General features: G+C 37.5%; 1 protein-coding gene across 1 annotated transcript; it reads left to right on the top strand.

Annotated features, from left to right (window-relative positions):
• Positions 1 to 15,113: 15,113 nt before the first annotated feature.
• baiap3 (BAI1 associated protein 3) lies at positions 15,114 to 60,535 on the top strand. The gene is given in 34 exon segments (XM_020934308.2): positions 15,114 to 15,215; positions 15,217 to 15,251; positions 24,562 to 24,649; positions 28,581 to 28,664; positions 30,165 to 30,272; positions 30,543 to 30,602; positions 32,936 to 33,002; positions 33,159 to 33,372; positions 34,056 to 34,100; positions 34,958 to 35,035; positions 40,668 to 40,773; positions 40,898 to 41,005; positions 41,093 to 41,185; positions 41,297 to 41,400; positions 41,547 to 41,664; positions 41,795 to 41,919; positions 42,889 to 42,979; positions 43,437 to 43,493; positions 44,087 to 44,184; positions 44,265 to 44,316; positions 45,216 to 45,367; positions 45,516 to 45,639; positions 46,629 to 46,769; positions 47,385 to 47,480; positions 49,081 to 49,296; positions 50,179 to 50,247; positions 50,346 to 50,425; positions 52,472 to 52,580; positions 56,170 to 56,241; positions 57,198 to 57,281; positions 58,506 to 58,626; positions 58,719 to 58,842; positions 59,636 to 59,841; positions 60,429 to 60,535. Coding segments are annotated over 34 exon segments (3,534 nt in total).
• Positions 60,536 to 60,948: the final 413 nt, after the last annotated feature.

The following is a 60,948-nucleotide window of genomic DNA, read 5'->3' on the forward strand; positions in this document are numbered from 1 at the left end:
GTTCGAGTAGTCCTGCATTGTCTTATATTTTACTACCCCTGTATCTCTGCCCACTGCTCTGTACTTACTTGCGATTATTCAAAAAATCTGACTGTAGTTTTTAATATGAAGTCAAAGGACATATTTCTATTAGGGGCAACAATCGCTCAGTTGGTGATTGTCTACTGATCTGGAGGCTGGCGGTTCGAATCCCACTCTAGACGTAAAAATCATTGGTTCAAGCTGTCAAATCCTCTGACCCACAGGTTGGAGGTGTGACTCCAGCTCCCACAGCAGTCGTTGTGTTCTTGGGCAAGACACTTGACCCACCTCACCACCGTGTCTGTGTACATTGGTGTATGAGTGTATGGGTGAGTGACTTTGTAATTTTGAGTGCCTTGAAAGAGCATGGAAAAGCTATGAAAATCTGACCATTTACCTTTCCCATTCTTTTACTAAGTCATTTTGTAGTAAAAATGTAAACTAATGATCTATGTTGTAGTTACACTAAAAAAAGCATAATATGTCCCTTTTCAGAATTCTCATTATTTGGTGTAATCTACAGATACCTAATTGAGGTCGTACCCACAGCTCCTTGGAAGCATCACGCTCAAACAGACACTTTGACAACAAAAGCCTAATGACTTGGGAAGGATGTTATTGAGCGCCTCAGAAAGACTAATCTGAGGATAATGGTGCTGTTTGTTTGAAGGCTGCTAATGTGGATCCGCTGCTTCTCTATTGACCCCCACAATATTACGCTCATTTGCCTTTCTGACAAGTCCAAGCATTTAAGTGGGCAAGATTTTGTTGAAGAATACAGGGATTGTATGGGATGAGAAGGGGGTCTCAAATTGAATGTATTTTTGACAAGCGGTAACCAAATCCAAAGAGCCATTTAATTAGCTGACATTTGAAATCTCACATTCTCTGTATGCAGTTGTATGTTGATGTATGCCAACAGGTTAGTCTCAGCAGAAGTCTAACAATATCCCAATATCAATCAGCTTTATTATTTATTTGTTTATTTATTTTATGTATTTAATGTTTTATATTTAGTTGTATTTATTATCTATTTATTAAAATTTTAATGGTGGATGGTCAACAGATATTATCCTGACAGTTTTCTTCCACACAACACATCCAAAAAAAGAATGTCTGAAATTGAGTATTGCATAAGTTTTGATTTGATGTCGTCATTGTGTGTCCAGGGAGAGGATCTATCTATCCATGCGTGATTCTGTGATTGCTCTTTGAGATTTAATTTGACTTCCTGGGGGCTTGACAAATGTGTCTTTTGATTCTTACAGACTTTAGGGACCGTTATGCTGAAAATGGATTGAATTGGTGCTTCTTGTGTCATGTATTATAACCCAAGTGAAGTCATTGCACAATGCTTGCCATGATTACACTGTTTCTCCATGGCTCTCCGGTAATGATAATCTCTTCTTTCCAATTTCATTTACCTGTATTTACCAGCCCTATCGTGTATGTGGTTACCATAGAGACACTCCATCCCTAACAGCAAGGCCCCTCTTTCCTCTTCTTTGCTTCATGAGTCTCTGTGGAGACCGCCGCGCCGGTAAAGCGGCGTGTTTCTCTGGCACGCCGTTGACACGATGCAGCCCCAGCGTCACTGGCTCCATCCATGTCTCCCTGGCTCCCATCGTACAAGCACTTTTTTGTCACTTATTTCTGACGTCTGTGACAGTGAAAATCCAATTGGGAGAGATCCACTGGTGTAATTGAAATGGGGCCACCTGGGAGACAGCCTGACAACTACTCGCTACCATTCAAGATTGTTTTTAGCACAATATAGTTAGGTGTTGTTCAAAGGTGGCATTGCTAACAGCTAGGCCCAGTCAGGATAACAAATTTTGAAGAGAGATATATTACTGAAGTAAATATAGACACTAAACTATAATAGGGCTGCTCAATTATGGAAAAAGTTATTATTACGATTATTTTGATCAATATTGAAATCACGATTATTTAAATTATAATTTTTTTAGTTACACAATGCATTTATTCAGCATTTCTCTCTCAAAAAACACTTTGTTATTGAGCATTTAGGCTTCAACTTCCAAACTGAAAATAAATATAGTCTACAAATATGTACCTTAGAGCAGTTTTGCAATGTATAAAACAAAAAAATGAATAAAATATATTTTGAACATGAAATAAGACATAGAACAACATAAATATATTCAAAATAAACTATATATCCAGCTGTTCTACAATTTCAATTTAAAAAAAAATAAAATAGATATACTTATTTATATAAAAATATCCCAAAATAAACTTTTTAAACCTTTATTGTTTCAACTCGATTATATGAGTTTGGAGATCGGTTGACACATAGATCAAAATCGGGATCAAAATCGCGATCAAAATTCAATTAATTGCTCAGCCTTAAACTATAATATGGAGCTAGTTTATGCCTGATGCAAGAACTCTAAAGGCACATTGTGTAACTTTTCTTTCTGGAGATGTTTTTGCTTTGTCTGGAATGTTTTTTTCTGAGGGGGGTAGAAGTAGAGCTGTTTAATGCCATACTGTGAAACATTTCAGACAAAGCAATAACATGAGAAAAACATTTGACAGGCCTTCCACCAGAAAAGTTACACAGTGCACCTTTTAAAGCAGAATTATTCCCAAAAAAAGATTCTAAATGTACAGCTTGGTTAAACAACACAAACTGCAATAAATAAACTGCAGAATAAAACACTTAAGTACTTAGTTTGTATCTCTTATGAGTCATAGACATTATTTATTCAACCCTCTGCAGCTCAAATTAAATCTTGGAACAGAAAAATAACCAAACGCTCCCCACTAGGGCAAAGAAAGTACCATGATAAATACTGACCCACAAAATGATTGTTCCATCAGTCAGGTATTGAACGATAAGTCAATGTAGTACTTACCGTGACAGGCTTACTGACATTGCTATATTTCATTTCCTGTATGTACAAAAGTCAAGGAACATGGAGTGGCAGTTGAAGTGGAAAACAGGTTCAGAGCGTAAAACCAGCAGTACATATGTCACATCAGAGGCCTTGGAGTTTATGCCATCACACAATTATAGGAAGGACAAATACTCCAGTATACAGAGTTCACAGGCATGGAGATGTGTAATGCAGTGGTACATACGTATGTGGTGGACTGGAACTCACTCATCATATAGGCAAAAGATCAGCCAGACATAAGGGTCACAAATGTTAGAGTAAAGTAAGGTGCATTTCTATCTGTCTAAGTACTATACATAACCTTAAAGGGCCTATATTATGCTATTTTCTGATCTATGCTATAGTGTTGTTTCATAGGGATGTAACAATAACCAAAATATTGTGATATTGTATCGTCAAAGTTCTCACAGTACTATCATGGACCATCACAATATATTGAATTACAATTGTCTTTGCTTAAATTAAGAGTTATGGTGCAGAAATAGCTTAAAAAAAAGACAGAGGGAACTACATAGACCATGATCCTTTGCTCCATTTCAGTGCAAACTACAAGAAGAAATAACAGTTCAAAGCACTTTTAAGTCTTAGTTCTTGGATTAAGTCTTGTCAAGGCATTTTAAGAGGAAAAAGTAGCATATTAACAGTTTTGTAAGCCTCCACAAAATATCGCAATAAATATTGCACCGTGAGATGTATATTGTGAAAATATCATTCTGAGAGATTTGGATATTGTTACATCCCTGAACATGAACTTCCCCACCATATCATGAGTTTTCCCACGATACCGCAATAAATATCGTACCGTGAGGTTCATACTGTGACAATACCATATCGTGAGACTTGGATATTGTTACACCCCTATTGTTTCATCATCATCATGTGTGCTTTGTTTCATTCGCACATATTTAACACATAATTCATGCATATTTAGGCCTTAGGATATTTACTTCTTTTTGCAAACAGAAAACAATCTGTTCCACCTTGTGATGTCATGTGGTAATACAGGAAGTGCTCTGTTTTTAACTCCGTACACTTCACTAGAATCATTTGGATAATTTCAACCCTGGAATTGTCTGTCTCTACTGAACAAAATGTAAAAGGTAGCTATTCTTGAAATTTACCACTGCATGACATCACAAGGTGGAACAGAGCATTCTGAGTTTTTACAATGTAGACTCATGTGTGAATGAAACAAATCACAACTCTGGGTATGTTTTTGTGGCAGTAACAACATTATAACAATACTTAAAGCTCACAAGTGTCAATTTTGTGTAATATAGGACCGTTGATCAATAATTTAATGCTAGTTCTAAACTCAACCCTTAATTAAGTAGTTACTAAACTTCACTCATTCTTAGTAAACTTTTTTGAATTAAGTGTTTATGGTACTATTAAATGCTGTTCTTGTCAAGACCAGCCTCTGTTTCTGTTATGGGGTCAACATTTATGATCACAATTCATTCTAAAATTGACTTATATTACTGATGCTATATTTTTGTAACTTTATATCGTAACTTTATGACTTGCACCATCTTACTGTGTACATGTGCGCATTCACTTCTAAATATCTTACCAAGAAGTGACTCATGCAGCTCTGTGGTCATGACAGTCACACAAGGTCTTTAGAGTGAAGTAGCCAAACCTTAACGTTAAAATAACTCTTATTCTGAGCCCATATCGACTTGTATTGGGCCTGAAGGATCTTTTCCGCTAGTCAAACCCTCCTTTTTGAAAATGTGATTGCTACGAGACAAAGTTGTTGATTGACAGTGAGGTTTTCCTATTCCACACTCAGACAGGCTTTTCAAACAGCTAAAGTCTCTATGAAAAAAAACTATTGTACTGACTTTCCCCAACAAAAGCCTGAATAGTCCCTGTCATTAAGTGTTGATAATGAAAGACAATTAGCTCTTTGTGCTGGTGCAAAGAGATTCTCAGCTTATGTTACTATCTAAACCAGACAATGTTTTACAGTACAATAGATGCGGAAAATATGTTCTGCTGCTTGTGTAAGATAGTATTTTGGCTGTTCTGCCTATTCTGAAAAAGATGCATTCAAAGTTCATGTAATAAAATATGAACTTGAATAAAAATATAGTTTTAATGAAAGTGTATCCTGGGTTGGCACAGTTGGCAGAAATGTTTGTCCACTAACCTGAAGATTGGTGGTTGAATCCCCTCCTACCTTTTTCCTATTTTTGTTGTGTCATGGTCAGTGTGTCAGTCAACATTTCAGCAAGTTGAGATGTAACTTAGATGAACTTTAGTAGGAAAAAATTCAGTTTTCTGTCAAGTTAGGCACAAATATACAGTTTTGTAGCTGTATTGTAGTTATTTACAAGAAGTGGTGGAGAATGCAAGGATGATCACATAAGACGCTTTTTATGATGCAATGAGGAGCAGCACATCTCACAATGAGCAAAATTCCCATAATGCATTTTTAATATCTTTTTAACTTCCTCAAGCAAATCATTGTCTGATATTTTTCCAATAATAACATTGTTTTATTTACACTCAAGTTAATAAACAGAAACCCTGAATGGAGCTCACCAGTGATCGCCCACCTCCCTGTTCTGGAACTTAATTTCCCATTCATTTTTCTCATAAAAAAATAAAAATAAAAGTTTGAACGCTTGCTTGGGGATAATAATTACTTCTTATAACTTTTTCTTTTGCAGCAATTTTCCAGAAATATACAAAAGCGTGATACAAAACAATACACTACAATTCACAAACCTAATGTGATGTGCAGTAGTAGTTTCATCAGTAGAATACATGCTGATTGTGCTCTGAAGGGGGAGTGACTTAGTGTGGCGAGTAAACGTATTCAACATTTTACATAGTTTTCAGCGAATATAACATTTGCGAAACAATAAAAGGTAAAATGGTGATCTAAGTATGTTTTGTGTTAAAAACATTAAAATTTAAAGTTCAGAAGTTTATTTGGGGCCAATCAGCTACGTGGTAACTAATGATTTCAAGACCTATAACTTTATTTGAAAACTGTTGATGAAACTTTATAAACCTCAACCAAAGAATCTTGTTTTAAATGTTCTTTTTCGATTTATTATGGACATTCATTAGCTACTTAGCCTCAGCGATGTCTTTGAACTTTCAATATCTGAATTTTTCGAAAAGTCTATTGGAAAAATTAATGGAAATTGTACTTCCAGAACCTTAGCGAGTGGTCACTGTTGAGTCCCATTTGTCCCATCGCAGCCTTTATTATTGTAAATGGTCGGATGGGACCAGAAATAGAGACATTGATGGCACTTACAGCCCTGGGACAGTAGGTCATCGATCCACATCTGTTATCTGGTCTTTACTCTATTAGACTCAAGTGCACATGCTTCGTCCCTGTCACACACGACAGGTTCAAAGTGCTCGCGGGATAAAAGTGACACACATTCACTACTTCAGATGAAAAGAAAAACAGCTTTCTCTCACCACCCAAACTGTGTGCAGGTGAATGTTAATTGTCCCTTTTGAGAGTTACTGTGATTGAATCGTGGTCTGTCAGTCTAACAAAAAACAAAACAAAACAAAACATGACACTAAACGATTCCAGTAGGGCTGGGTATTATTCAGAAGTTGCCGATACGATACATACCTTGATACATAGACCATGATACGATACATATCACGATACAGTGCACTTTCGATTTGATATGATATATTTCAAATCGATTCGATAGGATTCAATAAAAATAAAGGTTAAATTGTGGCTGATACTAAAAATCTTTAATAAATCACTTCTTGTGCAAAGTGAATAAGAAACAGGACCATTTTAATCCTCAAAACTGAAAATGTCAAATGTGTTACATAAATGTGTTTCCTTCCACTGAACAAACAACGGTAACACTTTATAATAACTACACCTTATTTAGCCTTAATAAAGCATGAACAAATACTTAATTAATAATGATTCATGCTTAGTAACTACTTAATTACTATCTGAATTAGCACTTAACTTGCATTTAATTCGCCTGTGCTGTAACTAGTTACTCATAAGTATTTCTTACGTAATTACTCATGAACAAACATTTGTGTGTGCATTTGTAAATGTATATTTAAGTACAAATTTTTGCATTTATTAATAATTAGTAAGCCATGAGAGAATGATTTACTAATAATGCATTATTTTTCCTCTGGAATTTGATCAACCTTACCAAATGCTTAATAAAACATTATTAGTCTTGACTTTGGAAAAGCTCTCAGAAAGACTTAACTAACAGATAACAGCTGCCTGAATGATCATTGCATTACATTATTAGTAAATCATTCTCTCATAGCTTACTAATCATTAATAAATGCTCAAATGTGTACTTAAATATGCATTTGTAAACATGCAAATGGTTAGTTCATGAGTAATTAAAAAGTATTGAGTAAATATTTACAGCACAGGCGAATTAAGCGCAAGTTAAGTGCTAATTAAGGTAGTAATTAAGAAGTTACTAAGCGTGAATCATTATTAATTAAGTCTTTGTTCAAAACTGTAGTGCTGTAATAAAATAATTGAGTAAAATATATAAAAAAAATACTCTTGGCAATATATCGATACAGCAGCCCACGATATCAATAATGTATCATCACATTAAGTGATACGATATATCGATATTTCAGTATTTTTGCACACCCCTAGATTCCAGTTGGACACCTTTGCATTTGACGGCAGATGCTTGAAACTTAATGACGCTTGGTGAATTTCGAGAAAGTACAAATTTTTGAAGTCTGCAGTCTGTGGTACTTGAAATACGCCACGGAAATGTTGTACTAGCCTAGACCCACATCTCCTTTACACTTTGCATGTAAACCCAGCACCCCTGACGCTGCAGTCTGAGCACACCATAAGACAGTTTAAGAACATATTGACTATTTTGAAATAATGTAACCTCACTACTGGCCCATAGTTTCTGCAGTTCTGTCCAGCAGCTTCCTCTTAACTGGAAAGGAGCCAGTTCAATAAAAGACTGAGCAAGTTAGCAAATCACAAGTTTGGTCCTTGTATTGATTGATTGCAATCAAAATGTAATAAAAATAGATCAATATTTTTTTTTCCCTATTGAAAACAAATTAGTATGCTTTAACTGTGGTTTTCATTATTAAAAGTGTCTATTCTCCTTACCTGCTGGGTGAAAAATTATTTTTTCCCCTGTATTTTGTTTCAAATCAAATTCATTATTATTTTCTAAAACAAGCCCTAAAACAGCATGTAATAATTGCTAGTTACCCAAGCAACTGTTAGAAATGACAAAATCTTGACCTTGATTCAAATGTAATGTATTGCCCATTCCTACCTGTCACTCATTTTCATTCTGTCCATTTTGAAGTGCTTTGAATAATAGTTGTACATTGTGCTGCTTGTCACATACAAACTACATGGTCCTACAAAGACACATCACACGCTGCTAAGCATTTGTGTGAACATTTTATGGCATTATAAACCATTGCATTCGTATAGTTTCTCTTGCTTTGTGATGGCAGCCTTTTTCTCCCTGTTTTGAATGTCACAGCTGAAACAGGGGACCGGAGAAAGCCCCTTTTCATGTCTGCTGGAGGATCGTGACTTGTTCTCACGCGGCTGTCAATCACGTTCTAAAAAGTGCACTGAATAATGTTGTAAAAGTGACAATAGAAAACTGCACACGGGCTCAAGAGCAGCCATTATATGAAGCTCAAACTAGGTTTTAGATGTGATACATGTTTGAGCATTCTTGTGATGACTCCTGAGCCCCATTTGAACCCTCTTTATGGTTAGGACTGCGATCCTGTCCAAGCCTCCACGTCTACATCACCCATGCTCCTGCACAACAGTTTTAAATATTATAATACATATTTAAAAGTGTGATACAAAACCATACAAATTAGTGTTTCCTGCAGCACTTTATAGTTAAGGCAGCCATCTTGACAACAAGTGGCCCCCGCCTTGACTACATCCCTCTGAACCACGTGAATTCTCGCAAAACTGCGGTTGTTGCACGAAATCTCAGTGCACCCCCCAGTTCCTCACTAACCAATTTTCTGTGGGAAACACTGCAATTCACAAACATGATGTGTAACAATTTCATTAGCAGGATGCATGCTGATTGTGTTGTGATAGAGCTCTGAATGGGAAGTGACTTAGTGTGGGCAGCAAAGGGATGCGAGACTCAGAGAAATTTAAGTGTATTAAACATTTTACATTGTTTTCAGCGAATATAACATTTTCAATATGATAAAAGGTAACATGGTGAGCTAAATATGTTGTGTTCAATCAATACCCCATAGTAAAATACCCCCTCTTTAATGTCATTGGTCTGTTTATGTTTTTTTGTTTTGTTTTTAGTTTCTGTATCAGTTAGTATCTGGGTATATTTTTAAGAGCCCTACTTTCTATATCAGAAGCCTGTACCATAGGGAAGAGACACTCAACAAACTGATTTCATGTAGCGCCCTGAATTGAATTTGTGTGTGGGGGTTAATAAAATAAACATACCCTGTTAGCAGCAGATGGTCTGCTTTTTACTGTCCTATTAAAGCTATTTTGCAGCCCCATGTGATGACTCAAGCACTATTGGCACATTACTAATCTCCCAGTTGTTTGATGAAGCCCCATTGAGTTCTAAAGCCAAACTCTCAAAACAGTTTATTTTGGTCAAAGTGTTACAAATGATTTCACAATAGCTTCATGAACATGTGTTATTCTCATAATGGGAAATCATGGGTGTTCACCTTTGTTTAATACGCAAAAGAAGCATTAGCCCCACTTTGGAAAAAAGCAAAACAGAAAAAACATTTATAAACTTGATTATATGAGTCCATTCACTGAGATGTCATATCCACAGCGACAGCGATTGTCAGCATGCACCAAGTTAAATTCTCTACAGCTTTGTTTTAAAATGTTATGTCAAAATGCTCTCCAGTGTTGACAATATTTTGAATAAAAGTGAAGTAATAAACATTGCAACATTCATCTAAAGCGACTTAATTAAAGCAACAAATCCAATGACTTTTACGTGCAAAAACTGCTGTGTCCAATGGGAGCTGACATCACTATAAAGTCATCACAACAAACACCTCAGATGGACGGCTGCAGATCACGCTAACAAGCAGCGATTTTTTTTTTTTTTTAAACCACAAAAACTATATAAAGCTGCCGAATCCTACACATGTCACAACGTGTTACAACTTTAGGTGAATAAATGTTAACTGAAAACTATAACATGGTTAAAAGCTTGATTTTGCATAAAAGTGTTGCTTTAATTGTGTGGCCAGAGAATAAAATACAATAAAATATGAGGCTTGGCCACTGGTTACTTTGGACAGAAAAAAAAATCATGCCCCCTGATATACAACATTTACAGATCCAATATTATTTTTAGATCTGTTTTAGTATCGTGAAATATCTCGGTACCTTTTATTTTTAATCTGACTAAAGTCAATGTTTGCAACCCACCATGACTCTGCATGAAAGCTTCTTCTACATCCTTTTTACTCCTCATGGTTTTCTAGAGACACCGCCTGCTTCCTGTTACAGTCTCTCGAAAGAAGTTGCCGCCAATGTGCATCTTGTTCCTGTGAGGATTGTTCCTGACTTCAATATTGAACTGTGTGTATTTATAGACATTCAACCTTCTGTTCAGATTACAGGGATTAACTCCTAATAAAAGGTAGACTTGCTGCACATGTGGGCAAGTGAAGTACAGGAATTCTATGTCAATTTGTGTCTAGTTTGGTTTATTTATAATTAACATTTAAAGATCAGCAGACAATTCAAAATGTCCTATGTTGTTGCTTTTAGTGAACTGAAAGGAATACAGGAAACATCAGAAACAACAACAACAAAAAAAAAAAAAAACCATATTACGCTATTTTCTGATCTATGAAAATGTTGTTTCCTCATCAGAAACATATGTCGAATTGTGTTTGGTTTCATTCACACATGTCTAACACATAAATCCTACAGCAAAGTTTTTCTCTAAAACAGAAAACAGTCTGTTCCACCATGTGATGTCATGTGGTAATACAGGAAGTGTCCCACTGTGTTTTTAAACTTGTACATCTTCACGAGAATCATTTGGATCATTTCAGTCAAAGAATTGCCAATATTTACTGAACTAGAAGTAAAAGGTAGTTTTTAATTTAACTACTACTTCATGACATCACAAGGTGGAACAGAGCATTTTGATCTTAGGAGCTGTGGACAGACTAATAAACCAAGATAACTCAAACATGTGTGAATGACACAAAACAGGTTTGTTTTTGAGGAGGTAACATGGCTTAAAGCTCACAAGAGTCGATTTTGTGTACTATAGGACCTTTAATTGTGAGGGAGTTGCTAGTTTCTTAATAAAACATGAACAAAGGCTTAATTCATAATGAACAAATATTTTAATAAGAATAATTTAGGCTTAGTAACTACTTAATTAATACCCTACAGCCTAACCCCAACCCTAACCCCCAAGTAGTTACAAAGCAGAATCATTCTTTAAGGTCCTATATTATGCAAAATTTACTGTTGTGTTGTTGTTTCATTCACACAGTAACCCATTGTGTCTGTCTACAACTTCAAAGCTCAAAATGCTATTTTCCACCTTGTGATGTCATGAAGTGGTAGTTTTCAAGTTATCAACTACCTTTTACCTCATGTACAGTAGAGATTAGCATTGTAGTGAAGGTGTGTGGACTTTAAAAACACAGAGTGTTTTCTGTTTGAGAGAAGAACCCAGCCTGTATCTCCAGGTCTCTTTTTGATAAGGATACAACATAATAACATATAGCAGAAAATAGCATAATATGGGCCCTTTAATAAACAATCTATTCATTACAAATGAAATATATGTTAATGCTTAATTAAGACTCAGAAAGGTGTAATTATTATAAAGGACAAACAAACAACGTATATATTGAGCAATAAAATATGACATTTTAAATTTTTATACTCAACAAATACTAGAAAAACAGTACAAAGAAAAACAGTATAAAGTATTGTGACTATCCAGACAGCCAAATCATTACCAGGCTTCACACAGGGATCAAACGAAGCTCTTGCAGATTTAACTCTGTCTTTAAATCATCGTTCATAAAACCCCTCTCTCCTGTCTCCTCTGACTCAGAGATGTCCCCCCAAAGGCTGCAGCAGCTCACACTATTTATCGCCTCATTTTCCCTAATACTTTAACGAGACTGTACACTGTGGAGTGGTCACTTATAGAGAAGAGCTTTTGAAAAAAACACCTCTTGTGACTGTCTGGGTTAATTGCTATAACACTGTGACAATCCTTTGAGGTTTGACAGATAGGTCCTTTGCAAAACAGCATTATTACAACTTATGTAGCTTTCTGAAGGAATTTTGTTGTGTGTTGTGATGGCAACATATTAGAAATTTAACTTCATGTTGTGATAACATTGCTGACAGTGAATAGAAATTAGGTTTCATTACTATAAACACTAATATTGTATTTCTTTTTACTGTAGTTTATGAAAAGATCCTTTTTCTGGACTCATCTCAACAGGCAAAATATTAACTATGATATGAACTAGGTCCTAGATCCTTATCAGGTCTTAATCAGAACTTAACCAACTTTTGAAGGTGTATTGTGTAACTTTTCTTTTGTCTGTTGCCTGCTTGACTCTATGGAGATGTCATTGCCATGCATGGATTGTTCTTCAGACATTGCATTATTCATTCAGTCTACACCTGTTGATGGGAAACTATGTACTTATATTTACTAAAAGCAGACCTAAATTGACACAAAACTGACTTTTAATGTTACAGTTATTTCCTCTTCCATTTACTAATCTGGTGTTGTATTTGGAGTGATATGTTCATGTTTGAGCAATCTTTAGTCACTTTTCAAGACACCATATTGCCCATCAAGATTTCACAACCACCGGCATCTGCCCACTGCTCTGTACTTACTTCGTTTCTCCAAAGTTATTTTCTTAATCGAAGATACATATAGGATTTGGCAGTGTTGCATTGTCATTTTGGTAAAAATGAAAAAAAAAAAGAATAATAAAAAAGTGTGCAGGTATCCATGTCAGGTGCCAACAGTTGCATGGCTCTTTATTGTGATGACGTTTACAGTTCAACTCCCATTGGACACCACAGTTTTCTAACACAGAGCAGTCTTGTTTCTTTTATTAAGTCGTTTTAGATTAATATTGAAGTTAAAATATATGCAAATTATAACATCATGATTCACTGGTGTCATAGATTATAACTATCTAGCACGCTCAAGTACAATATACCTTTAAATGTTTGTTTTATAGACATTTTCAGGTACAGTACTTTTACACTGTAAAATGATATGACTCACATAAGAGTAAGAGCATACTTACTTCAGTTGTGTTTTGGTCCTCTTCCCATGAGTAAGTGTACAAGTGACAAAAGCTTTACAGTCATAGTAAATGATAGTTGTCCTGTTTTGTTGTCTTTCTGTAGAAAATACATTATCTAGTGTTTGTCATCCCCTTTACATCAACCTCAAATTACAAATCAGATGTTATGTCCAGACAGCTACTCTTATTAAAACCCCTGTGATGTTAACTGTGTAATATTGTTCTACATGGATTTTTTATTAGACTTGGCTTTGTGACTGTGTTCTGTGTTCTGCCCCAATTACATATTTTATAGCACTCCTAGAATAAAGCTCTTTGACTCCAGTGGCAAAAACATGAAGTCTGAGGATAAATAGAGAGTCAGACAGAAATAGCACACACCTTTTGCAGTGGAGGAAGACTGTAATTATGTTAAGAGTCAGGGGGGATCATTATGTGGCTGATTATTCTAAAAGAGTCCCTCAAATTTAATGTATTCCCCACCTTCATAAATATGGCCCCACAGCTACCATCAGACAGCCCAGCTCACCTCTGTCTAGACTAATACAAAAAGCCATTCATTTGCTCATTATAGAACAAGATATGCAAGAAACAATGGGAGAAAGAGAGAGGTACTGCTGCCTACGTTTTTGTTTTACCACTACTGAAGATTTTTTTTTTGTCTTTCATTTTCAGGAATAAAGAAAGTACCAAGGGATGTTTGGTTTGGGGTTTGGTTGTTTATTTGTCTTTGTTGATGTGATTTTTTAAAGAAAAATCTGCTTTTGTCTTTTCAGCGCAAATGTTTAAGGGTTCTTTCACACTTGCACACACATCAGATCAAAGCTGGTACTAAACCTGGATCTAAACCAGAACTAGAGCAGGATCACATTAAGTCTACTTCAGGACTAAACTGGGATCAAACTAGGAACAAGCCAGGCATTTTCTTAATTAGATTTCAACCACCTAGTTAGCTGTGATTTTTGTGTATGTTTTTCTTGCTTTTCTTGGAACCAGTGTTTATTCTGGGGTTATCTTGTTGATTATTTCATTTAAGTTTTTGGCTGTCACATTTTTGAGGCAGGCAGCCAAGATCATTTTTGCAGAAATATTTATTCAAATGTCATACCCTGTTTCTGATAAGCCTCTGTTGAACCTGATTAAAAATGTTCGGTCACTGCAGTCCTCAATTGGAGAATATCCTAATATAGTTATGTTTGTTTAAATGCTTTACTCTGGGACAATTCCAGGCAAAGTATCTTCCCCCATTAGTTACACAGTGCACCCTTAAAGGTCCTATATTACGCCAAATTGACACTTGTGAGCTTCAAACCATGTTATAATGTTGTGACCTCATCAAAACATACCTGAAGCTTTGTTTCATTGCATTATTAGTCTTCTGCACCTCCAAAGCTCAAAATGCACTGTTTGGATTGGATTGGCAATTCCAAGGCTGAAATTATACAAATGATCCTAGTGAAGGTGTATGGAGTTTAAAAACACAGTGGAGCACTTTCTGTATTACCACATGGCATCACAAATTGGAGCAGAGTGTTTTCCATTTTGAGAGAAGAACTCAGCCTAAGTATGTAGCGTTTGTGTGTTGTGTGGATGAAACAAATCACAACTCCGGGTATGTTTGTGATGAGGAAACGACTTCAGTCAGAAAATAGCGTGATATGGGCCCTTTAACCACAGGCTATGATTTTCTTGTTTTTGTAACCTACTTCCTTGCTATTACCTTCACTAGCTAGTTTGATATTGATTTAAGATCAGATGTCCTCCTTCAGGCCTTAATTTTACTGACCACATTACAGTGCATGTGTCCTCTCAATTTCAACTGTGGCTGTTTCCCAGGGCAACACCATGACGACACTGCTGGACCTGAAGAGCAGTGTGCTTCGGCAGGTGCAGAGGAGCCAGTCCCTGAGGAGCAGACGGGACCCGCCCCCTCCCACCCCCAGCAGCCCCCCTCACACACTACCCTGAGCCTCTGTCACGCAGGTAAGCCTGGCCCCTTTCCACTAGACAGGTATACGCCCACAGAGTGAAAAATGAAAAACTAATTACATCTGGTTTTCATCACGCACACAGTAATCCTATATAACTAAGGTCCTATATAACACAAAATGGATTCTTGTGAGCTTTAAGCCATGTTATAATGCAATTACCTCATTAAAAACATACCTGGAGTTGTGTTTTGTTTCAAACACACATATTTGAGTAACCTTTTATTACTAGTCTGTCTACATCTCCAAAGCTCAAAATGCTTTGTTCCACCTTGATGTCATGACGTGGTAGTTTTCAAATTAACAGCTACCTTTTGTTCAGTAGAGATTGGCAATTCTGGGATGGTATATGGAATTGAAAAACACAGTGGAGCACTTCCTGTATTACCACATGATGGAACAAAGTGTTTTCTTCATGCGGGAATGAACCAAAACACAACTCCAGCTATGTTTTTAATGAGAACAGTATGGGCAAAAACTGCAGTATGGGCCCTTTAAATGTATTTCCATCGAGTAATGAAGTATTTTGATCTTTAGCTTTTATGTTATAATTCATTGCTGTCCTCTATATTGCTTGTATTGTGGGCTAGCTGAAGTGCACTATACATATAGCCATTCGAACATTGGGAGGAAATTGAATAATTAGTACACTGTGGTCTAGCGCAGTCTGCAAAGAGATAGTAAGTGCCTTAATGAAGTCTCCGTAGAACAGTGCCACTACTCATTAGATTGACATAAAAAATGATGACTACAGTGAAGAGCCCGAGCAAAGTGCAGTGTGCCTTAAAACATTTCTTAAGTTGAATGTACTAGATCGGTTGTGTTCACCAAGGTCACTCCAACCACACTACTGCAAACTCTGACTCAATCAAACACTATTTCAAATGCTACTTTCTTGGATCAAGTAATAGTGCACGTTTTGCTTTTTTGGAACTGTCAAAATGACCTAAAATCCTGACAGTGTTACAAAACCATAGATAGTATATATAAATGGGCATACCTTAGCTACACTGATGGTCACTGTGTTCCAAATAGGCTCAGTCAACTCTGGTTCCATTTGGCTTTACACTGAAAACTCACTCTCTGTAACTGCTGCTGTGAGTCTTGTCATTTTGGTCTTAAATTGTTCACATTAACCTGCACGTACTTTACCCAGTTCTGTTAAATTGCATTATATCTAAAATTTTCAAACCAAATCATTACCATGCTTCCAAAAGCACAGTTGAGTGGCTATTGTAAACTGCCTTTTTAGATGAGTATTCAGATTAATTTGAGTTTCTTTTTGTCATTTTTTTTTTTTTTTTTTTTTTCCTTGTCAAAGCTGTTCTCTGTTCTCTGCTCCTGCGAGGTAGCAACAAATGAGGTAGTGTAGGTTAAATCAGCCCTTGACTTATACCTTTGTCTTGTTTTGAAGCCAAAAGTAATAGTATGAACCTGGGGGTTTCTATAGCAACCTAAACAGGGCTGCTGATGCAAACATATACTCGCAATGACGACGCCGGCTATTTTTAACATGGAGGATAACCTCAGATGGGATCAGTTTCAGAGTTGAGATGATTGTGTTATGAGTCACCTCTTGACTCTAGCTTCAGTTTGCTGTTTAGATACGCCGATAAAGCCACTGGGTATTGATGAACTGTCTGATGCCTGTCCAGATATGTGTACAGAACTGTCAGCTTCATCAATATGAGATTCAGTGGTTCATTTTTTACATATGAGTCTTATTTAGGTCACAATATTAAATTTGAGTGATACAATTTCTGAGAAGGAACATCAAGATTTTATGATGTACAATTCACATACCACGACCAAACAGCATAGATGAAATATAGATGGTATGAATAGTTAAGCTCACTATAATGCCACCATATACCGAATAGCTCACATTTTTGACCACGTTTGCTCTGTGTGACGAGCTTGGTGAACTTTATTTTCTGAATAAAACATGAATGTAACATAAAGCCTGACTATTAAAGGGCCCATATTACATTATTCTCTGCTCTGTTTTATAATGTTGTTTCCTCATCAAAAACCTATCCAGAGCTGTGTTTTGTTTCTCAGACTTTAGGCTCAAACTAAAAAACACCTTGTGATGTCATGTGGTAATACAGAAAGTGTTCCACTGTGTTTTTAAACGCCATACACCTTCACTAGGATCATTTGAATAATTTTAGCCCTGGATTTTACAGAACAAAAGGTAAAGGATAACTGTTAACTTGAAAACTACCTCTTGATGACATCACAAGGTGGAATAGAGCATTTTGAGCATTGGAGATGTAGACGGCCTAATAATGAAGCATTACTCATTACTGAACATGTGTGAATGAAACAGAACACAACAGAAGATATGTTTTTGATGAGGTAACAACATTATGAGCTTAAAACTCACAAGAGTCAATTTTGTGTAATATAGGACCTTTAAGGACTACATTTCAGTCTATTTGGAGGTTAATTTGCTTCTATAATTCTCATTATTAATATGGATTTTTAAGATTCAACAATCACATGCATAATCATGTTTGTCGATGGATCTTGACCATTTTAATCACCACAAGGACCTCTATTTACTTTCAATGTTCTGTAGTGATTTGCATGTTGTTATTGTTGTTGTTGTTGTGTCCTTGGACAAGACACATCATCCACATAGCTATAAGAAAATCATAAATTAAATAAATCTGTTATAACTTTAACCTACCAATGTTCATATTGTTATCTCTGATCAGTTGAGTTTCTGATGTGTTTTATTATCACCATATTCACACCTTTTTCACTTCCTGTACTCCCCAGTGCTTCCTGCTGGGCTGTAGCCGTGGCTGTGACGCTCACTGTGCCCTTACCATTATAAGCTGCCAGTTAATCTTTCTTACTGAGAATTTGCAAATCAGAGCCAGTGTATTTTGGTAGCTCCCATCCCTGTCTTCAACCATCACTGGGGTCTTCAAGCAGGCAAACAAATAAGCAACAAGCAAACTTAAGTGTGTTTTTTTTTTTTCACACTTGTTTGAGTAACCCTTTGTTATTAGTCTGTCTACATCGTCAAAGCTCAAAATACTCTGTTCTACCTTGTGATTTCATGAAGCAGTAGTTTTCAAGTTAACAGCTACCTTTTACCTTTTGTTCAGTAGTGACTGGCAATTCCAGGTCTGAAATCATCCAAGTGAAGGTGTATGTAGTTTCAAAACACAGTGAAGCTCTTCCAGTATTACCACACAAGGTGGAAGAAAGTGTTTTGAGTTTGAGAGAAGAACTCGGGTATATTTTTTGATGAGAAACATTACAAACATAGATTTTAAAAATAGTGTTATTATGTGCCCTTTAAATCCTGATTCTTCTCACAGTAATCATAACACTAATATTTAATGAGGTCAGACCACCCGCTTATTTGAATGATTTTAATATAATTTGTTTAATATCTGAGTTGTCATCACCAAGAGTAGGCAGTATAGTCAGATGTGTTTCAGTATAGTACTGGGACTCTTCTTTGTCTTGTTAATGAATGGGACTCCTGTGTGTCGTTTATGTCATGACTTTTAATTAAGAGCAAAATAACTCTCTCTCATTTGCATACAATGATTAGAAACGCACTGCTGATGCATATTCAAACGTATTCTTTTGTGTTTTCATGTCAAATTTATGGAAATAAGCCCAGACAAACTTTGCTATAAATAATCAACAGTGTCATCTAGATACATTAAACAAACACGAACTAAAAGAAAAATTATACTTGATCATTACTGAGAATATTTTAAGACATTAAAAGACTGTTGCTTCAGACACCCTATGGGACAATACTTTTTATGCTTTTTGAGCCTTTATTGTTTGTTTTATTAATCATCACATTTAGTTAAGCTCATATTAGTTGTCAACATTAACTAAAAAAAATATGACACTATTTTCTGATCTATGTTATAATGTTCTTTCCTCATCAAAAACATACCTGGAGTTGTGTTTTGCTTCATTCACACGTTTTAACACATAAACCAATATTTAGGCTGAGTTCTTCTCTCAACCAGAAAACGCTCTGTTCCACCTTGTGATGTCAGATAATACAGGAAGTTCTCCACTGTGTTTTTAAACTCCATACACCTTCACTAGAATCATTTGGATAATTTCAGCCCTGGAATTGCCCATCTCTTCTGAAATAAAGCAAAGGTAAATTTGGAATATAGCATTTTGAGCTTTATTCTTTATTCAAACATGTGTGAATGAAAGAAAACACAACTCCGGGTATGTTTTTGATGAGGTAACAGCATTCTAACATGACTTAAAGCTCACAAGAGTCAATTTTGTGTAATATAGGACCTTTACACATGACAGAAGGTATTAAGCACATGTTTTCGTTTGGTGTAGATTTTCCAGTGTTAATGTATTCTGAATTACAGGATGAAAAGACTCACTCCTCTTCATTGCCACACGACATCCATGAAATGCTGGCCCTTGACCTCATCTAACATAAATGTCATTACTGTTCCCTGAGACCTCTTGGTTCTTATAATAATTACTGCACAGAGACATTATAATGAGATCTGACCATTCCACTTCTGCCACTCACTGCACATCCTGCTTTAAATGCAGTACTGCTCATTACTGGGAAACAAAAGTAGTTCGGTATATCCTTATATCTCCCTTGACTTTAGATGTTGTTTAGTGTCAAATTTGAATAACCTTTTATTTAGGTAGGGTTTATGGTTAAATTATAGTAGGCTATCCTTTCAAACTACATGAAAAAACTATATATATATATATATATATATATATATATATATATAATATACTCTACTCATAAAAAGTGGTACATGTGCAACATTTATGCTAATTGCTGGTCAACTTTGATCACTGGACAGCTATTGCTATTACAAAAATAACCACAATTGATCGGTCTTGAAACAAAAAATGATATGACTCTTATTAATGATTTTTTTTTTTTTTTTTATTATTCAAATAAATGTATAAGTGAAGACATGATTGGCTTAATCTTCATAGCCATTACTGACAGACGACTGGCTGTTAACTCTGTCAATTAAAAACAATAAGTCAACAAGTGTGGTCTGGAAATGTTCAGATTTTTATTTAAATTAAATTTCTATTAATTACTGAGCTCTAACATCTACCCTTGTAGTATGCAGTGTTTGTAATCTCTTTTGACGTTAGACTTCCCCATCACCTCCACTCTCCATCAATTAGTTCTGTTTAAACACTTACCAAATGAGTTCATGGCATTTTGCGTGTATTTATTGTGCTGTACAAGGAAATGAAAATCTAATTGCTGCATTTAAACGCATTTCAGCAAATAACTTTCAGGTAAAAAATAGACTTGTTCCCTAGCAACATCAAATCAGATTGTTATTACGACAACGTGAGCGCACTGAAAGCCGGAAAATACAAAGGTACAGACATAATCAGTTTGGAGATGCTGGATCATTGCGAGGTGGAGTTGTAATGGGTCGGACTTTATTTCTGCTCATGAACACACCGTTCCCCAAAGCCCCAAACAAAAGGCAGCAGACTGTCTGTACAAATCCGCAAGCTGTTTGAGTGACACATCGTGAGAAAACACAAGATGAGTGAAAATGTGGCAGGAAGACATGGAGAGATGTGAAGTTTGTACAATCAAATGGGAGCTTACTGGTCTAATTCGTACTCGTGACTCACACATGGGAGACAAAAAGCCATCCAAGTTACGTCAGAGGAGCTGGACGTCTCCAGTAACTATATTCACTGATTAAACAAAGGAACAGCAGTTTCAACAAGAATCCAGCTTTGCACTTGGAAATACAGTATAATGAGCCATAGCACAATATCAAAATTGAATAAAAAAAAATTCACAAAAATCGCGTAAGTTACAATATTTTTGGTTAGAATGTCTTAAAGTTTTACCCTGAAGTTTACACCTTTACAAACTGTTGTGAAATGCATAAGATTCTTGTATTAGTTTAGCACTACATATTTTAATCTTCTCTCAGATGTTAATACTCATATACATGTTTTAAAATATGCACTGTGAACTAAATACTGATTATAAATTATATTATGCATATGTAATTGCAATCGCAAACATCCACCACAAGGTTCTGGAAGTACATTTCACATTCATTTTGACCATAGACTTTCTGAAAAAAAAAATCACTGATCAAACAAGGGAACAGCAGTCTAAATATGAATCCAGCTTTGCACTTGGAAATACAGTGAACCTTAGGGCTGCACAATATATATCAAAACTGAATCAAGATTTTTACAAAAATCAACCAAATATTTTTGGTTAGAATGTCCTAATTGTTTACCCTGAAGTTTAAAGGTGCACTATGTAACTTTTTTGAGGGTCTGTCTGCTTGTTTACATTAGATGTTACCACATAGCTGGTTCTCCTCTGCCATGCCTTTAAACTTTTTAAATCTTTTGAATTTGTGATGCAAATTTTTTAAGTAAGCCCAGTTGTTTTTTGTTTAACTCATTTACATTATTTGAATTTTTTAAAAGTCTAAGTGAAAAATGAATGTAATTAACTTAATGTAACTTAATGACATTTCTAATGGATATAGATGGACCAGAATCATCTCATATTGGTAGGAAATGTCAGTAAATGTCAACATTGGACTGTTAAAAATCCTCTCCCCAAAAAACATTTAATTAAAATCTTAATCTTTTTTGACTTCCTTCCAAATCCATTTCTGTTCAGCCCTAAATGCAACAGTTTAATTTAATGGCTTTAATTGGCATCCACACAGTACAAGTCTATTCAATCAGACATCCATGGCCTTCTAAAACAATTAACAATGGAACACCTGTTGTGCTACGTCACTATCGTAATTTGTTTATACAGGAATGAGATTTCAGTAAAGAAAATAAACTCAAACAAACTTTAAAAGGCCCAAATGACTATATTTTCTCATCTTTGTTATAATGTTGTTTCCTCATCGTACCTGAACACATCTGGAATTGTGTTTTGTTTGATTCACACATGTTTAACACAGAAATCCTACATATTTAGGCTCAGTTCTTCTCTTAAACAGAACTTGTTTCCGCCTCGTGATGTCCTGAAGTGCTCCACTGTGTTTTCAAATTCCATGCACTTTCACTAGAATCAATCAGTCTCTATTAAACTAAATATAAAAGGTAGCTGTAAACTTGAAAACTACTGCTTCATGATATCACAAGGTGGAACAGAGCATTTTTGGGCTTTGTAAAAAGGGTTACTCAAACATGTATAAACGTAACAAAACACAACTCCAGACATCTTTTTGAGGAAGTAACTATGTTTTGACATGGCTAAAAGCTCACAGCTCAATTTTGCGTAATATAGGACCTTTAAAACTGCTTAAATCCAATGAGGCCAAAGACTGCAATAGCTTCTCTGTCTATTGACTTGATACATAAGTCTCATTGACATATTGTGGGCAGAGCTAACAAGCATAGCAACAGTATCTGTGCAAGACGCAGATCCAGCTTTCTTTTATTTGGCAAACCCTTTCCTCTGATCAAAGTAAAAAAATAAAAAAATAAAAAACTCTGCAAACACATTTCTGGAATAATATCCGAGAGACCAAATTGAATTCCTAAAATCATTTTGTTTGTGAAGAGATGTACGCTGTGGTATATTAGCTTGGCTCCGGTATTGTTAGAATCCTAACCGGTCTCCGCTGTGTGACCACCATTAGTCTTGGTCTGTACCATAGGGGTCTACAGTACCTCCCGCCCTACTGCAGAGTCTGGAGTGCATATTATTGGTATACCTGTCCCACTACTGTATACTGTCACTAATAAAGGGGGGTCTCCGTGGACTCTGCCCTCTTTTGCATAATGTGATGGGAGCTATGGCGCATGCAGGGGGCCAGTGGGGGGAGGGAGACAGACAGCTTGGCGGACCCCCGAGGTTCAGCTATGGGCCTGACCACTCATTTGCATACAGTCTGACAGAGATGCCCCACAGAGAGAGAGCGAGAGAGAGAGGTGGCGAAGGGGGCGTCTGTTAAAATGAGGATTGGGGCCGTGTTACATAATGATTCTATTTGAGGTTTTCATCTTGGCGCACTTAACTCAATTGGTTGGGGCATGTGATTTGTTTCTCAGAAGTTTTTCGTAAGATGCATTCTTGTTATGTATTTTGATGACGCCAAAAAATCAAAAATAACTGATGATACTGTTACTGTTTACCGTCTGGGTGAGGCCAATTTATTTTTTGTGGTTAGAGGCAGGAGACACTCAGAAAGAAGAAAATAAAAAGAAAACACTTTTTAGCATGGTCATTAGAATAAAAGATGGTTTTGTTGTTGCTTTCCACAAACTATGCACCATTTCTGGTAAAGGGTCTACAATCTGCTTGTCTCCAAGGAGGTTTATTATTAATTATTGATTTGCCTGGAATGTTGCTCAGTGTGGTATTAAATATATCTGTCTTGGGTTTATTAATTTACAGTTGTTTATGTTGCCAAAAATTACCTTGAAAAACATGCTTTCTTACTGTGTATGACCAGGCATCATCCCATATAAAGTAAAGTAAAGTGTTAAAGCGCTTTTATAATAAAGTTGGTATGGTACTGTAAGAGGGTCGGCTCTCCACAGATATGACCTGTAACTTAGCTTGATGGTGGCACTGGAGATAAATATGGAGATAAGTTTAACCTCATGCTGTGGAACATTCCAGATAAAGGCATAACAGAAACAAAGACATTTTCTAGCACTGAAGTCTTTTCAACTGACAAAGACTAATATCAGACCTTTATGACTGAAAGCTTAAATCTTTACTCTAACAAATACATTTCACATATTTGCACTGACAGGGAACACCTTAGGCACTCTGAAATAAATGTATTTAATCAACTGGTCAAAATCTTATTATTTCAAAGTCCTGTGTGGCCTAGCAAGGTTTTAAAAAGCAAATCAATCTCTTTTATCTTATTATCACACAAGTTAACGTCAATAGAAAAGGGTGTGTGGTGTATTTGGTGGAGAGGGGTGAGGAGGGGGGGTTTCCCGAGGTATCCATGCAGTTAGTCCCTTTGCTGTCTCCATGACAACTGGAGTCAACGGGAGGCCGGGGATTCACACACCTGAGACGAGAGAGAAAAGCCATCATGCTGAATACACCTGCTAATCAGAACAACACCATGCACAGTAAATTAGACCTTGTTTACGTTGCTAATAGAGAGTTGAAACTGTCATCTTCACTAGCAGATGGTTCCGTGACACGTCTGCAAACATAGAGTGTTGTCAAGCCATCCTCATATAGTTAATATTTTCTCAGCGTGATACTTGCTTCTTTGTATGCTATTTCTGGACCTGTTTTATCTGCTCTTCTTCCCTGGCAGGGTTTCAGAGGAGAGCGCTGAATTCTTTGAACACGTCAATGGCATCATGCAGAAACAGGAGAACATGCTGCGCTCTGCCCAGGCCGAGGTAACCCACCACACCAACTTCCACTCTCTGCCCGTCTGTTCCCCCTCTTGTATGCAGTTATGGCGAGGGTAAAGGCGGCCATGTTTGTCTGTGTGACGTGTTTTGACAGAAGGGTCAGGTTGCGCGGGTCGGGTTGTGCGGGGCGGTGGCAGGCGGCAGGCTCAGCTGTGACAAGCTGCTGTCCGCAGTTAACTTGGGCTCTCCCTGCTGCCAGTACTGTCTGCAGTGTACCAGACTGCAGTATTCATTTAGAGCTGATGATGATGCAAATAACAAGTAATAACCATAAAGTCATTTTGTGTTATGCGTATACAGTGTGCCGGACTTGTATGAGAGTCACTGCACTGCAACAAATTATATTAAAAGTGCACAAAATATTACTTGACCTGACTACAGTACACAATGTTTATTTAAAAGTCATATATTACACAAAGTTGACTCAAAATTAAAATTTAAGCCATGTTACAATGTTGTTACCTCATTAAAAACATACCCGGAGTTGTGATTTGTTTCATTCACACATGTTTGAGTGACCATTATTAGTCTGTGTACATCTCCAAAGCTTAAAATGCTCTGTTCCACCTTGTGATGTCATGAAGCGGTAGTTTTCAAGCTGACAGACACCTTTTAGGCTACCATTAGTTCAGAAGATATTGGCAATTCCAGGGATGAAATTATCTAAATGATTCTAGTGAAGGTGTGTGGAGCATGTCCTGTATTACCACGTGACATCACAAGGTAAAACAGAGTGTTTTCATTTAGAGAGAAGCCTAAAAATGCTGGGTTTTTGTGTTAAACATGTCTGAATGAAACAAAACACAACTCCAGGTATGTTTGTGATGAAACAACATTATAACATAGATAATAACAGTAATAAATATTAATAAGGGCTCTGTAATATTTTTAACATTTATGTTTATTTATAATGACAGAGTAGAAAAGGTCTCAGAGATAGCAGAGGTAGTTAGCTGGCCCCTGCTTTTGAAATCAAGATGTTTCAGCTTCCATCCAGAAACCTTTTTCAATTTGACGGTACTGGTCTGAGACACTGACATTTTTACTGCACCGTGAGAAGTCCTGCCCTCGAAGGAGTTTTATATTAAAACAGTCCTGCCTATTCTCATTATGGGACATTTTACCTCTATTGTAATTTGTCTGACTCACCTTCACCGCTGTTAAGTACCTCATTAGCATTTGATTGGCATAATCTTGTCCAAGGCGTGGGTATATTTGCGCAGACAGCTGCATAGATTTCAAAAACAGTGTCCAGATGATTACCTCATAAACCTTTTCAACATTGGACCACTCATGGACAGGTTACACGGCTCATTAAATAACAGCTGAATTTTTGTCTTTATTTGAGTAAAATATCATGTATATTTAACTGTGACTTCAGCGTGACAGTACACACACACATACAGTACACAAAGGCACACAGTTAAATCAATTTTTTTGAAAATGTATTTCAGAATTCATACCAGAAATCCTCATGTTTTTAATTTAAGGTAACTAGATTAGGTAATAATTCTTTTGTGCTAGCCCTCCGATTTAGTGATACGATTATCATCAGTGGCAGATATAAGACAATGCAGCCACAGCAACCTAATGATACTTTACAGTGACTTCATGCTGGAGGTGTTCTATATGTTATATATATGTATATGTATATATATTGACAGAATGTTCAACAGTTACCATGGAGACACATTACACATATTGGGAACCAAGCCAAAAAAGTTTAAAAAAAACTTGAGAAAAAATACAAAATGGATTTAAACTGCACGTCTTCAGGATCAATATGAGTGTCCATGGTCCTGTTTAGGTGTTTGATTTTCAACAAAAAGTGTAGAGACTAACTGAAAAACTATTGGCTAATGCTAGATAACTTGTGACTGTAATTTGATGTGTGAGAGACTTCTTGAACAGGACAAATCAGCTCATCTGTTCTTGTTAGATTGTGTTAAAATTAGTGCTGTCATGCGATTAAAAAAATTGAGAGATTAATTCATTATGATCTGTAATTAATTAATCTAATTAATCTCATTTTAATCTCACCTAAAAATTGCTGAGAAAAGCCTTCAATTTGAGGTATTTTCATTTAAATTCATTATTACATTATTGTGGCAGATCAAAAGACTGATATAGATTTAAAAAAGTGACTTTATAAAGTCATTTATTGTTTAACAAATCTCTCCAAATTGGCTGTTGAGCCCAAGTCTCCATGAATAAGAAACTGTTTGTTGTAAAGTAGCAAAGACGAGGAAATCTGAACATAATAACCTTTGTCTACTTAAAGACAATAAAAAGTCCAGTCTTTCCTTATCCATATTAAAAATATTATTGATAGAGAAATATATATGAGATCACTGGTTTTAGTCCTGGTTTAGACCTGGTTTAGACCTACTTTAGTCCTAGTTTAGTCCTGGAATGGATTAATCCTGGTTTTAGTCCTGGTGTTAGTCCTGGTGTTAGTCCTGGTGTTAGTTCTGGTGTTAGTTCTGGTGTTAGTTCTGGTTTAGTTCTGGTTTAGTTCTGGTTTAGTCCTGGTTTAGTCCTGGTTTAGTCCTGGTGTTAGTCCTGGTTTAGTTCTGGTTTAGTTTAGACCTGGTTTAGTCCTGGTTTAGTCCTGGTTTAGTCCTGGTTTAGTCCTGGTTTTAGTTCTGGTTTTAGTTCTGGTTTTAGTTCTGGTTTAGTCCTGGTTTAGTCCTGGTTTTAGTCTTGGTGTTAGTTCTGGTTTAGAGGCACACAGGAGGAAGCGCGGTTTACGCCGCGTACGCGAGAAAACACGATCCACACGCGGCTCACGGGAGGACAGCGGTGTCCGCGCAGTGTCTACGGAAGGAAACGTGGTCCGCGCGTTCTCAGGTTAATAACGATGATGAAGGTGTGTGTTTGTTTGTGTGTTTGTGTTTGTGTTTGTTTGTGTTTGTGTGCGTGTCCCCTCATGTGGCAGGTCACTATAGGACAGTAGTGCAGAGATCATGAGCCTATGCAGGTTGTTTTCAGGCGATATTATATTTGTTATTTTCTTTTATATTTCACATCGGGAGAATAATTTCCAAGACACGAATGTGTTTTTACCTGTGCACTGCTGCCTCTGTTCTACTGGCTCTTCGACCTCGTCCATTGTGCGACTGACGCCGCCAACGTTAACATGACGTTTACATCGCTCTTACTGCGCGTGTTTTGTGTGAGTTTCCGGCAATGAGTGGAATTACCGAAATAAAAAAATGTATAAATGTGTTTTGTGTGTGTGTGTGTGTGTGTGTGTGTTGTTGTCCCAACAACACATAAAAACAGGTTTTATAATAAAGAAACTACAGAAACACTAAAGTTAGAGATTAAAAATGAGATTAACGCGATTAAAAAACATAACGCGCTAAATATGACTGTAATTAATTAATCGCAATTAACGCGATAATTTGACACCCCTAGTTAAAATAACATCAGACTGTGTAAAAATAAAGTCCGATAATTTCTAACAGAGCAGTGCTTCCAGTTAGCATCATGGCCCCAGGGAATGTTGATGATATCAGCTGCAAAGTATCAATAGCATACATTACATTTCCTTTAGCGATAATATTGTGTCCCTCAGCCATCCACCCACTGTCACCGCAGATGGCACCAGGCAGGGCATCTGGCATAAAAATCTGGTCTGGTTCTGAGCATAAAAGGAGAAGGTAATTTCCTGTCTGGTGTGAGCGGAACAATTATTCTGAACCCTTTTTGTGACTTGAAGTATTTTCTGTGGTTTGAGTGCCCCTCGTGCTAAATGCCACAGAATAAGTCTAGAGTAGTTTCTTTGTGCAGGTTTCACTTATTGATTGTTACCTTCAGTACATTGTGTAAGCCCAGTTTCTCACCTCGCCTGACCTTTAGAGCTTCGGAGTTTGTATTTATTTTTATAAATTTTGTGGTGATTTTTGTCCAGAGTCAGAGAGGCCCATGCACAGTGCCTCCACCTCAGGAACAAGTGGATCAGGCCTTCATCCCCGAGCGCATCAACCGGACAGAGGTGATTTTCTAACATTATTTGAATCGATGACATTACAATAGACAAATTACAGATCATGAGAGTGCACTGTAATTGAATAAGAGTTTAAGAATGGGTTGTGACTCAAGCTGAGACTTCACCTCATTTGACTTTCATGTAGATATCTTAAAATTTTCACATTACTGCTGAGAGTATCTGTATCTGCCCAATCGAAAGAGGGAAAAAATGGAAAATGGAAAATATTTGCTTCAAAACATATTGGTAAGTTAGGCCTGTCACAATAAGTTCTATATCAATCAATATATCAAAGCTGAAACTATGTATTTTGAGTCTCAATATTCATCATGTGTACATTTTATTTTATTATTGTTGTTATTTTTGTTGTAATATGATAAGATCTCAGGGTTGAATAAGATACTGCTACAACTAATTATTGGTTAATTCTGCTGTTTATTTGTTGCAGCTCAGGCCTTTGAATGATACTGTCTGTTTAAAAAGTGTCTTTTAGTATTTAGCACTTTAGTATTTTTAGTATTTAGCAGTATTTCTTTGTAGTAATATATCATTCTTTGAAATGTGTTATCCTGACAGGCCTAGCTGGAGTAAAATTATTCATTAAATTAAATGCGTAAAAAACTGTTTCTTTAAATTATGCCATTAAAATCTAATTACCAGCTCAAATTATCAGCTGTTCTGACAACGCATCATACAGTGACTCAAATGACTTTTTCTTTCAAGTTTGTAAGAGCTAATATGTTTTCTAATGAGATGAAGAAGACAGTGTTTATTGGTCAGATGTTTTCCAGTGTTCCATTTTTGCGATATATTTTCTGGGGGGAAATATGTGATTAAAAAAAATAAATAAAATTTATATATTATGAAAACTGACTGATGAGCTTTAAACTACGTTATAATGTTGTTACCTCATCAAAAACGTACCTGGAATTTGCTTTTTAGACTTAGACTTAGACAAACTTTATTGATCCCCAAGGGAACTTATTTGGACCATTTTATTTGTATACAGTGTTTTATCTGTCATTCACACATGTTTGAGTAACCTTTTATTATTAGTCTGTCTACATCTCTCAAGCTCAAAATGCTCTGTTCCACCTGTTGATGTCATGAAGTGGTAGTTTTCATGTTAATAGCTTCCTTTTACTATTGTTCAGCAGAGATGATCAATTCTGGGGTAGAAATTATCCAGATGATTCTAGTGAAGGTGTATAGAGTTTAAAAACACAGAAGATCACTTTCTGCATTGTCACATGACATCAAAAGGTGGAAAAGAGTATTTTCTGTTTGAGAAATATGCCGGAATATGTCAGGTTTGTGTGTTAAACATGTGTGAATAAAACAAAACACAACTTCAGGTATGTTTGTGATGAGGAAACAACAATATAACATAGACAAGAAAATATGAGTCCATAATATCAGTCAATAATAATGGCTAATGTTGTTAATGTTAATGTGAAGCAAGTAATTTCTTCCATCCATGTGGTAACAAAAGTTGTCTTGTCTCAGCTGGACCTACTTTACGAGGAGGCGGTGTACACAGTGGTGAATCGAGTGGGCGTGGCACCTCCTGAGCATGTGAAAAGTGATGAGGAGCTGTTTGCGTATCTACTGAAGGTACAGTCTGATCCACTGGCTCTGCTCTGACACCGTCACTGTGTGTTATTAGACTGTTGTTTGTTTTCCTGACACTGTGAGGATTAAACACCAGAGTCACACTTGCCATATTAATATTAAGCTGTGTTACATCTGTTTACTGCAGCCTCTATCCTGCTGTTTGGAAACACCACAGAAACATCCTAAGCCCATTTCTCCTAATAGACATGTTTTGCACTGGGTTTGTACATTTACATAAAAGTATAATTCTAATATTGACTATATTTTTAGGTGTTTGATATGGGAGAAGAGGAGCATGAGATCATTCTACAGAAAGTCCAAGAGTCTAAGGTCAGATTCATAATCAATTGTACTTGTAATACATGTCATTATCAGGGGTCTCCAAACTATTTCCAAGTAGTTAGCCAAGGGATTTCTGAGTTATACGTCTTGTGCTGAATAACTCATATTGGATTAATTACCGTTGTCTTTCTAACTGTACCCCATCCGAGATTTGCTGTGGTTCTTATATATACTCACCTTCTTGCAACCGCTCTCTGGCATTTTTTGTTTTGTAAGACGTTGCTCACCCAAAGAAAAAAGCTGAAGACCCCTGCTCTGTATGAAAAAAAAACATGAACTCATCAAACTGCATGACTCAACCAAGAACTAAACTGCACAGACATGTGTTAACAATAATTCACTAATGCTGGACACACTTAAAGATCACCAAAGAATTTTAATTAAAACAAAATGTTGGTTTTCCAATTATTAAATTTGATAATGTCATAAACCCAGATGGGGGCAAGAGCCAGTTTTTCTGTTGATAACATTTCACTTTGCCATGAAATACCTAAAAATAAAATGCAAAATGTATTAACTTGTTAACCTGTTCATTTCTAATATTGAGTAGACTCACAAACTCATTGTATATTGTAAAGGACCCATATTACGCTATTTTCTGACCTATTTTATAATTATTATGTGGTTTCCTCATCAAAAACATGCCTGGAGTTGTGTTTTGTTTCATTCACACATGTTCAGCACACAACTGGACACACATTTCTTGAATTTCTAATCTTTACTGAAAAAATGCAAAGGGTGTAAAAGAATTTAAGTAATTTATCTTCCACGTACATCTCAGTTTAACACTGACACAAATGATATATTTACACCATGATCTTCCCTTGACATACCATTGTCATACCACTATGTAAATTGTGGCATATTGCTGTCTAACCGGTATTTACTGGCCTTCATAGTCTCACTAAATGCTGACTAACTGGAGCCTACTGGCCTTCAGAGTCTTAAAACTTGCTTTATAAACCTCCTCCTCCAGAAGCATAGTAAAGGGGCTTGAACACTCAAAGATCATACTGTGTACTCTTTTGAACATACTATGTTGACTTTTCTAGTCCCCATATTATTGATGATAAATAAACTTCTCCTGTGTAAGACATCCAGTTGGTCTCCAGCCTTTTACTTCCACCCTTTCTTGGACAAGCTGAAAACTTCGACAACAAAGGGTAGTAGCTATTAACTTGAAAACTACCTCTACTTGACATCACAAGGTTGAACAAAGCTTTGGAGATGTAGACAGACTAATAATAAAGGATTACTTAACATATGTGAATGAAACAGAACACAACTCCAGGTATGTTTTTGAGGAGGCAGCAACATTATCACATGGCTAAAAGCTCACAAGAGTCAATTTAGTGTAGTATAGGACCTTCAAAACAATCTGCATGAATTTTAGCCCCTCATTACTATAAAACTATATTAAATCATATTGGCTTATAGAATGCTCTGTTGCCATTTGAAACCCAGCAATTTTAAACAGTGGTTATGTAATATGTTGTGCCATGGTAAAATAATATTTGGCATAACAGTGAAAGATTAGCTGAAGACTGGCTGTTTGTTGGCATTTAATAGCCAAATCTTCACAAATAAGCCACTTAAGGAGTACAGTTTGGGCAGGATAAACGGGTTTCTTTTTGCTCTAGTTTCCCACTGTGTTATTAACTGTTGTTTTGAGAAGTACTTTTGTATGGGGAGCAAAAGGTTATTTTGCAGAGTGGGCACATAGCAGTATTGTGTGTTAAATGTTCTTGTGAGGGGCTTGGCACAGCTGGGGTCTGAGTGCGGCTCTGACAGTTTCTTCAGTGTCTGCTGCAGTAATAAAGTCAATGAGAAGCCTGCAGAGCTACAATCGCCAAAATCATTTCTTCAAATTTTGAGCTACAAACACACTCAAGTCCAAATTTGAACCAAAATGTTATTTGTATCTTACAAGTCACATTCCTCTGTATGCTTTATTTATTTAGGAAGTAGGTAGACTCTTTAGTAGAAATTCTATGTACGTGGATATTATGTACTAATTAAATGTATGTTTAGCAGTAAGCACTATGTTACAACAGCAGCAAAATAAAGAGGAGAAAATGTACACTACACTTTGTGGTAGTAGTAGTAGTGGGAGTGGTAGTGGTGGAAGTAGATGAAAGAATATTTTGGTACCAGTTACTGTTACACTGTCTTACTATGGCTAAAATGAAATCCTAAGTCTCAGTTGTGTGTTGTCAGTTGTGTTTTGCCACCTCTATTTAAATAAACCCATTAAACCTGTTTGCGATATTTCCTCAATCTCTATTCTCTAACCGTTGTTATTTTTTTTCACCTTATTACAGCGTGCCAGCTTTTCTTTGCGAGTATCTGTGCTGAAAGCAAAGAATCTCATGGCCAAGGACGCCAATGGTGAGGGATTTAAAGTGCTCAATAAATCTATCCAATACTAAGTAAAATGTCGCTACCTGAAAGACAACAAATATAGCACTCCAGTTTATTGGAAATCTTTCAGCTGGTAAAAAACTTTCACAATAGTCAAATAACAGCCCAAGCGTGTTTTTCCAGGTTATAGTGACCCCTATTGCATGCTGGGAATTCTTGAGGGTCAAAGCCCACATGACATGGAGGAGAAGAAAGAGAGAAAGTTCAGCTTCAGAAAAAGGAAGGAGAAACTGGAGAAGCGTTTAAGCACAAAAGAGGCATTACCAGCACGATGTATTCAGGTGACCGAAGTAAAACCGGAAACTCTCAACCCTGTGTGGGACGAGCACTTTGTTTTGTAAGTATAAAGTCTTAAATCTATGTATTCATTGGTTTTAGCTTCCTGTTATGAGACATTTTGAGTTTTAAATGTGCTATACCTGAGTATAGAGTAAAAAAAAAACTAACATAAATTTCATTTTAAATGATTTGCAGTGGTCCAGTTGTTCCTCATGTGCCTTATGCATTCAGAGCATTATAATTATTCACCATGATGAGTTCATAAGCGCTTTTCAGAACTTTCAGAGACCAGAGCGGAGTTGCTGCCACTTGCCTTCTAACAAAAACTAGCATGCCAACCACATACTTCCTGATTATTAGACAATTAAACACTACATTAGATGCAGCCAGCACACAGTGGACATTTTATACACCATATCTGTACAGAGGCAAGACAAATTGCTCAAATCCATGAAAAATGTCAGGTACAGGCCCTTTAATAAATAGCATTTAATCATTCTGAAACCCACTCTGAAAATCATGGATAAATGTAAAACGTAATGGAGACATTCATAATTAATTTACTATTTCTAATTGTTAAATGTTAAATGGGGTTAATTCTTTCTAGGGACAAAATAAACCTCAAAATAGTTATGTTCTGTTAACCTTGTCTCTGCCTCTGTCATTTCAAATAATATAGCTGTCTGATGTCAGTGTGTTTTTAAATAGTAATTGAAAACTATCTTATTTTTCTGTTTTTAGTGAAATTGATGATGTCCACAATGATCTCCTACATCTGGACATATGGTACGATGACTGTGCTAAACGCCAACCACCAAATGTCTTCAATACCAGTATAATACATTCCTGTTTTTTTGCTTCGTTATTGTTTTGATAATTATTTTTAGAAACTAGGTCTGCCTCTCCACAAATCTGACCTATAACTTGGTGGTGCAATCTGCTTGTCTCCATAGCAAAGTGTAACACACTGTAGAACATGCTATACAAAGCAATAACATCACTGTGAAGATAAGCAGATGACAGACCCTACTTCACAAAAGTTACATAGTGCACATTTAATACTCCTACATTACAGAGAATTTTAGCCAGGTTAGAATGTTGTTACCTCATCAAAACATACCTGGAGTGTTTTGTTTCATTCAGACATGTTAATGCAACCCTTTATTATTAGTCTATCTACATCTCAAAAGCTTGAAATGCTCAGTTTCACATTACAATGTCATGAAGCAGTAGTGTTCAAGTTAACAGTTACCTTTTACCTTTAGTTCAGTAGAAATTGGCAATTCATGGGCTGAAATGATTCTAATGATATTAGTAAAGGTATATGGTGTTTAAAAACACAGTGGAGCACTTCTTGTATTACCACATGACATCACAAGATGGAACAAAATGTTTTCTGTTTGAGGGAAGAACTAAGGGAAGTCTAAATACCATATGCAGGATTTATGTGTGAAACAAAACACAACTCCAGGTATTTGTGTGATGAGGAAACAACATTGTAACCTAGATCAGAAAATAGCATAATATGGACTCTTTAAAATAATCTATTTTTAGTCTGATAAAATGTGTGATAGCAATATTATGGGATCCATCTGATAGCAAAAATCTTTATTGGTTTTATTCTAATAGTCTTTTGTGTTCAGGGATCATGACGACGATGTGTCTGTGGCTGAAGCGTGTAAAAAGCTGAATGAAATCAGTGGTCTCCGGGGAATGGGCAGGTATGTCAGTCTAATCAGTTTTAATTATAATTTTATGAAATGTTCTTAAATGTCCGAAGCGTTTATTAAATTGACCTCTTGTCTTTCTTGGAGTTTCTCATTAGTGATTTATTGCCTTAGTCTGTTTGAGAGGGAGAGTAGAGTGAGTCATACCCCTGAGAATGAAGCCGAATAAAAACACTGTCCACTTGTTTGTGGAGTTCACCTGACACAAAGTCCTTTCACCTGACTGAGAGATGGTCTTATGGGAGTCTATTAGCAATAAAGTAATGTACACACAGGACAGCAGCTGAGCCAGGGTGAGGGAGGGTCAGTGAAAACAAAGATGAAGCAAAGACTAGTTACTGCAATGGAAATGGGCCTTCAGTACTATTAGAAGTAGAGAAGTGACCACATGTTCCTATTTCACTCACTTTTGAGCTTTATGTCCCACATCCCAGTAGAAGTATCCAAAACTACTGACCAGAGGTGGGGACTTGCAAGTCATTACTTGGACTCGAGTCAGACTTGAGTCACTATTTTTAAGACTTGAGACTTGACTTGATTAATGGACTAAGACTTGGGACTTGACTTGGACTTGAAGGTCAGTGACTTGAGAAGACTGCTTCTCCCAAAAAAAAAAAAATAAAATAAAATAAAATATGTGTTTCTCACCTTCCACGGTGGTAGGTCTCTCTCACCCTCATTCAGCTCGGGTCCTCTACCAGAGGCCTGGGAGCTTGAGAGTTCTGCGCAGTATCTTCGCTGTTCCCAGTACTGCACTTTTCTGGACTGAGATGTCCATTGTTTTTTCCGGTATCTGTTGAAGCCACTCTTCCAGTTTTGGGGGTTACAGCCCCGAGTGCTCCGATCACCACAGGCACCACTGATGCCTTTACTTTCCAGGCTCTCTCCAGCTCTTCCTTGAGCCCCTGGTATTTCTCTAGCTTCTCGTGTTCCTTTTTCCTGATATTACCATCACTTGGTATTGCGATGTCAACCACCACAGCTCTGCTCTGTTTCTTATCCACCACCACTATGTCTGGTTGGTTCGCCATCACCATTCTGTCAGTCTGTATCTGGAAGTCCCACAGGATCTTGGCTCGGTCATTCTCCACAACCTTTGGAGGTGTTTCCCACCTTGATCCTGGGGTTTCCAGTCCGTACTCTGCACAGATGTTTCTGTACACTATGCCCGCCACTTGGTTATGTCGCTCCATGTATGCTTTCCCTCCCAGCATCTTACACCCTGCAGTTATGTGCTGGACTGTCTCAGGAGCCTCAGTTATGCTCCGGTGGTACGCCCCATGTAGGGGTTTGTCCTGCCATGATGGTCCCTCCAGCACCTCTTCCTCTGGACCCCACTGTCTGAGACATTCTCTGAGCACCTCATCTGCCGGGGCCTTGTCCTTGATGTACTCAAGGAGCTTGGATGTTTCATCCTGGACAGTGGTTCCCACACTCACTAGTCCTCGGCCCCCTTCCTTCCGGCCTGCGTACAGTCTCAGGGTGCTGGATTTGGGATGGAACCCTCCATGCATGGTCAGGAGCTTTCGTGTCTTAACATCTGTGGTCTGTATCTCCTCCTTTGGCCAGCTTACAATCCCTGCAGGGTATCTGATCACTGGCAGGGCGTAGCTGTTGATTGCCTGCACCTTGTTCTTGCCATTGAGCTGGCTTCTAAGGACTTGCCTCACTCTTTGCAGGTATTTGGCCGTAGCCGCTTTCCTTGTTGCCTCTTCGAGGTTGCCATTTGCTTGTGGGATACCAAGGTACTTGTAACTGTCCTCAACGTCTGCTATTGTTCCCTCTGGGAGTGACACCCCCTCTGTGTGGACTACCTTCCCTCTCTTTGTCACCATCCTGCTACATTTCTCAAGCCCGAATGACATCCCAATGTCTGTACTGTAGATCCTTGTGGTGTGGATCAGTGAGTCGATGTCTCGCTCACTCTTAGCGTACAGCTTGATGTCATCCATGTAGAGGAGGTGACTGATGGTGGCCCCGTTTCTGAGTCGGTATCCATAGCCAGTGCGGTCGATTATTTGGCTGAGAGGGTTCAGGCCTATGCAGAACAGTAGTGGGGACAGTGAGTCTCCTTGGTATATGCCACATTTGATGGACACATGTGCAAGTGGCTTCCCCTTGGCTTCAAGGGTGGTTTTCCACAACCATATTGATATTGTACCATTGATATTGTACAGCTTCAAGCACTCAATGATCCATGTGTGTGGCATTGAGTCATAGGCTTTCTTGTAATCAATCCAGGCAGTGCGGGTTCTGCAGTCGCGGGCGACTGTTCGGTCAACCAGGAGTTGGTGTTTGGCTCCCCTGGTGTTTTTGCCGATACCCTTCTGTGCTGCGCTCATGTATTGATTCATGTGCCCACTTATCTTAGCCGCAATGATGCCTGACATGAGCTTCCATGTTGTGGAGAGACAGGTTATTGGCCGATAGTTGGATGGGACTGCACCCTTTGAAGGATCCTTTAGGATCAGGATCGTACGCCCTTGGGTTAACCATTCAGGGTGAGTCCCATCCCTTAGCAGCTGGTTCATTTGCCAGGTGCTCGTGGAGGGCAGTGAGCTTCTTTAGCCAGTACGCATGGATCATGTCAGGGCCCCGGTGCGGTCCAGTTTTTCATACCTGAGACTCACTGTGATGGTGACTGGATTCTGTTCAGGGAGGTTGCTGTGGTCTTCACTGCCACTGTGCATCTGCTCCTCTCCCATATGCCTTTCCAGTACCTCTCAGTCTCCAGCCTTGGTGGGTATGCTCTGGTACCCTGCCACTGAGCGTACACTTTCGCCGGTTGTGTTGCGAACAGCCAGTTTATTCGTCTGGCCTCGTTATCTCGTGTGTACCTCTTTAGGCGGCTGGCCAAGGCCTTTGTTTGGCAGTTTCGAGTGCTTCAGGTATGGGCAACTGGTTGTACCTCTTGGGCACTTGCTTTTTCATTGCACCTTTCTGGGCCTCTGACAGTTGGCTCACTTCTCTCCGCACCTCCTTGATTTTAGCCTCTAACCGTCTTTGCCATGGTGGGTATTGTATCGCATGGCTCCCATGGTTGCTCTTATAGCCCAACACATCTAGGATCACTGCTGCTGAAGTGTATATCAGCTCATTGGTTTCAGTGTTGTGGTAGGGATCACTGTCAGTGCTGCATTCACATTCAGATGGTACTTCACTTAGCCTCTGTAACTGGCATCGGGGTTGCCTTGTGTTCATTGCCGGGCATCGGGCCATCTTATCTTTTCAGGTCAGTCTTATCTTTATCTTTATTTATTTATTTATTTATTTATATATATATATATATATATATATAAAATATAATCTTTTTAGAAAATACTTTACACTTCCATTTCAGTGCAAACTACATGACAAAATAACAAGTAATAAGATCTTGTCAAGACATTTAAAAAGGAAAAATTAGCATTTCTACAACTCTACTATATAATTACTCATGTATAAATATACCGTTACTTTTTAAGTACAATTTTGCTTAGAAGTCATATACATTACATATAGAAATCTAAAGACTTGAAATTACTTGAAGCTCAAAGCAGATGACTTGGACTTGACTTGGACTTGAGGTGAAAGAGTTGAGACTTACTTGAGACTTGCAAAACAACAACAATGATCCCAGCTCTGCTACTGACACTTTGCAGCTGGTGTCGTCAACATTTCCTGGGAGTGTGAAGCTAACTGAAAGCACTACTCTTTCTAACAGATCGTCTCAAGTAGTAATCAAGTTAGACTTAAACTGAGCTTTATTAACACAATCTGGTCAGAAAGACCTGACTTGGGTGGAACTACAACAAGTGAGATGATTTGCACGCTTAATACATCTCTCACACATAAAATTACATTCGCAAGCAAGCTGGTATTAGTCAACAGTTTTTCGGTTAGTCACTTTCTCCTTTTTTGTTGGAAGTCAAACACCTACAGGACCATGAGCACTCATATTCATCAAAACCTCCTGAGAATTAGGTGTGTAAATTCATTGTGTAGGCAATTTTTCCTGAGTTTTCAGATTGATCTTAAAACTTTTGGCTGTATTTGGCTAATGAATGTATTGTTTCACCATGGCAACTGCTGAACATTCCACCAAAAGAGATACATGTAGAACACTCTCAGTGATGTCACTGCAAAGTATCAATTGATCTGTCCGTGTTTTATCCACCATACAGTATGTTCCACTTATCCAGATTTAAAGGGACAGCTCAGAATTTTGGACATAGGACCTCATTTCCATCTCCAGAGTGTTGGAGATGTGTGGAGACAGTTTTTTAAATATTCCACCCAGTCCTTGTATTTGTAGAGGTCGCTGGTGCTAGGCTAGTGCATGTCAATGGCCATAGTTATCCTGCCACTAAAAACAGTCTTACCCACTCCACAAAACACCCGAAGCAAATCTATTATTATGCCAGATTATCTGTGTAAATGTCTGTGTTGATATAATAATGTTTGAAATAAAACTAACCTTGCATCGCATGAATCGTCACATGTTGAGGGACTATTTTCTCAGCAGAAGCGGAATTTTACTTTGCCGGTAAGGTAGGTGCTAGGTGATATCAATCCGCTGCTGCCAAGCTTTCTGTCAGGAAGTACAACACAATGCTGCTGCTGCTGCTCAGACATAAATCCTTCAAATGCAAGGTTGGTTTTACTTCTAAAATTATTCTATCAACACAGACATTCACATCTACAGTCTGGCGTAATAAGAGATTTGTTTCGGGTGCTTTATGGAGTGGGTAAGACTGTTTTAGTGGCAGGCTAATTATGACCGTTGACATGCACTAGCCTAGCACCAGCGACCTCTGCAAATACAAGGACTGAATGAAATATTTTTTTAAAAGTGTCTCCACACGTCTCCAACACTCAAGGAAATGAGGTCCTATGTCCAAAATTCGGGACTGTCCCTTTAAGATCAGTGTTATACCTGTCAGCATTAAGGAGTTGAATATATTGTCATTTGTTTAGCCAATACAGAGAACACTAGAAACGTGAAAGAGGTTTGAATGAAAAAAAAAAAAAAAAAAGAAATTATTTGAAAATGTAGAGTCCTTAAGTTTGTGGCATTGTAATATTTATTATGCCTCACTATTAGAATTATCATTGAGACACAAATATCTCTTTCTAAGCGCGGAAGTGTTCTCCGCTGAAGTATTCATTTTATTTGTGTACTTTTTAACAACCCGTAACTCCCTGTTCACTGCCTTATCTTTAAATATTTATTGCTAGCACGACTCTGCAAAAACATCATAGAGATAAAATTGGACAGGAAGTAGTGACGCTAACTGTGAGTCTGCCAGGCGCTATTGAGCACAGAACCTATTACATGCTCTTTTCACAATTTTATTATTACTGTTGTAGCATTAGTAGTTATACATAATAATCACCATAATATTCAGGAAATAGTCCATTTCAAGTAATTATTGTTATGTTATTTATTATATTCACTAGCAAACTGATCATTCTCAGTGTTAGTATTATTGTTTTTGCAGTTAGAACACTTGAGTTGAGAGCAGATTTTGAATAGGCTACTATTTACCACCTGTGGCTGTGACTATTAGAGATGGAATATTGTCTAATTCAGCAAGTAATAAGAAGGAAGATGCTACATATATCATTTGAGTTGCTTTTTTGACAGGTATTTTAAGCAGATAGCAAAATCAGTGCGCGCCAACGGCTCTGCTTCTTCAGGATCTGAGGAGAATGCAGATGACTTTCTCGGTTGCATCAACATCCCTTTGAATGTGAGTGAAAAATATACTCTGTGAAGTGCCAAACTGTGATGGGGATTTGAAAACATGTCTGAATAACCTGTCTGCACTAAATAAAAGATGTTTTTTTTATATATATATTTGTTATGTTGAGTAGGAGATGCCAGTGTCCGGATATGACACCTGGTTCAAACTGGAGCCGCGTTCGAGTGCATCCAAAGTTCAGGGAGAGTGTCATCTGATTTTAAAGCTCTTCACCAGTCAGGTCAGAAAAAGCTGTACAAACACCTTTATTCTCACTGCATGTCTGCTTCACTGAATGCAACAAATATGATGGATTTTTCTTCTATAGAGAGACACCACTCTGTCCAAGAAGGACACCAACGTCTCCATTCACAGGAAGCTACTGAGTCAGATTGTCGAGTATGAACATGCTCACATCAAGGTCTGTTACTTCAGACTCTATTTAAACTTTTTTGTAATATTACACCAAACTTTCTGTACAATGTGCCATGCAGCAATGGATTTTTTAATTGATTAAAACAATCTTGTTTAGCGTGAACCATACAACTGGACTGGGCAAGTGAGTCCTCCAGCCTGGACAGTCCTGACTCACCATGCAGTGCAGACGGACCTGTCCCCGGTGCAACAGGCCATTATGTGAGTGCTGATCAGCACAGCATCAATCTGATAGTGTGGTTATGGTTTACGTGAAGCTCTGTGTTTGTTTGTGTGCATGTGTGTGTGTGTGTGTGTATGTGTGTGTGTCTCGGTCTGTGTGTGTGTGTCTGTGTCTGTGTGAGCAGCCGCTGGCAGTGCTACAGTGCCCATCACCGCACTCAGAGGGTGTGTTACTCCCTGCTGCTCCGCCTCCTGAGGAGCATCGATGCAGAGTGGGATGCCCCCACTGTGCGCGGAGACCTGGTAGGTCCTACACATCTGGACATGCTCTTTACCCCCATCATCAGGAAGCACCTGTCATTAGCCCTCCCAGACATTCATGATGGTTTTTGGTTCATCCAAAAATGTGCTGAGCCAGGTGCTCTCTGTCCAGGAGAGGCAGCTGTCAGACAGCTTCAGGCTGTACACTGAGCACTGCCTGTGTCTGATGAAGAATATGAGGCAGGTGTTCCCCTGCTCCAGTGCCGCCGCCATCACACGCTACGAGCTCATGCTCAGGTAAAGTCCTCATTCTCACTGCTTCAGCCTCACTGCTCCCACTGCTCACAGGGAGAAGACAGAGAACCCTCTCATCTCATCACCATGGCTCAGCGATTAAAGGCAAACTATGGAGCTTTTAATCAGAAATCCAATTAATCCACACCCCAAACAAATGCATGAATCCACACATATGGCTCAGTTAAATACCCTACTACAGTTTTATTTGGAGCTCACACTTGGTGTTGTGGTTGTATACTGTTAGAAAGAAGGTGTTATTTGTACATCTCGAGCTGAGTTTGAGAGCGGGTACACACGGACATGCACCTCTCACCTCCTACCACTTTAATATTCCCAACAAATTATGTAAAGCCAGACATGAGGCTGGCTCAAAGTACTTTCACTGTATGGACATTTTATAGGCCTAGCAAAGTATATGATACTTTCTATTCAGGCCAGCTGCAGTGACCCCTACAAGTCCTCACACTTTTCACTGTCTCTTAAGCACTCCCAAGTACCATAAAACTCACATTACTCCTTCAACAATAATCTACTAAACAGACAATAATGAACGCTATCAGTTTCAATCATGACTTTTTCGATATTAAAGAAATTGACTTTTTGAAGTAGACTTAGTGCTGTTTTGTCACTGTGAAAGATGCCACATGTCTGCCAACGCACTCCAAAGATCATAAAAGATTTGTCACAGAAAATAAGATTACAAATTGGATACCAAGAAGTGTGTGGGAAGCTGCTGAAGTTAATTTAAGTAGCCTGTTTCTAATAAATGTCACGAAGCAAAATTAGCTAATTATCAAAGTTCATGCGTCAGACTAATTTATATGATGGTGTTTTTTCTCCCCTGTGAGTTAAGTCTGCCTTGCTATATCTCCTTACACTCTGAAGAACACCTATGTAATAATTAGTATAATGAAGGTACATTCATTTGTATATGCATGTTAATATTCCTTTTGTAATTGTGGATACCAGGGGGATTGGTTATATGCAGAACATGCGGGCCTTTAAGACTGTATGCCCTCTTCGAAATGAGCTCCATCTAGACATCACCACAGCAATTAAGGTAACCTCAAGTTTGATACTCTAGCTTTTTGTTATAATAAAAAATGTACATTAAAGGTGGTCTATGTAACTTTGATATACAAGACTGAAGCCTACAGGTAAAGGCCAGGAGGAAGGAGGTGAGAAGGACAGGAATTTTAAACTATAAAGCAAATAATCTCTAAACTGATACACACTGAAAAAAAGAAACCCTAGGGTGGTGTAAACAAACAGTATTTCCCAAGTATTTGATTATTCTTCAGTTCATTAAAGAGTCATTAGATAGTCCTCACAGCACTATAATACAATTTAATACACCCACTATGTTTCTTTAGTACTATTAAGTGTCTGTACTCCTCTGTCTTCTTACCTGGCACGGCTGGGGTTAAGATCAACAGGAAAAGAGCAAAAACTGGACTAATTTTAGCACTAGTCTGAGCATGGACCTCTTCTAATTTATGTCATTATTCTATCTGCAGAAAGGAACAGCTGAATGGTATGAGAGCCTAATCATGAGATACAAACCAGAAGATGGGGTGAGTATATTCAAATACATCACCTTACACAGCTCACCATTTTAGGAGGATGTTATATGAGCAAGCTTTTATTGATTTTCCATAATAAGACTAAAAAGTTGAAGCCAAACTTGACTGAGCATTGTGCTGTTATGAAAAACAAAATGAGTGCATCAGTGAGTCAAGAGGGTGATCCATTGTTCCATTATATTCCTCCCCTCTTTGCTCTTGTAGCTAAATGAAAACAACAGGATCATGTAGAGTGGGTTAATACGAACATTTTGAGTCTAAAATGACAAGTCTCACAGCAGCAGTTACAGAGAGAGGGGAAACAATTTTTCAATAGAAAGTCAATTGGAAACAGTCGATGGAGCCGGAAGCGCAAAAGATGTTATCATTATCTGACTTGTAAAAACAGAACAGAAATGAAAGAGTTACTCTAAAACTCATTGTCCTTTGAATTAAAATCTACTAATTAACTGACACAGAATTACCTAGTGTTTTTTCTAATCAGATTTATCATGGATATATAAAAACACAACAATAATCAGTTATTATTCTATTTTTTTCTTTTTTATTCTGATAATAAAAATGGACAAACTGTTTTTGAACAGACACTGGAGGAGCAGTTGAAGAAGTTGATCCAAGTTGTAGATGCAGTGTGTGTAGATGTACAAAGAGCACAGAATATCTACAACAAACTTTTTTACAGGTAAAACGTAACAGCAATTAAAACGGTTTTAGGAAAATTATTATTTTTCTAATCCTGATGTTTTTATTGTGTCCCCTCAGTGCAGTCAAAGTGGATTTCTTCAGCATTACATACAGGCAATTGGAGAAACTTGTACGTTTTTATAATTTTACTATTTTAAAAGTCTGATAGGAACTGTGAAAAACTATTGCTAACAAAAATTTTGCTACTATTATTACATTAATTTTTTTTCTTCTAGTTTTTAATTATATATATGTTATTTTTATATATGTTATAATGTTACAGAATCCTCGAAAATATTTGTGCTTGTCATTTTTCAGGGTTTGTAAAGAAATCTTGGTAGTACTTTTCTAGCACAGTAATTGCATCATAACTGGGATTGCAAGGGATTTATTGCTTTGCCATTTCCATAATATTACCATTAAAATACTAATCATAAAATCATAAAATACTAAACATTGACTCTTTAAGCCAAGTCATAATGTTGTTACATCCTCAAAAACATACCTGCAGTTGTGTATTGTTTCATTCACACGTTTGAATAATCTTTTATTATTAGTATTAGTAGTCTACATCTCCAAAGGTCAAAATGCTCTGTTCTACCTTCAGATTTCATGAAGCAGTAGTTTTCAAGTTAACATCTACCTTTTACCGTTAGTTCAGTAGAGACTTGAAATCCCAAGGCTGAAATCATCCAAATGATATGGATTTTAAAAACACAGTTGAGCACTTCTTGTATTACTACATGACATCACAAGGTGGAGCAGAGAGTTTTCTGTTTGAGAGCCTAGAATACTGTATGTGCAGGGTTTGTGTTAAACACATGTGTGAATGGAACAAAACAACACCAGGTGTGTTTCTGATGTGGAAAACATTAATATAAATCAGAAAATAGCATAAAATAGTCCCTTTAAGTAGAATTACATGCGTCTTGTTTCCATGAATAATCACCATGTAATTACCTCAATAACACTATAGTTACCATACCATTTCCATTTCCCGCTCTACCACAGTGTTGTTGTTTCTTGCAGGTAGCAGATGATGTGAACGTGGCCATGGAGCGTGTGTGTGGGACTCTGGAGCAGGAGACCTCCAGACTGTCCCAGACCATGGGAGAGACTATCTTTGAACTCTTCACGTCCCTAAAGATCCTCAAAGGCTTTCGCGAGTTTTTGCCTCTCAAGTGGGTCCCTCTCTCTGCACCTTTAATCACTGCAGTTTCAAAAGTCATCTGCAGTCGTTATTTGTGTGAAATGTCAGAGAGGATATGAGGATATTGAAGATAAAGTTTGGAGTTTGATTGAAAAAAGTCTTGTGCTCTTTTTCAACAGAGATGCAAAGATGTTGGCCCTGACTGGATTTCACAACTGGTTTAAGTCGTCCATTCATAAGTGGCTGCAGATAGTTCACGACAGGTCATGTGACAGGATCTGCAAGGCTGTGGACACGGACAAGGTGAGACACAAACATTATATACAGTACAAGAATGCACGCATGTATTATGTTTTAGGACTGCTCTTCAGTAGCATCAAAACTTTACATGTGTTGATGTAAATGATAATTCATAATGTATGATCGAAAAATATGCATACTTAACTACTATCCATGAGAATGATGAAAAATTAGGACCTTTGCAATAGTGATTTGCTTTTTAAAATTAAATATTATATCTTTTGAATGACATAAAAGTCTTCAATCCATCCATCCTTCCATCCATTTTCTTCCACTTATCTGGGGCCAGGCAGCAGGCGGGGCAATCTAAGTAGAGACTCTCAGACTTCCCTCTTCCCAGACCCTCCCTCAGGTTCTCTCATGGGACCCCAAACCTAGAGACATAGTCCCTTCAGCATGTCCTGGGTCTTCCCTGGGGTCTCCTCCCAGTCCTCAAAAGGTTGTGAATTATTGGAAGTTAGTTGAAACTCATGAATACACACAACTGACAGACTTTTGGGGCACTTATTTACTTCTAGAGATAATGTGAATATTGCATTTATTTCTATCCTAATTACCATATGGTACTGAACATTGAATTTGTTAGAGAAATTCCATTTTGGTTCTGTGTCTAGGGCTCTTACTACCACCTCAGTCTTTGTTGTTTTGGCCTATGTCATCAGAGGTATAATAATCCAGTGGAAGCATAGACTGGACTGCACTAGACTCGATTGAACAACACTGTCATAATGTCATGAGGGTTCATGGCTCTGGGTGCTAGGTCTGATCAGATAAACTTATGTAGAATGCTGAGTACTATTTAGATTGGCCTTGACTAATTCAGCTCTGTGTTTGCAGAGGGTAGAAAGGAGTTTCTATTGATTTCCCATAATAAGACTACAAAAAAGTTAAAGCCAAACATGTCTAAGCATTATACCATTATAAAAAAAACAGTGCATCAGTGGGTCAAGAGGGTGATCCATTATTCCATTATATTCCTCCTCCTGTTCCAGCTGGAGCCATTGGGACAGGCTAAGCACAGCTCATCGGCCGTGGAGGTGGCTCTGTGCTTCGCTCAGGTCAGAGAGATGTGGCAGCAGCTGTCCTGGCCCGACTCCGCTGGGGCGTTCATCTTCATCACCAGACTGACGGACGTGAGTAACCTCCTCACATCATCATCATTGCACCACAGATTAAGTGTCCTCACCTCTGGGACTGACCAAACGCCCTGTGAATCCTACTATTTTCCCGCTATGAGATAATACGTCAATACAATAGCACCTGGGAGTTAAAGAGGTTCGTAGGGGCTCAAAGAAAGGCTACAGTAAAGATCACATAACTGTAGTGAAAGGGTTAAAGGGCCTGTACCAGATTGTATTTGAGCACAGTTGCCCAGTATAGCTATATTATATAAGCATCTATTGAAGTAAGAATATGTCTTACTTCAATGGCAGAATTATTCTATTGTCTGATAAGCAGGAAGTATGAGTTACAATGTTAGCTGTTGTTAGCTTTACCATCATGGTAAAACTCAGCTCTCATCACTGAGAGTTGTGAAAAGTGTTTATAGATTCTCCTATATATTACAGTAAACACACATGGCTTTAAAAATACAGATCACAGTTGCTACACTCACGTAGTAGAGTTTAGAGATATTATTAACATAACTGTGTTATTGTTGCTATAACTTTTAAGACATTTTACTCACAAACCACCATAATCATCCTGTTGTATATATAGAAATTGTCCTATATCTTACTATCTTACAGAATTTCTGCAGCGAGGCCGTGTGTTACTCTGAGATGATGACCCGTAAGATTGAAAGGAGCCAGCTGGGCCGGGACCACAAGAGCTTCACAGTGCAGGTAACGCCTTTAGCCAACGCGACACCGGGAGGAGGGGGGTGAGCATGATGACGCCAAAACATAAATGTCAGCGAGTGTCCTCCCAGGCAACACAGAGACCACAGCAGGCGATGGGCGAGAGATGATAGGTGCAAACAAACACAAACAAAACAGAAACAGGGCTTGTTAGCACACAGTGGGAGGAGAAGTGCTGCTCTGAGCTGAAGAAGCAAATAAAGAGATAAAAAGCATTAAAGATGTCATGAATGGCTGTTTATGCTAAGTTACTCATTAAAGGAAATAAAGGAGAATAAAGTAAGATGACTGATCTACCCTTAGGTTTGTTTAAAAAAAATAAACATTTCAAGGTGCACTGTGGAACTATGGAAGGTCTGCCATATCCTTGAGGCTGTGGAGCTGTTCCACAGTATTAAACTTATTTAGTATATTTTTACAGGTGTTGTTAATGCTAAAAAAAAAAAAAAAACTAAAAAAAAAAAAAAAAACCAAAAACATGCATTTTTATTGTGAGCAGGGTCGCCTCTCCACAGACATGACGCATTGTATTCACAGCAACAAGCAGCCCGCAGACCCTCCACCACAAAATACACAGTGCACCTTTAGATGCTTAGATATGGTTTACTAGTATTCTAAAACCCTGTTTGGTAAGCTGGAGCAAAGTCCAAATAATAAAGAAGAAAAGTGGGGGAAGAGAAGTACAGTAACATACAATGTAATTTTTGTTTATATATTTGAGGAATAAAATTTGAGTGAAACAGCTGGAGCTACCATATTGTTTTTCCTACCTGATGTCACTTATTCCAAGATAAATTATTTGTCATTGCAGTAAGAAAATGGCCCTTAATATTACACACATAATTTCTCACTTTAGTTTTGCTCTACTGATGCATATACTTGGAGACATCACAAAAGAAAGCTGCACTAAAAGATTGTTATATTCATATTCATGCAAACATGTAGGCCTGTCACAATGACGAAGCGGGGCAGAGATGGCTGGGTTGAGGCTATAGGTGGGGACTCTGTCTCAATCTTCAATTGGCCCAGCCGGAACGGGACCCTCCTTGTAGGGGTCTTATGACTGAAAGACAAAATAGGGGATGGGAGGGTGGGGTCAAGTTCACCGAGACAAACTGGGATGATGGGAAAGGCTGCTACATGTAGGCTTCTGGGAAATTAGAGGCGTGGTCGAGGTGAGTTGAGGTTCGCTGGTGAGAGGAGAGGGCGGCTGAGGCGTGGTCATGAGCTGCTATAAATAAACAGCAGAATGAAACACTTTAGTAGTTAAGTTTGCATCTGTAATGAGTCATAGAAGTTATTTAATTATACCTTTTACGGCTTAAATCTTATCTTATCTGTATTGGCAAAAAATAAACAAAAATTTTCCAGTGTTGCAGAGAAAAGATGATAACTATTGACGCCCAAAAAATATTGTTCCAGCTATCACATATTGAACGCTAAGTCTATATAGTAATTATCATCACCAGCCTACATACATGTAACTCTGTGCATCCATTCCTGCTTCTATAGCCCTGCTGCTTTTCCTCTACCACTTCTCCATCTTCTCCTTTGTTTCTGCTCTTGCTCTCGACTTTCTGCTCAGCTCTGCATCGCCTTGAACAGTATGGAGCACGTCAGGGTGTTTCTGGGTCACCTGCCGCGGGACCTGGACTGGAGCGGGGTGGAGCGAGCCATGGAGGAGAGCTGTGGGACGGAGGGGAAGGAGCAGGTCTATAAGGCTCTGAACGGACAGCTCTACAACATGGACCTGGACCTGCAGAGGGAGGCCAAAAGACTCATCTCTGTGCTAACTGACAAGGTACGCTTTAACATTCCCTGGGGTTATGATGCTCACTGTAAGCACTGCTCTCTCTGAAGCTCTGTTGATCAAATTAGACTTTAATCTGAGCTTTTACTTAACACAATCTGACCAGAAAGAGCTGACTTAGTTGGAGCTACCACAAGAGAGCTGATTTGTGTTAAACAAGTCTCTCAAAACTCAGTCACTCTAGACTACAATAGAGTTGATTATTTAAATGACAATTTCTAGATAAAAATGTATATATTAACTGCACAGCCCCAATTGGAAAGTGCCAAAATACTGATACTGAAACTATTATTGAAACTTGTAGGTAATGTACTTGAATTAGCAACAAAACTGGACAAATCAAATAATTATTTAGCTCAAAGTTTGAGCTTTTTTGAATAGTTTTAGAATCTAGTATGTAAGTATAAGGCCATGTTGTAATATTATTGAAAGCTTTTTGTTATTATTGTTGTTTTATTGCAATAGGTATTGAGGATCAAACCTTTTCCTAAATATCAGAATAGATTTTTTTTTTCTTTTTTCTAACCCTTCACCCTCCTTGCGTATGTATAATGTGGTGTGTGTGTGCACGCGTGCGTGCGTGTGAGTAGCAGATTGCATCCTATAATAACATCAGTTGATATGCAACTGTGCATGTACCTCAGTGTGAACCATAGATATTTTTTTACTTTCATTACTATTTTATTTTCTTGGTTTAAAGTGCAACCATATGGCCCTTATATATGGCCCTTATGATTGGTATTTGTTATTATATGTAGGGTATTTATACTATTTATGCTTTTTATTCACATTTTCAATATATATCATATCATAATTTTCTAAGTATGCAGCTAAACAGTGACTAATTTGAGTGACTGACATCTTTCTTTTCAGATGCTGCCGGAGCTGCGGAGGTACATCCAGCACATAAGCCTGTCTCCAGACTCCATCAACAATGACGAGGTGAGACCCCGAGACCACTCATGGGTTTATCTGTTAAAGTCATTCATCCGATCAATACATGCCATCAGAGTTTTGACGTGTGGTAATGATTTTTCTAGGCTGTGTCTCCTCTTATGAAGTATCTACAGGACACTATGAACATCCTGACTGACAACCTGGTTAAGGAGAATCTGACAAGGTAATGTAATATAGTCTAGATTTATTTGTGATATGTCAACAAAATGTAAACAAACATGTTCTAATTTAAAGGGCTACTGTTTTATTACGCTATTTTCTGATCTATTACAAGCATACCTGGAGTTGTGGTTTTTTTTGTTTTTTTTTTTTTCATTTAAAAATGTTTAACACACAAACCCTGCATATTTAGTTCTTCTTTCAAACTGATAACAGTTCCACCTTGTGATGTCATGTGGTAATATAGGAAGTGCTTCACTGAGTTTTTAAATGCCATACACCTTCACTAGTATAACTTGGATATTTTCAGCCCTGGAATTGCACATACCCATTGAACTAAAGGTAAAAAGTAGCTGTTAACTTGAAAAATGCCAATTAATGACATCACAAGGTGGAACAGAGAATTTTGAGCTTTTGAGATAAATAAAAGAAAATAAAAGATTCCTGAAACATGTGTGAATGAAACAAAACACAAATCATCTGTGTTTTTAAGCTCACAAGAGACAGTTTTGTGTAATATAGCACCTGTAAGGCCTTATTGTATTATATTTATTAATACACTGTAAACTTATTATATTCAGTATTCCTTTTTCCCAAGGTACATAAAAAGCTATGGTGGATTTCACATTTTTACGCAAATCCGCCCACTCCACTCCATCATTATTTCAGCAACTTTTTTTATTTTATTTTACCATCTTCATGCTTCCTGGTCTTGCAATGGAGCTCAACAGTGACCGCCCACACTCTGCTTCCGGAAGTACACAAAATTTCTTATTTATTTTTCCCATAGACCTCCAAAAAAAATAATATAATAAAAAGTTTGAATGTTTGCTCAGGCATAAACAGCTACATAGTGACTAATAAGCATAAGACCTATAATTTATTTTAGAATCTGTTTCTGAAACTTTATAACCCACAAAGTTATGAAAGCATTTCACTGAATATTGTGTTTTAAATGAGCTTTATGTATATTAGTTACCACATAGCTGGTTAACATCTGCAATGTCTGTGAAGTCTTGAATATTTGAAATTTTCAAAAAGTCTATGGGAAAAATGAATGGAAAATTTAAACATTGAAGCGGAGCAAGCATTTGGCTCTAGTGAAATGACGCTCACAATTCTAGTGGTTACAGGTGCGAATTTGAAGCCAGTTCCATATTAGGAAGAGGAAATTATTTAAGGACAAAAAAGTGAAATAAAAACACCAGGATCATATAGAGCGGGTTAGTACAAACATTTTAAAACCAAAATGACGAGGTTCACTGCTGCAGTTACAGACAGAGGGGGACACTTTTCCAAAGTAAAGTCGATAGAGCCTGAAGCGCTCCCATGCACACATCCTAGTTTTAATGTGGCTGCTAGTGGGTTAGCTATGTCCATTTATACATATATACTGCCTATACAGCTTCATGTTTATATTGCATAATGTTGATTAAGCGAGCCATTGTAATTTATCACTGCATATGCAGTTATTTTTTGTTTTGTTTAGAGCTGTTTGTACTTGGTGTATAAGTGTTAATGAATAACTTCCTTCACACATTTTGTCCTCATGATGAAAATTTGTATAAATAAATAGCCTCATGGGATTTTTTTTCATCTTTGTACAACTGCCAAGTGAAGAGCTATTTCAAATTTAGCTTGTCCATAACAATTTCCTGTATATAATGTTCCATAGAATAAAGCATTATCTGAGGTCTATTCTGAGATCTCATTCTTGTTCATTCAAAGGTGCATTGTGTAACTTTCTACATCACCACCATGAAGATATAGTTGTTTTACCTGGAATTTTTCACAGTATGATATTAAATGTATCTATTTCCATGGAGACAAACACTGAGCCAATCTACAGGTCCGATTTATGGAGAGGCGGGTCCACTTACAATAGAATGCATATTTTTCAAGGTTTTGCTTTATTGTAAAACAAAACAAAACAAAACCACCTATAATTAAAAAATAAGCAAGTTCAATGCCATACTGTGGTATATTCCAAGGAAAGCAATCTCCATGGACACAATACAGTGCACCTTTAACCCTCAGTTTGGTCTTGCAGGGTGCTTCAAGGCATGTGGGAGCTGCTGCTGAGAATGATCCTGGATGCAGTGACTGAAAACAGAGGGGTCCAAATAGAGTTTTACAATCGCTTTCAATACACTGTTGAGGTTAGTAGTGAAATCTTTTAAATATCCAGGTGGGTTACATACATGATAGAGATGCGCGGATGGGCTATTTTTTCATCCGGAACCGCGATACAAAACTCATCATCCGCCCGCTGTCCATTTTGCACCGAAGGTTTTCAAAACCGCATCTGCCCGCCATCCACCGATTGATTTTAGATTTTAGCACAATCATACAGCAAACAAACTAAGGAGCCTCGATAAAAATGCAAACTATAGCTCATTCATTCCAAAATTCGCTCAGCGTGTATGTTCGCATTCTTAATTGTCAGAGTCGGCGTCAGAGCACATCTACTGGAGGGGCATGGGTCACCAGCAGGGGGGCACTGCCATTTGAGAAATATTTTAACACGGTGGAGTCATACACAGCAGACATGCTATCAAACACGTTTTTCTTTAACAGTATTAGGCTAATTATGTGTTGTTATTATAATCATTATTATATAAAGATTATTATTATTATTAGCTGCAATAGTTGTTGAGGCTGTGTGGTAGACGATAGGCACACAAGACAATAATAAAAGGTTGAGGTTTATTAAAAAACAGTAAGTCCTGCCACTGGTTGTAAACATTAAACAACAGCCTCTCATCAAAAACACCACTGAACTAGAAATAGCCACGCATCGGACAGCACCAGGGCTGTAGTGAACTACGCGAGTCGCCGTCCAGTCCTGTCCTATAGAGACCTGAGACTTGAGGGACCGGGACTAAACCAGGACTAAACCAGGACTAAACCAGGACTAAACCAGGACTAAACCAGGACTAAACCAGGACCAGTGGCGGCTGATGGTATAATTTTTGGGAGGGGCACCAAGGGCAAAATATATATATATATATATATAATATATATATATATATATATATATATATATATATATATATATATATATATATATATATATATATATATATATATATATATATATATATATATATATATATATATATATATATATATATATATATATATATATATATATATATATATATATATATATATATATATATATATATATATATATATATATATATATATATATATATATATATATATATATATATATATATATATATATATATATATATATATAATATATATAGGCTGTAGTATTATAACAAATACCAGAAACAGACATTTTGGTTAGTATTGGCTGAACAGTATCGATCAGAGCACAATGAACAGCCAAGCGCAAACTTTATGCAACAACACAGCGTAACACGCCGCTCACACCCAAACCCAAACCCAACAACGTCAGTAAAACTGTAATAAGAGACATGAACACAGATGCCGCTCCTACAGCACACGACAGAACAACCAGAGCAGCTCCATCGCACCCACCAGCTCATTCACGCACTATTAACTATTAACACTATAAAACTATTTACCTGTGAGGCTCCAAGTTTAGATTTGCCGCAAACTAATGAAAACCAGCCTCTTACCTTCTCCAGAGACTGAAGCAGAATGTTTCCTCTGTCCACTGTCCCACTGGTTCTGTTTCCAAAAGTCTATTGTCCAATATGAAGAGATGAAACTGGTCCGTGACGCGAGGTCCAGGAGCCGAGTGCACGAGCGGTTGCAAAATTAGTCTTAATCCCACTTCCCACTTAAATCTGAAAGTTACGGTCAGTCCATATCAGCACCAGGACACCAGGTAGAATTATGCCTCTGCGCGCTATGCTCAGGTCAAACTTTTACACCCAGAAACGAGCGGGCAAAGGCGGATAGAGCAGCGAGCGACTGCCCTGGCCCCGGCGGCGGCAGCGAGAGTCCCTGCGGCTACTGCCCCGAGTCCGGGCGGCGACAGTCCCGGGTCCCAGCGGCGACAGTCCCGGGTCCCGGCGGCGACAGTCCCGGGTCCCGGCGGCGGGTCTGTCAGTGTGTCTTTGACTCTGTTCTCGCCATTTCCTGTGTGGAGCTTTAGGCTAAAGTAGCAGCTGCCGCTAATCGTGGAGCTGCTACGAGTTGACGCAGCAGGTTGACGTGACGTGACGTGAGTGACAGGACAGTTGTCCAATCACACGACACTAAATAAACAGAGACTGTGATGTCATTGATGTCACAGTAAAGTTTGTGCCCTCGGCCAGAAGTGAAATGCGTCAATCAAAATTATTTTAAAATAGTAATAATAACGGCCTGTTGGGGGGTGGGGCACGGCCCTCAAATGCCCCACCTTGCCGCCGACACAGTTAATTGTCCGTAACAACCCCAAACTTACCTGGTTTTCTTGCGCAGCTAATTAGCTGACAACGTTTTCCGACTAGGCTATTTTTGAACCTTCTTGCCTTCGTGTTGGATGTTGTTACATTCTGAACATTCTGCCATTGCCCGATGTTATTTCAAAGTCATAGCCTCACTCCATCGGTCTTTCTTTAAGTTTTAAATCCCCCGAGTGGCAGTCTACGCTATAATGTCTGCGTGTTTTAAAATATATCTGATATCGAAACAAAACAAAAAAATGCATAACTAAATAAATATGGCCCTATAGCCACTTACGTGTTGGCAAACAGCTGAAATAAATTAGAAATAATAAAATAAACTGCATATAATATGTGCCTCGTAAACCTTAGGCTGTCAATAACCCGACACAACCTTAACCTTCAGAACATAAAAACGAGGTCAAATGGGCTAATTAAGGATATGACGTACACTTCATACTACAAGCATAGACAATGAGACTCGTCTTTTCAGATGTAGGTAACAATACTAACAATAACTTTTTTTTTTTTTTTTTTTTTTTTTTTTTTTAGTAGTTAAACCGCCACCCGCCCGAATTTAATTAAAATATAATTTTTCGTCACGTCATCCGCCCGACCCGCGGATTAACCGCGGAAACCGCGGTTGTAACCGCAATCTGCGCATCTCTAATACATGAAATTGTACTTTTCTAACAATAGACTTTTAATCCTACTTGAGTAAAGTACTTGAGAATTTAGGTAAAAGTACTCTTACTTCCCTCATGATTTGAACAGTTGTGTTTCTTATATTGCTCCTTCTGATATGATTTAGTTTGTCCCATTTTTGTGTATATTCTTTAAAAATACCAGCTTTTGTGCATTTGTTAATATCTTTAAATGCTTAGCACTACTTTTTACTTCTACTTGAATAATATTATTTTAAAGTAACGTTACTTGAGTACAATTTTTGACTATGTTACCCACCTCTGGAAATATCCTACATTAACGTATGTTTTTTTTTTCATAGCTGTGAAGTGGTAGAGTGTAGATTTGAATGAATGCATGTCAGGCCATCATCACTACTGTTGCCATCACCTTTAATTAGAGCAGAATGAGCTTTGCTGCTGTTCAAGTTGTTAGCATACATCAGATATTTATGAAGCAACTAGGAAGCACACCTCGTGAATAACAATGCACTATAAATGTCTTCTGTATATGCTAATGCTATATAGACCAGCTGGACAAGATGGTGGCAGATTTTCAGGAAAAAGTCAAGCCATGCTAAATGTGTGGGCCGAGTGTGAAAGCAACCTTGAGACAGACTTGAGTTCCTGCTGTTTGTGTGAAAATGTATTGATCCTTTTTCTTTTTTTCTTTTACTTTTCACTCGAATGATTAGACACTGCTGCAGTTCTTTCATTCCAGTGGAGAAGGGCTCACTGTGGACGATATGAAGAGCGGAGATTTCAAGGTACAGCTGCTATACAAGCTGGCAGTTTAACTGTGTCATGTGTGTCAGGCATAACATTATAATGATTAAATACGAGGGCTGCTGAGGTGTGTGGTGAGAAATATATTTACTGTACATCATCGTGGCAGCTGTTAGAGCTTAGATTAAGTAAACAACAAGTGTTTTTTTGTTTGTTTGTTTGTTTTTTTTTAATTCTTAAGCTTCTTTCGTGAGATTTAAAGCTTTTAAAACACCCTTTTTCTTCTCTATACTTAGACTTAAACAAACTTTATTCATCCACAAGGGAAATTATTTGGACACAGTACCTCACACATCTCAACATTATAATAACAAAGAACAAAAATATAAATAGTATTAATAAATTCAAAATATGGAGCAAAAATAGCAAGAGACTGGTGCATAATTATGTAAATGTATATGTACAAGTAAAAATAAAATATAGAAATATAGTAATACCAATCTATCTCAGCTGTATACAAGAGGTTGTTTTGGTCCTATCCCTTTTCACATTAATATTTTAGAAGCATGAATAGAAAAAAATCATTATTAATAGGTGTTATTAATAATTCCTTTCTCTGTGGAGTTTGCATGTTTTTCTGGTTCCTGGTTGGGTTTTTAAAATTTAATTTGGTTTTCTCATATCAACCCAAAGCCTAAAAAAACAAAATTTATTTCTTACTATGAACCTAGACCTCGATCTGGAAAGGGGCCCTAGGCACTGCACTGAGGTCGACAGTATTACTTGGTCTAAATACAAAAATTTATTTGATTTTAAAATATTATTTGACCCTACTAAAATAAAAATTCCAAACACCTGAAAAACTATGAAGAGAAAACTACAAACTTGTACCTTAGTGTTTAAATTTTGTTAATTTGCTGAGAAGTAGTTGTTGTGAAAATATAATGCTTAACACTGTATGAAATCTTATCAGGTGTATTTGTTGTTGTTCTTATAGGCTCTGGAGGAGGAGCTGAAGCTGAACAAGTGCTCGTCCTTTGAGCTGATCGAACAGTACTATCTGGAGAAGATTTCTCATCAGGTGAGTTTGGATCCACAGGCAAATATTGATCTGGACACATCTGTTCTTCTGTTGTCTAAGCTGCATTTGGACAATTCAGTGCTATGACAGATTTTTTTAACAAGTCTCCCAAGGAATGTCTCCTGTCCAGCTATTTGGTATTCAGCTATTAAAAGACAAAACAAGCTTCACATTACATTGTACATAAGATAAAGTTCAATGTACAAAGGTGAGTCAGAGCTGTCAGCATCTAGAATGTGAGAAGTGCGAGATTTCATGTTAATATCCTAATATTTCATGTTGCTCAAATAAATGAACTGAACTGAAAACTGAACTAGTTATGTATGCACAAAAACATTTGACATTAAAAATTAGAAAAACAATTATTTGCAATGACTCATAGATGAAACAAGGATAAACCAAGTTGAATATATATTTCTTTGCAAACAGCGGATGCATTAGAGCATCAAAGATAATATGACCTGATTCATGAGAACATAAGTCTGGTCAGGTCACTTATTAAATGCTTTCAGCTCATCTAAATTAGCTAAAAGCAATCAATTAGGGCTAATTAGATGTGAAATCTTTGAAATAGCCAAAGGTTGGTTACATACAAGAAATTGTACTTTCCAAAGTACCTCTCTAACAGCATACTTTTACTCCTACTACTCCTACTGCTCTTACTTGAGTAAAAAGTTTTGTGTTCCTTGTACTGCTCTTTCTGATATGATTTAGTTTGTCTCATGTTTGTGTCTGTCCTTTGAAAATACCATTGTGCATTATTTAAAATGTTGTCTTTGCAATTGCACTTTAAATTATAAATCAGATGTTGTGTCCCTTTTTAAGTTACTCTTACTTGAGTAATAGATTTCCAGTATAAATTTTTACCACTACTTTGTACTTCTACTAGTCATATTATTTTAAAGTATCGTTAGTAGTAGTTAGTAAAGTAACTTGAGTTCAATTTCTCACTACTTTACCCACCTCAGGAAATATTCTATTTTATTCTATTTTCTTTATAGCTGTGAAGTGGTACAGTTTAGATTTGAATGATTGCATGTCACTCCATCATCACTAAGGCTGGGCTCAGGTCACTCATTAAATACTTCCATTGTATTTCATCTAAATTCACTAAAGGGGACTGATTAGGGCTAATTAGTTGTACAATTCAATAGCCTATACATACCAAAGGATATATGAAATACTGTATTGTTGTAGTTTTTAACCAGGTTTAGTCTATTTCAGAAAACACTCAAGCACACTCGATTTGGACGCATCAGTGTCAAGTGCTACTACGATGCTTCAGAGCAGAGACTGACAGTGGAGATCCTTCATGCTGCTGATATTCTTGCACTAGATGCCAATGGTAAAAACCCTTCTGTAATTTTAACATGTGCAGAGTTATTTTTTCACATTTAAATTTCTAAATATTCAGTTTATTATATATTTGTGTTTTAGGTTTGAGTGATCCGTTTGTCATCGTGGAACTCTGCCCTCATCATCTTTTCCCTTTGGCCAAGAGCCAGCGCACACAAGTCAAACTCAAAACACTACACCCTGTTTTCGATGAGCTATTTTACTTGTAAGTCTAGCTGTTTACTCTTCCTGTTCGGAGTGGGTTGTTTCTACTGGATATTGTATAAAAAATTTACCCTAATCAACATTTAACCTATTGAAACTACATAATCAAATAATAGTACATTAGATCTTTACTTCTAGAGTAGTGGAGTAGAGTAGTTTTAGAATAGTCTTCATTGACAAGGTAGTATACATACAGTATACAAACTACGTAATGACATTAAAGGGCCAATAAGAGCTATTTTCTGATCTACGTTATAATATTTCCTCATCAAAAACATACCCAGAGGTGTGTTTTGTTTCAATCGCACATAACACACAACCCTGCATATTTAAGATGTTTTCTTCAAAGTGAAAACACCTTGTTCCCCCTTGTGATGTGATTTGGATAATTTCAGATCTGGTATTGCCAATCTCTGCTGAAGAAAAGGTAAAAGGTGGCTGTTAACATGAAAACATCACTTCATGACATCACAAACTGGAACAGAGAATTCTGATCTTTTGAGATGTAGACGGACGAATAATCCAGGATTACGCAAATGTGTGAATGAAATAAAACACAACCCTAGGTATATTTCTGAGGAGGTAACAACAGTCTGACACTACTTAAAACTGACTCAAAGTAAATTTTCCGTAATGTAGGACCTTTAAAGAAACAAATACTTTTTTTGCTGAAAATGCCATTGTATAAAAATGTGTGGTATCAAAATCAGTATTGAGCCTTTTCCTTAGTATTAAAATAGAGTTTGAAATTTCTGCTACATGACACCTCTCATTGAATATGTCTTTATTTCTAGCCACGTCAGTCCAGAGCAGTACCGACACAGATTTGCCTGTCTAACCTTCACTGTGATGGACTATGACTGGTTGTCCACTAATGACTTTGCTGGCGAGGCTGTGGCTCCTCTGAGTGACTTCTGCTGGCCGGGCCGACCCAACGCCTCAGCGCAGGGCAAGAACGTGCAGCCCATCATCCTGCATTTGTCCCGCAGCAAACCCAGCGGTACATGAAACTAATGTTAACTACAGGGTGTACCACAAGGAGCAGGCAATGCACTTCAAATGTTGCTGGTTTACTAGGTATAGTTTTGCATGAAAATAGAGGAAAATGAAAACCTGGAAATGCCCACAAAAACACTGTTAGGGTAAGAATAATGAAATACAAGTAAATAAGTATAATAAGGTAACAGTATTGACATATACTTTATCGCTCCTAAGTCACTCGTCCTCTAATTTGCAAAGATAGCATGTTTTTCAATATGCTACAAACATTATATGTATGGTTTTAGCCTCCAGAAAGTTAGTGTTGCTTTAAACAAAAAGTTTCATGCCCATAATTGTTACATGTGCCTTTAAAACACTGAGTAAATGTAATAATTCTCTGTCCGTCTCACACTAGACTCATGTTACATATCACCTTGAGCCATAGCTGCTGTTTTCTCTCATTTTCAATATTGCCTCGGAGTACCACAGGGCATAGATCTTGGTCCTATATTCTTCTCTCTGTAATACAACATAGACAGCCTTTCAATCGTGCTTTATTTGTGTCAGGCGCTGTGACCGGTCTCATCTGTTTGCTCTCCCCTCCAGAGAAGCCAATCATGAGGATGTTGGACGCGCGCATCGGAGATAGAGAAGCCCAGGAGTTTGTCCGCAGGCTGAAGGAGATCGAGAAATCAATGGAGAACGAAGAGTGAGGATCTGACACAATGTTTCCAGACCCGTCTTGACACATGTGCTTTTGTACTGGTATCCTGTTTACAGTATTTCACACTTTTTCAATGTTGTTTGTTCAGTATCTTTACCAAAATTTAAAAAAACACAGAGCTTTTTCCTATTACATCCTGCCACTGTGCAAACTGTCTAACTACTATATTTTACAGGTTTATAAATTAAGCTAATTGTTATCTGTCTATATTTTTTGTATTGTTATCTTTGTTGTATAATCTTTGATATGATAGAACTATTTTGTGAAAGTAGCGTACATATAGTATTCATTTAGACTTGATACCTCAGATTAGTTGCAGGATACAAACATTTATGTGGAGTTAACGCATGACAAGTTTCTATAAAGCTCATAAATTTCACCTGGAAATCCAAAAGACAACAC

Source organism: Boleophthalmus pectinirostris, unplaced genomic scaffold, assembly GCF_026225935.1.
Source record: "Boleophthalmus pectinirostris isolate CB_2022bp ecotype Guang Dong unplaced genomic scaffold, ASM2622593v1 HiC_scaffold_17, whole genome shotgun sequence".
NCBI classification, from domain to species: Eukaryota; Metazoa; Chordata; class Actinopteri; order Gobiiformes; family Gobiidae; genus Boleophthalmus; species Boleophthalmus pectinirostris.